Below are 72,089 nucleotides of genomic sequence, written 5' to 3' on the forward strand. Positions count from 1 at the left end.
TGTGCTTGGTGCCAGTCCCCTGGAGATGTCATAGAAGAATGCCCCAACACCTCTGGGGGCACTTCTAATAATAGTGTTAATGCCTTATACCAGAATAATCCATATAGTAACACCTACAATCCAGGATGGAGAAATCACCCAAATTTCTCTTGGAATCAAGGCAACCAAGCAGGGCCTTCCAATTTTCATAATCAAGGTCAACCTGGACCCCAAAGGCCTCCCTTTGCACACAAAATACTTTTTCTAGGTCAAATGTAGGACCTCAGGCTAGTTTTCCTAGGACCCCTCTCCTATCATCTTATCAGCAACCCCTTAGGTTTACCAACACTGGAGAGGTAAGTAGAATAAGTGACTTGGAAAAAAATGGCCCTCCTCATGATAAATCATCAAAATCTTATGAGAAAACTCACCCAAGTTATCTTAATTATGCATGAAAGGGAGAAAGAAACTTTACCTAGTCAACCAGAGCCTAACCCTAGGCATCATCAGCTTGTTAGTTCACAAGCACCAACTAATGCACCACTGAATATAGTACAACGTCAGACCCAACAAGGGCCCTCTAACCAATGTAATGTTGTTTATGCCCTTAGGAGTGGTAGAGAGTACCAACAGAGCGTTCCTAAATCTTTCCCATCTATTACTCCTGTTAACTCTCCTTCAGTTGAGGACACAAGTGTGCCTCTTGTTCCAGGTTCGTCTGATGAACCTAAAGATTCTTTTGAAATTAAAGAAGATTTGGTTGGAGAAGCCAAAAATGATTCTTCTGAGAAAGGGTAAATCCCTAACAGTCCTTATGGATAAAATTTTAGAAGTCTTCAAAAAGGTAGAAGTGAACATCCCTCTTTTGGATGCCATATCCCAAATCCCCGCCTATGCAAAGGTACTAAAAGATTTGTGTACTCACAAATGTATCACTAGTGTCCCCAAAAAGCATTTTGGCAAGTAACATTAGTTCCATAATTACTCAGCCTATAGCAGCCAAGTATAAGGATCCAGGGAGCCCTACCATATCTTGTGTCATAGGCAACACCTACATTGAGCATGCCTTATTTGACCTTGGTGTAAGTGTGAATCTTTTACCTTACCATGTGTATAAGCAACTAGGATTGGGAGAATTGAAAGCCACTGGAACTACTCTTCAATTGGTAGATAGGTCTATTAAGATTCTTAAAGGGATGATTGAGGATGTCTTACTAAAGGTGGGGGAATTTATTTTTCCTGTTGATTTCATTGTGTTAGATACTAAGCCCTTCTCAACTAAGGATGAGACCTCAATAATTCTTGGAAAACTATTCTTGGCTACCAGTAATACATTAATCAACTGCCGGAATGGTTTCCTAAGGTTATCTTTTGGAAACCAAACTATTGAGTTTGATATGTTTAGGATAGGCAAGCAACCACATATGGAAGAAGAGATCAATATGCTTGAGGATTTTTTGGATTTTTTTAATGATTTAATTATCAAATTTGATATTGATTTTGATTCATAATTCCAAGAGTGTATGGATGAGTTGGATGATGATAGTGAAATTTTTTTTCTGAAGTCTTGAGTCTTCACACACTTGTGGAGTCCTTAGGACCCCTTTCCAATTCCATTTCCAAACCTTCCATAGTTAAGCCTCCTAAGCTAGATCTTAAGGAGTTGTCATCTAATTTGAGGTATGCTTTCTTAGGGCCTGACCAGACTCTTCCTGTAATAATTTCTTCAAATTTGACTTTTAGCCAGGAAGAGGAGTTGCTTAAAGTGTTAAATGATAATAAGGAAGCCCTAGGTTGGACCATGGCTGATATCAAGGGTATAAGTCCTTCTATTGTGTAACATCATATATATCTTATGGAGGATTCCAAACCATCCATGGAACCCCAAAGAAGAGCTAACCCAGTGATGATGGAAGTCATTAAGAAAGAGATCCCAAAGTGCCTGGATCATAGAATAATTTATCCTATTTCTGACAGCCAATGGGTAAGCCCAGTTCACGTAGTGCGTAAGAAGTCTAGGGTGACTGTAGTTCCCAATGTCAATAATGAACTAATTCTAACCTGTGTCCAATCAGGGTGGAGAGTATGCATAGACTACAGGAAACTTAATGTGGCAACCTAGAAGGACCACTTCCCATTGCCATTCATTGACCAGATGTTAGAGAGGTTAGCTGGACATGAATACTATTGTTTTCTTGATGGATATTTCGGCTATAACCAGATCCCAATTGCTTTAGAGGACCAACATAAGACCATTTTTAAATGCCCATATGGAACATTTTCTTATAGGTGTATGCCCTTTGGGCTTTGCAATGCTCCTGCTACATTCCAACGATGCATGATGAGCATCTTTTTTGGCATGGTCAAAAAATTCTTAGAAGTATTTATGGATGACTTTTCAATTCATGAAAATTCCAATTCTGAATGTCTTCATCATCTTTCTCTAGTTTTGAAAAGGTGCATATCTAAGAATTTGGTTTTGAATTAGGGGAAATGTCATTTCATAGTTAAATCTGGTATTATTTTAGGCCATGTAATATCCAAGGAGGGAATTAAGGTAGATAGAGCTAAAGTGGATTTAAATGATAATTTACCACCTCCTTAATTTGTTAAGGATGTTCAGTCTTTTCTAAGGCATGCAGGCTTCTATAGAAGGTTTATTAAGAACTTTAGTCAGTTAACCCACCCTCTCACTTCATTACTTACCAAAGATCAAACTTTTGAGTTTTCTAAAGAGTGCCTAGAATCCTTCAAACAACTTAAGAAGGAGTTGACCAATGCACCCATTGTTCAACCACCTGTTTGGACTGAACCTTTTGAACTGATGTGTGATACTTCAGATTTTTCCATAGGAGTGGTTTTGGGTCAAAGGATTAATAAGTTTCCTACTATAATTTACTATGCTAGTAGGACCTTAAATGATGCACAACTCAATTATACAACCACTGAAAAAGAATTTTTACCTTATTTTTGATTTAGTCTTTTATGTTTATTGTTTAAACAATTGAATTTATAATTTTCATGTTCTAGTTCTAAGCTTAGTTCTAGGTGACAAGAACATGCTATGAAGCATGTCTTTCAAGTTCAATTTTTTTCTTCAAATTTTTTTCTCTAGTACTAGAAATTTTAGATTTGGTTTATTCCAGATCTGGTTTTTAGTACTGGTAGTATCTCAAATGGATCAAGTTTTCAGTTCAAGGGATGAAGTTCAAGTAAGTAGGCTCCTTCAGTAGTCTTCTCTCCCCCCTCTCATTCCCTCTTCAGACTACCCTTTCTTTCTTAATTTAGGATTTTAATTTCAGTCGTTACATTATTGCTATCCCTTTCCCCCAAGGTTCATGGCTAGTGTATGTGTTGGCTTTACCCCTCCTAGCCATAGAACCATCATTTTATTATTTTTATTTTAATTGTCTCCCTTTCCTTAAAGCCAAGCAGAGTAACCCTTGTTAGAGTGACTCTCTAGTCAAGTAGGGAAGCTCATATTATGATGCATCCATCAGGCTAAGTAGAGAAACCTACTTATGAGTCTCTCTCTAGCTTTATCCATTTTTTTTTTACTTTTTTTTTATTTCAAAATTTTTTTCCTTTATTGTTTTTTGTAATTGCGCGGATTGTTTATTTTTAGTTATTTATTTATTTAATTTTAATTACGTGGCTTGCGTCTTTAAATTCTTATGACGAATTTTTAGGACATTATTTTAGATACATATGTTTAGGATGATAATTAGAATTAGATCACAACCATTAATCAGTTAACTTTTGCATTATTAAAAGAAAAAAAAATTAAAGTGGCTGCTCTCCCGATGTTCGACCCGTAGCTACACTGATTTGTATGCTTTCGGTTACATTTTAAAATCTCAAACAGGTACCAAAGAGATGTCGATCACCTCCTATGTGAAGGGGATGGAGATCTCCTTTGACATGGGGCACCTGGAAAATATTTTGATGATCAGCAATGTAGGTGATCTAGTGTACTAACCACCTCAGACTCCGGTATATGAATTTCAGGGTCCCGATACCTTCCAGGAGATCAATGACATGCTGACTAAGGAAGCCCAGGGATGGAACCACTTAGTTAACTACTTTGCCACTCCCAAGGTTGTCTGTCGTGCAATTTAGCTGAATGTCCTCCCCACCTATGGACATTATATGAGGTATTCACCCTGCAAGCCTACGTGACATATTACGTGTACATGGGGGCACAGATACACCTACCTTACCTCCTAATGTGGACTATGATAACTTGGTCTGAAGGGCAGGATCATCGAGTAGGTAATCTATGCTATGGGAGGATATTGACTGACATCATCCACTACTTCGGGGTGGACTTGGAGGGTGAGGCATGCTTGGGTGAAGAGGTCACAGACTTCAACCAAGATTCTTTGAGGAAGATGACCATAGATCTATGGGAGGTGACACCTATTCTAGGAGAGGTTCAGTAGCCTACAGAGGTAGAGGGTGGCGGTGCCGGTGAGATAGGAGGAGAAGCTGCTGGGGTTGGTGGGGCTCCACCACCGGATCCCCAGACTATGGGTTCGATGGCAGCTTCTACATCCCAGAGTACTAGGGGTGCGAGGCCCTACAGTCTCAATGATGTTATGGCCCATCTGGATACCACTATATCATTGATGAGGAGTATGGGCAGCCGCCTCGAGAGCATGGACAAGACCTATTATCTTATGGATAATAGAGTGGCCTCCCTAGAGGCACAGATGCAGGCGATGGTCTTCCACCTTGGCATTCTGGTGCCTCCTCCAAGAATACATGGTCTGAACCAGGGTCAGGGCCAAGAACAGAACCAGCAGCAGTAGCAAGAGTAGTGGCATACTCACCACTGTAGCTTTTTAGGATTTCCCTTTTTATGTCTTAATTGAGTTTGATGTTTTAGGTTTAGTTAAACTTTTTAATTATGTCATATGCTTCCGTTGTTTAATTTCTTAGTCTTAGGCTAGTTAGGATTTCCTGCTTTTCGTACTTTAAATTTTCCATAAAAGTGTAAGCTGTGTATTCAAGTTCTTTATTATAATGAAACGACTTTAACACCTAAATTTGTCTCCTAATGTGCAATTGCTATTATTGTTGTCTTGAGATTTTTATTAAATCATAGTTTCTCCAAAATCATAGTTTGGTTGAGATTGTGAGTTAAGGTAGCGCTTCACGCTCTGATGCCACAGCTGTCACACCCCACTCCCGGTAGACCCAACTTACCATTAGGAATACCGACGGTGTGAGTAAGACACATACTTGTCTTACGACCTACCAGGATCTTTGATAGCAGTACCTTAACATTTTCATAATCTCACATCATAAACCAATATAAACAACGGAATCAGAATATAGTAGTGGAATTATAAGTAAAATGGGGAAACATCTAATGGTAAGATAATAGCAATAACCAAGTTATTCTGCTACATCCATCCATGGCATATACTTATAACCTCAAGAATATATACAATCCATAGCTATATCCAAATATATCAAAATATGATATACAATCTCACGGTGCGGCGTAAGCACAGTGGTTGCAAGCACAGTCCTAGTCATGGTCCTCGGCTTCTGGCATCCACCAGTCGCTCACACTGTTCTCTGACCCAGAAGATACTAGATCACCCGCCATGGGCACCACGGTCCCTACATCATCATCTAAAAGGGGGTGTATACATGGGGTGAGCTTTCCAACTAGCTCAGTCAGGGGTGGGGCAAGCGCGTCCAAGCAAGATAATAGCAGTAATAATTTTTGATGCATGATTGTGGAAATTAAACACATAGTCCATGATGCTCGTGGTGTAGTTCATTTATTTATTATCCACCTAACAATCCAAACTAAGTTTGATAAATGCTACTACGGCGCATTAAGCTATATCCCTCATCTCGAAAATGACATCGACTATGCAACGATACAAAACCTAGCCATGATTAAAAGCCTGTCGATCCCCGTATGCGTCTATGGTTACCCAGCAAACCCCTGACAACCCCCTCCTGGCAGTCACGACACCGGTAACACATCGGCCACGCCAGACAGGTTCCCGCCTCTGGCAACAATCACATCGTACCACGGGAGTGGCACTTCAGGAAGGCTCATCAAATATACCATTATGGGTTATCAACCACCTCAACCCCTATTGAAAGTATAGGGAGTGATACCTAACCACATATATACTACATGCATTCATAATTATATAGTAAGTATGGATTACACGATACCGGAGAGACCTCAGCCACAAAGTGTAATCCATCTCCAAATACAGTCTCGGGTACACGATAGTAGAGAGACCTTGGCCACAAAGTGTAGCCCTGAGACCATTTACCTAATCTAGCATGCAAATAGCAGTTGAGTATAGACTACGCAACACTGACAAGACCTCGACCACGAAGCGTATCCATTTCCAAATGTAGTCCTGGGGTACACAATACCAGTGAGACCTTAGGGCCACAAAGTATAACCCGCGACTACAACTAACTCTAATGCACATAATCAATGCATGAATGCAACATACATACAGTAATCACGGCACCAGTACCACCTCAGCCATGTCGGATTCCATCACACACATACATCCAAACACACGACGATCACGATATCGGTACCACCTCAGCCACACCGGATCCCGTCATACTTTCTATACAATTCATATCATAATCGTAAAATGATAATTTCAATTAAACATAAAATTCTAAACATGTGAGTAATTAAATAAATAATAATCATTTCAAAGTTAAACACAGTCCATCCCTCACCTATTTTACGATCGATTGTGTTTGGGTTCAAGTACGGCCACCGATTGATCAATTCAATTCTGGCTTTGGGACATGTGTGTGTCACTGTCCTAGACACAAGGGAATCGTACATCAATATGTGTCAAAAACATCAGGATGGACCCACAAAGGTCACCCCCAAAGGGTACAAACACAATTCTTAGGTGACAGTACTATCACCAGAAACACCCATCGAAAACAGGGCATTTTCACCAGAAATATCAGACCTGTTTCTGGTGGAGGTGATAGAGAGCACATTAGACTCATTTTTCAACTGGAAACAACACACCAGAAGCAGCTACAGTGCTTCCTGTGCCATATTTTTGGTGGACACAGAAAGGTCTAACTCGAATTGGGGCTTTCCAGCTCGGGCTCGATCACCGAGATTTGTTCCATAAATTTTTAGGGGATGTTTCTAGCATCATTATAAGCCAAGAAAATCTCAATTTCACTAAGCCATTTGGGGGATATGTCAATCAAATGATCAAAACCCTAGTTGGTCTTTTGGCATTACTTGTTGTCGGAGCACACCGGGCTTAGTTCGAGCTTGGCAACAACACCGGAAGGGTAGAACACCCATCCTAAAACCATAACATGGTGTGTAATCTAAGATTCCATCCATACATAGCTTTGTCTAGGTCAAAATGAAGAGAGAGAGTGGTATGGGAGGTTGTACTTACCTCCGGTAGCGATTCCGGCAACAAGGCGGTAGCACCAAGGTAGGCCTTCAATCCCCTTCTCCTTCCTCTTTTTCTTCCTCTCCTCTTTCTCTCCACTCCCACATTGGGCAACAGGGAAATGAGGAAATGAATCCTTATTTCCCAACTTATAACTTAAGTTGGGCCTTAGGGTCCGTTTGGTTTGGGCCGCTTTTGAACCAATCGAGTTAAAATGAGTTTTTGGACATGAGGACCCACACACTTAGGTCCATAAGGTGTTCACATCAAGAGGAAGGTGTGGAGGATGATTTGGGATCATTCAGAACCATTTACGATGTAAGTGATGGGACCCATAAGCATCAGAATCTCGACAGTTGCCAGTGTACCCACCAGAAATAGGCACTGGATTCATTCACAGTCTGCTTTTGATGCCTTGTTTTGGTGATCTAGACAACCTACTGTCTTGATAGCTTGCTGTCCAATGGTTGGCCTCGCACGGGTGGCTTCCCTCGGACATGCTAAAGGTCTTTCGATAATTATAACACGTGCCAAAAATCAAGTGTGGGGAGTCGGGTCACTTACCGTCTGGGATCAGAAGGTATGAGCCCCCTCTAGTTAGACAGGCATGCAATGCATAAATATATGGGGTCATCCCTACCCCTTCGGTAATTTCGATCTTATTTTCGATCTTCGATCTTCGATCCGAGACCTGTCACAATAGTTTCAAATTATACCGGATTAGGGCACGGGTGTAACACGTTGGTTAGAGCTGATAAAGGATTATGATTGTACTATCCACTATCACCCAGGAAAGGAGAATGTGGTAGCTAATGCACTTAGTCAGAAGTCTCAGTCACTGACCACCAATGAGTATCTCCTAGAGGAGGTTAGGAAACTAAAGTTGGAACTATTAGTAAAGGGTGTCACCTTGCCACTATCAGCATTGGTGAATCAACCTAGTCTAGTGGATAGGATCACTACAGCTTAGGTTACTGATGCAGAGTTGTAGAAGCTGATAACAGAATGCCAGGAAGGAACCCAAAAGGACCTAGATTTCTCAATGACTGAAAGCAGGATCCTCAGGTTCAAAGGGAGGTTGTGTGTGCCCAGTGATGGTGAATTGAGAGATAAAGTTTTGAGAGAGGCATATAGCTCTCCATACTCCATTCACCCCGACAGAACTAAAATGTACAAGGACCTCAAAGGCTCCTACTGGTGAAAAAGAATGATGAATGATGTGGCCACGCATGTGTCTAGATGCCTCACATGCCAGTAAGTTAAGGCTGAGAGGCAGGGGCCTCATGGGTTATTGCAGTCCCTGCCTATTCTAGAGTGGAAATGGGAGAATATTACCATGAACTTCATCACAAGCCTACCCCCATACACAGAAGGGTATAGATGCCATTTGGGTAGTTGTGGACCACTTGATTAAGGAAGCTCACTTTATCCCAATCAAGATCACATTTTCTATGGACAAGTTGGCCAAGTTATATGTCGATAACAACATCAGGTTATATGGTGTACCAGTTAGTATCATCTTTGATCAAGATCCCAGGTTCACTCTCAAGTTCTGGACCTGTATGCAGAAGGCAATGGACACACAGTTGGCTTTCAGCACTACCTTTCACCCTCAGACCGATGGTCAGTCGGAGAGGATTATTCAGACATGGGAGGACCTACTCCGAGCATGTGCCTTGGATAAGAGTTATAGTTGGGATGAGCACATCTTCCTTATTGAGTTCTCCTACAACAATAGTTATCAGGCCACCATCGGGATGTCCCCATTTGAGGCACAGTATAGCAGGAAATGCCAGACTCCACTCTATTGGGATGAGGTTGGTGAGCGGCATATTTTGGGTCCGGACTTGATATATGCTACTAGTGAGAGTTTTGGTTTTTGACCATTTTCTGGGCGGAGCGTGGCGGTGTCATAGGGAGGGAGGATGCGGTGAGAGAAGTCCGTTCGCACCATGGAGTAATATATTTTATTATTTATAAATTTTACTACGATGATTTTATGAAGGAGGAGTTATATTAATATTTAATTAATAGGCGACTAGCGTGCTTGGGTGAGAGTAGCATAAGAGAATGAGTGGGAATAAATTCGACGAGTGCGATCATACCAACACTAATGCACCGGATCCCATCAGAACTCCGTAGTTAAGCGTCCTTGGGCGAGTGTAGTACTAGGATGGGTGACCTCCTAGGATGTCCTCGTGCTGCACCACTTTTTGTTTTTGACCATTTTCTATGCAAAGCGTGGCCGTTTCATAGGGAAGAGGGACGCGGTGGGAGAACCCCGTTCGCGCCATGGAGTAATATATTTTAATATTTTTCCATTTTACTACGATGATTTTATGAAGGAGGAGTTATATTAATATTTAATTAACAGGCAACTAGCGTGCTTGGGCAAGAGTAGCATAAGAGAATGAGGGGACATAAACTTGGCGGGTACGATCATACCAGCACTAATGCATCGGATCCCATCAGAACTCCGTAGTTAAGCATGCTTGGGCGATAGTTGTACTAGGATGAATGACTTCCTGGGAAGTCCTCGTGCTCCACCCCTTTTTGTTTTTGACCATTTTCTGTGGGAGCACGGTAGTGTCATGGGGAGGGGGGAGGGGGGATGCAGTGGGAGAAGCCTGTTTGTGCCATGGAGTAATATATTTTATTATTTTTCCATTTTACTATGATGTTTTTACGAAGGAAGAGTTATATTAATATTTAATTAATAGGCGATTAGCGTGCTTGGGTGAAAGTAGCATAAGAGAAGGACAGGGCATGAACTTGGCGGGTGTGATCATACCAGCACTAATACACCGGATCCCATCGGAACTCTGTAGTTAAGCGTGCTTGGGAGAGAGTAGTACTAGGATGGGTGACCTCCTAGGAAGTCCTCGTGCTGCAGCCCTTTTTTTTTTTGACCACTTGCTACACCCCTTTTTGTTTTTGACCACTTTCAATGCAGGGAACGGCGGTGTCATGGGGAGGGGGGATGCGGTGGGAGAAGCCTGTTTGCGCCATGGAGTAATATATTTTATTATTTTTCCATTTTACTATAATGATTTTACAAAGGAGGAGTTACATTAATATTTAATTAATAGGCAACTAGCGTGCTTGGGCGAGAGTAGCATAAGAGAATGAGGGGGCATAAACTTAGCGGGTACGATCATACTAGCACTAATGCATTGGATCCCATCAGAACTCCGCGGTTAAGAGTGCTTGGGCGAGATAGTACTAGAATGGGTGACCTCCTGGGAAGTCCTCGTGTTGCACCCCTTTTTATTTTTTACCATTTTCGGTGTTGAGTGCGGCAGTGTCATAGGGAGGGGGCATGTAGCGGGAGAAGCCCGTTCGTGCAATGGAGTAATATATTTTATTTTAGTTTATTATTTTCCCATTTTACTACAATGATTTTACAAAGGACGAGTTATATTAATATTTAATTAAAAGGCGACTAGCGTGCTTGGGAGAGAGTAGCATAAGAGAATGAGGGGGCATAAATTTGACAGGTGCGATCATACCAACACTAATGCACCGGATCCCATCAGAACTCTGCAGTAAAGCATGCTTTGGCAAGAGTAGTACTAGGATGGGCGACCTCCTAGGAAGTCCTCGTGCTACACCCCTTTTTGTTTTTGATCATTTTCTGTGCAGGGCATGGCAGTGTCATGGGGAGGGGGGATGTGGTGGGAGAAGCCCGTTCGTGCCATGGAGTAATATATTTTATTATTTTTCCATTTTGCTATGATGATTTTACGAAGGTGAAGTTATATTAATATTTACTTAATAGGTGACTAACGTGCTTGGGCGAGAGTAGAATAAGAGAATGAGGGGGCATAAACTTAGCAGGTGCGATCATACCAGCCCTAATGCACCGAATCGCATCAGTACTCCACTTTTAAGCATGCACTGGCGAGTGTAGTACTAGGATGGGTGACCTCATGGGAAATCCTCGTGTTGCACCCATTTTTGTTTTTTACCATTTTCTGTGTGGAGCACGGCGATGTCATGGGGAGAGGGGATGAGGTGGGAAAAACTTGTTCGTGCCATGGAGTAATATATTTTATTTTATTTTATTATTTTTTTCATTTTACTACGATGATTTTACGAAGGATGAGTTATATTAATATTTAATTAATAGGCGACTAGCATACTTTGGCGAGAGTAGCATAAGAGAATGAGGGGGCATAAACTTGGCAGGTGCGATTGTACCAGCACTAATGCACTGGAACCCATCAAAACTCCATGGTTAAGAGCGCTTGGGATGATAATACTAGTGTGGGTGACCTCCTGGGAAGTCCTCGTGTTGCACCTCTTTTTGTTTTTGACCATTTTCTGTGCGGAGCGCGACGGTGTCATGGGAAGGGGGATGCGGTGGGAGAAGCCCATTCGTGCCATGGAGTAATATATTTTATTTTATTATTTTATTATTTTATTTTACTACGATGATTTTATGAAGGAGGAGTTATATTAATATTTAATTAATATGCGACTAGTGTGCTTGGGTGAGAGTAGAATAAGAGAATGAGGGGGCATAAACTTGGCGGGTGTGATAATACCAGCATTAATGTGCACCAGATCCCACCAAAACTCCGCAATTAAGCGTGCTTGGGCACTAGTAGTACTAGGATGGGTGACCTCCTAGGAAGTCCTCTTGTAGCACCCCTTTTTGTTTTTGACTATTTTCTGTGTGGAGGACGACTGTGTCATGTGGAGGGTGGATGCGGTGGGAGAAGCCTGTTCGCGCCATAGAGCAATATATTTTATTATTTTTTATTTTACTACGATGATTTTACGAAGGAGGAGTTATATTAATATTTAATTAATCGGCGACTAGCGTGCTTGGGCGAGAGTAGGATAACAGAATGTGGGGGCATAAACTTGGCTGGTGCGATCATACTAGCACTAATTGTCATCCTCCACTCTCGGTAGACCCAACTTACTATTAGGAATAATGGTGGTGTGAGTAAGACACGTACCTGTCTTACAAACCTACCCGGATATCTGATAGTAGTACCTTAACATTTTCACAATCTCACATCACTAACCAGTATAAGCAGCGGAACCAGGGTATAGTAGCAGAATTTATAAATAAAATGGGAAAACATATAATGGTAATATAATAGCACAGTGGTCGTAAGCACAGTCCTAATCGTGCTCCTCTGCTTCTGGCATCCACCATTCCCTCACACCGTACTTCGATTCAAAAGATATTGGGTCACCCACCATTGGCACCACAGTACCTGCATCATCATCTAAAAAGGGGTGTATACGTGGGGTGATCTTTCCAACTCGCTCAGTGAGGGGTGGGGCAAGCACATCCAAGCAAGACAATAGTAGTAATAATTTATGATGCATGATTGTGAAAATTAAACACATAGTCCATGATGCTCGTGATGCAGTTCATTTGTTTATTATCCACCTAACAATACAAACTAAGCCTGGTAAATGCTACTACAGTGCAATAGGCTATATCCCTCGTCTCGAAAATGACATCGACTACGCAGTGATACAAACCCTAACCTTGATTAGAAGCCTACCGATCCCCGTATGCATCCATGGGTCACCCAACAAACCCTTGATAACCCCCTCCTGGCAGTCATGGCATCGGTAACACATTGGCCATACCAGACAGGTTCCCGCCTCCGACAACAATCACATCGTACCACGGGAGTGGCACTTCGGGAAGGCTCATCAAACATACCATAATGGGTTATCCAACACCTCAACCCCTATTGGAAAGGATGCGTAGCATAGGGAGTGATACCTAACCACATATATACTACATGCCTTCATAATGATACAGTTAGTATGGATTACACAATACCGGAGGGACCTCGGTCACAAAGTATAACCCATCTCCAAATACAGTTCCGGGTACACGATACCAGGAATAACAATTGAGTATGGACTATGCAACACCGACAAGACCTCGGCCATGAAGCGTATCCATTTTCAAATTTAATCCCGGGGTACATGATACCAGCGAGACCTTGGCCACAAAGTGTAACCCACGACTACATCTAACTCTAATGCACATAATCAATGCATGAATGCAACATGCATATGGAAATCATGGCACTGGTACCACCTCGGCCATACCAAATTCCATCTCACACATACACATACACAACCAAACACATGACGATCACGGTATTGATACCATCTCGGCCACACCGGATTCCGTCACACATTTCTATACAATTCATATCATGATCGTAAAATAACAATTTCAATTAAACATATAATTCTAAGCATGTGAGCAATTAAATAATTAATAAACATTTCAAAAATAAACACAGTCCATCCCTCACTTGTTTTACGATCGTTAGTGTTTGGGTTCAAGTACGACCACTGATCGATCAATTCAATTCCAGCTTTAGGGCATATGCACGTCACTATCCTAGACACAAGGGGATCGTACATCAATATGCGTCGAAAACATTGGGAGGGACCCACACAAGTTACCCCCCAAAATGTAGAGACACTGTTCTTAAGTGACAGTACTATCATCGGAAACAACCATCGAAAATAGGGCATTTACACTAGAAATATCAGACATGTTTTCGATGGAGGTGACAGAGAGCACATAAGGCTCCAAGTCCACTGAAAATATGCCACTGAAAATAGATCCAGTGGATCCGGTGGGTTGTTTCTAGTGGAGGTACAGGGCAGTCCAACAATTTGGGGCTTTTCAGCTTAGGCTCGATTGTCGGGATTTATTCTATTGAGTTCATAGGAGATGTTCTTAGCATCATTCTAAGCCAAGAAAATCCTAATTCCACTGAACCGTTTGGGAGATACGTTGATTGAACGATCGAAACCCTACTTGATCTTTTGGCATTATATATTGCCAGAGCTCACCGGGCTTGGTTCAAGCTCGGCAACAACACCGGGAGGGTAGAACACTCATCCTACAACCTCAACATGGTGTGTACACTAAGATTCTATCGATACCTAGCTTTTTCTAGGTCAAAATGAAGAGAGAGAGTGGCATGGGAGGTTGCACTTACCTCTGGCAGTGATTCCAAAACCAAGGCGGTAGCTGGCACCAAGGTAGGCCTTCAATCCCCTCCTTCTTCCTCTTCTTCTTCCTTCCTCTCCTCTTTCTCACCTCTTCTATGTTGGGCACAAGGGAAATGAGGATTCATATCCTCATTTCCCAACTTATAACTTAAGTTGGGCCTAAGGGTTTTGGATCGCTTTTGAACCAATCAGGTTAAATTGAAATTCAGGCCACGAGAACCAGCACATTTGAGTCCATAAGGTGCCCACATCAAAAAAGAAAATGTGGAGGATGATTTGGGATCATCCAAAACCATTTACGATGTGAGTGGCAGGACCCACGAGCATCAAAACCTCGATAGCAGCATGTGGACCCACCAGAAATAGGCATCCGATTCATGCCTAGGCTGCTTCCGGTAGCTTATTTTTGGTGGTCAATATAGCTTTCTGTCCCATGGTTGGTCTCGCGCTGGTGGTTGCCCTTGGATATGCCTAAGGCTTTTCGACGATTATGATGTGTGCCAGAAATCAAGTATGGGGAGTTGGGCCACTTACCTTCTGGGATCAGAAGGTGTGAATCCCCTCTAGTTAGATAGGCATGCAATGCACAAACATATGGGGTCATCTCTACCACTTTGGCAATGTGCAGCTGTGAGCCAAAATCGGATCGTACTTCTAATCTTTGATCCGAGGCATGTCACCATAGTTCAAATTAGACCGGATTAGGGCATGGGTGTAACATCCCCCTCACTTTACAATAATTTCGTCCTCAAAATTGAACGTACTCAAAAAATCAAACAATCCATGATACTGCTTCATCATTTTATCTTCTCGCTCCCAAGATGCCTCCTATTCGAGGTGGTTCATCCATTTCACCTTGACGAAGGAAACGGTGCGGTTGCGAAGAACATCCAACTCACGGGGTATGTAAGTCAAGACATGAGTCTAGTCAGAAATGTACTTCCTCAACCTAGATACGTGGAAGACATCATGTGTACCTTCCAACTCTGGTGGCAAGGCTATCTGGTAAGCTACACGTTTAATCCTCTCCAGTACTTTATATGGTCCCATAAACTTTGGACTAAGCTTTCCCTTCTTGCCAAACCGCATCACCCCTTTAACTGGGGAGATCCACAAGAATGGCTTGTCTCCAACACCGAACTCTAGATGCTTCCTCCTAACATCCCATTAGCTTTTCTGTCTAGACTGAGCTGCCTTGATCCTTTCTCTGATTACATTCACCTTCTCACTAGTAGCCTGTATCAAGTCTGGACCAAAAATGTGCTGCTCACCAACCTCATCCCAATAGAGTGGAGTTCGGCACTTCCTGCCATACTGTGCCTCGAATGGGGACATTTCGATGGTGGCCCAATAACTGTTGTTGTAGGAGAACTCAATAAGTAAAATGTGTTCATCCCAACTATAACTCATATCCAAGGCACATGCTCAGAATAGGTCCTCCAATGTCTGAATAGTCCTCTCCAATTGACCATCGGTCTGAGGGTAAAAGGTAGTGCTGAAAGCCAACTGTGTGCCCATAGTCTTCTACACACATGTCCAAAACTTGAAAGTGAACCTGGGATCTCGATCAGAGATGATACTAACTGGTACACCAAGCAACCTGATGTTGTTATCGACATACAACTTGGCCAACTTGTCCTTAAAAAATGTGATCTTAATTGGGATAAAGTGAGCTACCTTAGTCAAGTGGTCCACAACTACCCAAATGGCATCCATGCCCTTCTATGTATGGGGTAGGCCTATGACGAAGTCCATAGTAATATTCTCCCATTTCCACTCCGAAATAGGTAGGGATTGTAATAACCCATGAGGCCCTTGTCTCTCAGCCTTGACTTGCTGGCATGTGAGGCGTCTGGACACATGTGTGGCCACATCATTCTTCATTCTTTTCCACCAGTAGGAGCCTTTGAGGTCCTTGTACATTTTAGAGCTACCGGGGTAAATGGAGTATGGAGAGCTATGTGCCTCTCACAAAACTGTGTCTCTCAATTCACCATTACTAGGCACACACAACCTCCCTTTGAATTTGAGAATCCCGCTTTCAGTCACTGAGAAATCTAAGTCCTTTTGGGTTCCTTCCTGGCATTCTGTTATAAGCTTCTGCAACTTTGCATTAGTAACCTGAGTTGCAGTGATCCTATCCACCAGACTAGGTTGTACCACCAATGCCGATAGTGACAAGGTGACACCCTCTACTAATAGCTCCAAGTCTAGTTTCCTGGACTCCTCTAGGAGATACTCATTGGTGGTCACTGATGTAAGAGTCAGTGACTGAGATTTCTGACTAAGTGCATCAGCTACCAAATTGGCCTTTCCTGGGTGATAGTGGATAGTACAATTATAATCCTTCATCAGCTCTAACCAACACCTCTGTCTCATGTTGAGTTCTTTTTGGGTGAAGAAGTACTTAAGGTTTTTATGGTAACTAAAGATCTCACTCTTCTCACCATACAGGTAGTGTCTCTAGATTTTCAATGCAAAAATCACGGCTATCAACTCCAAATTATGGGTTGGGTAGTTCTTCTCATAATCCTTCAACTGACGGGACGCATAAGCAATGACTTTCCTATGCTGCATCAATACACAACCCAATCCCAGCTTGGAGGTATCACTATAAACAACCATACCACCTGTACAGGTCGGGATAGTCAAAACTGGAGCTGATTCCAACTTTTGCCTTAGCTCCTTAAAGCTCCTCTCACAAGCATCAGACCACTCAAATTTTACGCCCTTCCATGTGAGTCGGGTCATCGGAGTAGCAATGCGGGAGAAGTTCTCGATAAACCTCTAATAGTATCCTGCCAATCCCAGAAAACTACGTATGTCAATCACACTCTTAGCAGTCTCCCATTCTAGAGCTGCCTTCACTTTTCCTAGGTCAACCTCTATACCCTCTATATGAATGCCACTAATGAAAACCAAAATTTGCACTTGCTGAATTTGGCATAGAGTTGCTTCTCTCTCAGTCGTTAAAGTACTAACCTCAGGTGAACAGCATGTTCCTCTTCACTCTTGGAGTAGACCAAAATGTCATCAATAAATACTATCACAAACTTATCTAAGACATCCTGGAATACCCGGTTCATCAAATCCATAAATGCATCCAGTGCATTGGTCAACCCAAATGACATTACTAAGAATTTGTAATGTCTATACCTTGATTTGAAGGTTGTCTTACTGACATCATTATCCTTGATCCTAAGCTGGTGGTAGCCCGATCTAAGGTCGATCTTGGAGAACACCCTGGCACCTTGCAATTGATCAAACAAATCATCTATCCTTGGTAAAGGATACCGGTTCTTAATGATTAGCTTATTAAGCTCCAGGTAGTCAATACACAATCTCATACTTTCGTCTTTCTTCTTTACGAACAATACCGGTGCTCCCCAGGGAGACACACTAGGTCTAATGATTCCCCTTTTCAGAAGGTCTTGAAGTTGCACCTGTAATTCCTTCAACTCTATGGGGGCGATGTGGTAATGGGCCTTTGACACTGGTGCCAAGCTGGGGAGTAGGTCTATAGTAAATTCCGTCTCTCGGTCAGCAGGCAAACCAGTCAAGTCATCTTGGAATACATCGGGAAATTCTCTCACCACATCTAGCTCGGTCAATGGCCTAATCTCTATCTCAGTATCCGTCACAGATGCTAAGTAGCCTTGACATCCCTTACCCAGTAGCTTCTTCATCTGGAGTGCGATTATGATAACTTTCTTGAGTTTCTTGGGCTTATCCCGTTAAAACACAAACCCATCATCATCACGAGGTCTGAAAATTATAGCCTTCGCTGCACATAACACACTGGCTCTGTATGCGGACAACCAGTCCATTCCTAAAATCACATTGAAGTCGGTCATATCCAACTCGATCAAGTAAGCGTTCAAATCATGGTCACCTATGGTCACTAGACAAGGCTCATAAACATAGTTGAAACCCACCACACTTCCTGTAGGGGTGCTCATAGCCAAACACTGATTCAATCCCTTAGGTGAAATTCTCATCTTCTTCGTAAATACTGGTGACATGAACGAATGTGAGGCTCCTGAGTCAAATAACACATGTGCAGGCAATAATGATATCAATAATGTACCTGTCACTACACTAGGTGCAGCCTCAGCATCTTCTGCAGTCATAGTAAACACTCTGACCTGTAGTCTCTGGCCCTGTAGGGGTTGTGCTGGTCTAGGGGTTGAATATGTCTGCTAGGGCCTAGGTCGCATAGTGTAGGGTGCATCACCTGGCCTTCGGTGGGGGCATGTCCTCGCCATGTGGCCCATCTGATCACAATGAAAACATCTTGGGCCTAATCCTAAAGACTGAGATACAACACTAGATCGGGAGGACTGGGAAGTCTGACTAGCATCGAGCCTCCTAAATTGCACGGGAGTTGGGTTGGCCTAGGGCACTCGAAAGGGTTTGCTGCTTCCCCTAGAATCAATAGATCCCATTGGCCTCTTTCCCATTCCTTGCTAAGCTTTGTAGTTATCCCTATGCCTGTCTTTAATAGACTTGGCCACTTGGACCACCTCAGTATAGGTTTACAGTTTCAACCCCACAATGGTTGACCCAATACTTGGCCTCAACCCTTTCTCAAACTTCTTCACCTTGGCTTTATCACCTTTAAGATGTTCAGGAGCAAAATGGAATAGCTCCTCAAAGTGTTGTTGATACTCTAGCATAAACTTGGAACCTTGAACCAACTGAGAGAACTTACTCTCTCTCCTATCTCGAAAGCTTTCTGGAAAATAGTTCTCAAAGAAGGCCCCTTTGAAGTCTCCCCAAGTAGGGTTCGGGTTACTAGCTCTTAGAATAGGCTCGGTGGCACTCTACCAATCATCTGCTTCGTTCTATAACTGATAACATGCACACAAAATTTTTTGTTCATCGGTGCAGCCCATCAGTCTAAAAACCTTCTCCATTCCACCAATCCATCTTGATGGATACAAACGGGTCTTGCCCCACCTTGGAGAAACATGGGGGCCTAAGCCGTTGAAACTTCTCCATTATTTTTGTCAAGTCTATCTAGCCTTTTACATGGGCTTGAGCTTGTTTCGGCATCGGGTCTTGCACATGCCCATGCACTTGTGCCCCACCCAACGTTTAAAGGGTAGCCAATCCAGTGGGTATTAGAATGGGCACCGATGGAGTAGGAGGTGCGGGCGGTGCATTACAGGCTTCTATTGCCGCTTGGATTCTATTATCGATCTCGGCCATAAATTGATTTTGTCTTTCTTCCACTTCCCGCATCATGTTATTCATGATGGATGCCACATCCTGGGCCGTAAGTACAGGTGGGGCCGGTGGTGTATTACAGGGTCTACCCCGATTCTGTGTAGGGGAAGAGGGAGGTGACAGGCGTGATTCGGATCAGGATTGGGTGTTCTAGCGTGACATGATTCCTGTGAAGGAATCCGATTAGTACACATGTATAAACCAAGTTGCATATAATTGGAACACATGCATACACAGTGAGTCCCACATGTACACAATTGGAAAAATTAGGGTTAGGGCATGCATAAGTGGGTCCACACCTATCAAAATCTGATCGCGCACGTATCCCAAAGAGACACACCATTGAAGGAACCGAAATAAAACCTTTAACTTGAAAAATAACATGATTTATTTTTCAAAAGAGTCCACCAGAAATAGGGAGTCAAACCATCGAAAATGTGGTTTAATCCATCGAAAATATCAATGGCATTTCCAGTGAGCAAAACAGAGGCCAAATTTCAACTTTTCTTTTCACCGGAAACATGCCCAGTGTTTCCGGTCGCACCAAATCATCTTTAAAAAGGCTCGGGTCTTGGCTTATTCACACAAAACCTTATTTACTCTTGTGAGAAAGGTGTGGAAACAGCCAAGGAGTCTTTTGCTACCCATTTCCTACCTTCCTTGCACTATTTCGCTATCGATTGGAGCCGTATTCACATCCAAGGTATGTTTTCTCTCTGTAACCTAGTTTTTGTGATTTTCTTCTCTGTGAGTTTTGCATTCAGCCTTTTTAACTAGGTTTTCCATTCCAAATCCTTATGAATCATCTTGCAGCAATGTCTAGACACCATGTATGTATTCGACGCGCTCTTATACAAGAGGAGCAAGATGCCACTGAGCAGTTCAACCCAATCCTGTTCCGCTTTGTGATTGAACGAGACCGTCAGGAATTCTTTGAGCATCATAATGTAGACCCAGGAGTCTATGTGAGGACCAATGGCTTTTGCATATTTCATCTTCATCAACGGTTTGAGGAGATTAGGTGGTACCGCATTCTCAAACCCATCCGATACTACTACCCCACCCTGGTCAGGCTATTCTACTCCAATATGGAATAGTGAACTGGGGTACCGAAGACATGCGGATCACCTCCTATGTGAAGGGGGTGGAGATCTCCTTTGACATGGGGCAGCTAGCAAATATTTTGATGATCAGCAATGCAGGTGATCTAGTGTACTGCCCACCTCAGACTCTGGCATATGAATTTCAGAGTCCTGATACCTTCCAGGAGATCAATGACATGTTGACTAAGGAAGCCAAGGGATGAAATCATTCAGTTAACTATTTTGCTACTCTAAAGGTTGTCTGCCATGCTATTCAGCTAAATGTCCTCCCCACCTGTGGACATTATAATGAGGTATCCACCCTGCAAGCCTATGTGACATACTGCGTGTACATGGGGGTACAAATATGTTTGCCTTACCTCCTAGTGTGGACCATTGTAACTCGGTCTGAAAGGCAAGATTGTCGAGTAGGAACCTATGCTACAGGAGGATATTGACTGACATCTTCTGCCACTTTGGGGTGGACTTGGAGGGTGAGGCACACTTGGGTGAAGAGGTCACAACCTTCAACCAAGACTCACTAAGAAAGATGACCATAGATCTGAGGGAGGTGACACCTATACCAGGAGAGGGTTAGTAGCCCATGGAGGTAGAGGGTGGCGGTGCCGGTGTCGGTGATGTTGGTGCAGGAAGAGAAGTTGCTTGGGTTGGTGGGGCTCCAACACCTGATCCCCAAGCTATGGGTTCTATAGCGGCTTCTACATCTCAGAGCACTAGGGGTGTGAGGCCTTATGATCTCAATAATGTTATGGCCCGTCTAGACACCACTATGTCACTGATGAGGAGTATAGATGGTCGCCTTAAGAGCATAGACATGACCTATTGTCTTATGGACAATAGAGTGACCTCCCTAGAGGCACAGATGCAGGCAATGGTCTTCCATCTCGGTATTCCGATGCCTCCTCCAGGAACACATGGTCCGAACCAGGCTCAGGGCCAAGAATAGAACCAGAAGCAACAATAGCAAGAGTAGAAGCACGCTTGCCACTATAGCCTTTAGGATTTCCATTTTCCTATTTTTATTTGAGTCTGATGTTTTTAGGTTTAGTTGAACTTTTACATTATTCCATTTGCTTCAGTTTTTTAATTTCCTAGACTTAGGTTAGTTAGGATTTCTTGCTTTTCGTACTTTAATTTTATAAAAAGTGGAAGCTGTGTATTCAAGTTCTTTATTATAATGAAATGACTTTAACACCTATGTTTGTCTCCTAATTGTACAATTGCTATTATTGTTGTATTGAGATTTTTATTTAAATCCTAATTTCTCCAAGTTGTGGTTTGGTCGAGATTGTGAGTTAAAGCAGAGTATCGCACTCTGATACCATAGCTATCACATCCCACTCCCGACAGACCCAACATACCATTAGGAATATCGACAGTATGAGTAAGACAAGTATTTGTCTTACAAACCTACCATAATCTCTGATAGTAGTACCTTAACATTTTCATAATCTCACATCACAAACCAGTATAAGCAACGGAATCAGAGTATAGTAGCAAAATTTATCAATAAAATGAAAAAAACATCTAATGGTAATATACTAGCAATAACCGAGTTATTCTGTTACATTCATCCATGACATATACTATAATCTTGAGAAAATATACAATCCACAACTATATCCAAAAGTACTACAATATGATGTATAATCTCATGGTGCAGCGTAAGCACAGTGGTCGCAAGCACAGTCCTGATCGTGCTCCTCAACTTCTGGCATCCACCAGTCGCTCACACCATACTCTGATACAAAAGCTAATGGGTCACCCGCCATTGGCACCATAGTACCTGCATCATCATCTAAAAAGGGGTGTATACGTGGGGTGAGCTTTCCAACTCGCTCAGTGAGGGGTGGGGCAACCACATCCATGCAAGATAATAGTAGTAATAATTTATGATGCATGATTGCGAAAATCAAACACATAGTCCATGATGCTCGTAATGCAGTTCATTTGTTTATTATCCACCTAACAATACAAACTAAGCTTGGTAAATGTTACTATGGTGCATTAGGCTGTATCCCTTGTCTCAGAAATGACATCGACTGCACAGCGATACAAACCCTAATCGTGATTAGAAGCCTATCAGTCCCCGTATGCATCTATGGGTCACCCAGCAAACCCCTAATAGCCCCCTCCTGGCAGTCATGACACTGGTAACACATTGGCCATGCCGGATAGGTTCCCACCTCAGATAATAATCACATCGTACCGCGGGAGTGGCACTTCAGGAAGGCTCATCAAACATACCACAATGGGTTATCCAACACCTCAACCCCTATTAGCAAGGGTGCGTAGCATAGGGAGTGATACCGAACCCCATAAATACTACATGCCTTCATAATGATATAGTTAGTATGGATTACACGATACCAGAGAGATCTCGGCCACAAAGTGTAACCCATCTCAATATACAGTCCCGAGTACACGATACCAGAGAGACCTTGGCCACAAAGTGAAACCTGAGACTATTTACCTAATCTAGTATGTAATAACAGTTGAGTAAGAACTATGCAACACTAGCAAAACCTCGGCCACGAAGCGTATCCATTTCCAAATGCACTCCCGGGGTACATGATATAAACGAGACCTTGGCCTCAAAGTGTAACCCACGACTACAACTAACTCTAATGCACATAATCAATGCATGAATGCAACATGCATACGGAAATCACGACACCGGTACCACCTCGGCCACATCGAATCCCGTCACACATTTCCATACAATTCATATCATGATCGTAAAATGATAATTTCAATTAAACATATAATTCTAAGCATGTGAGTAATTAAATAATTAATAAATATTTCAAAAATAAACACAGTCTATCCCTCACTTGTTTTACGATCGGTCGTGTTTGGGTTCAAGTACGACCACTGATTGATCAATTCAATTCTAGCTTTGGGGCACGTGTAAGTCACTGTCCTAGACACAAGGGGATTGTACACTAGTACGCGTTGAAAACATCGGGAGGGTAGAACACCCATCCGACAACCTTAACTTGGTGTGTACACCAAGATTCTATCCATACCTAGCTTTGTCTAGGTCAAAATAAAGAGAGAGAGTGGCATGGGAGGTTACAGTTACCTCCGACAGCGATTTCGGCAACAAGGTGACAGCCGACACCAAGGTTGGCCTTCAATCCCCTCCTCCTTCCCCTTGTTCTTCCTTCCTCTCCTCTTTCTCTCCTCTCCTACGTTGGGCATAAGGGAAATGAGGAAATGAATCCTCATTTCCCAACTTATAACTTAAGTTGGGCCAAAGGGTCTGTTTGGTTTGGACCTCCTTTGAACCAATAGGGTTAAATTGAAATTCGAGGCATGAGAATCCACACATTTAGGTCCATAAGGTGCCCACATCAAAAAGAAAAATGTGGGGGATGATTTGGGATCATCCAAAACCATTTACGATGCGAGTGGCAGGTTCCACGGGCATCAGAATCTCGACAGCAACCTGTGAACCCATCGAAAACAGGCACCGAATTCTTGCTCAGGATGCTTTTGGTGGCTTGTTTTCGATGGTCAACACAGCTTGCTGTCCTATGCTTGGTCTTACACGGGTGATTGCCTTAGGACATGCCCAAGGCTTTTTGACGATTATGATGCGTGCCAGAAATCAAGTATGGGTAGTTAGGTCACTTACCATCTGAGATCGAAAGGTATGAATCACCCCAGTTAGATAGGCATGCAATGCACGAACATATGGGGTCATCTCTACCCCTTCGGTAATTTATAGCCATAAGCCAAAAATATGGTCGTACTTCTGATCTCCGATCCGAGGCCTATCGCCACAGTTCAAATTAGACCGGATTAGGGCACGGGTGTAACATTCCCCCCACCTTACAAGAACTTCATCCTCAAAATTGAACGTACCTGGAAAATCAAACTAGGCAGGTGTGATCGGGTATGATCATACCAGCACCAAGCGGGTACTATCGGGGGTGTAAAATAGGTGGGTGCGATCATACCAGCACTAATGCACTAGATCCCATCAGAACTCCACAATTAAGTATGCTTGGGTGAGAGTAGTACTACGATGGGTGACCGCCTAGGAAGTCCTCGTGTTGCACCCCTTTTTGTTTTTGACTATTTTCTATGCGGAGCGCGGCGGTGTCATAGGGAGGGGGGATGCGGTGGGAGAAGTCCGTTCACACCATGGAGTAATATATTTTATTATTTTTCATTTTACTACGATGATTTTATGTAGAAGAAGTTATATTAATATCTAAATAATAGGCAACTAGCGTGCTTGGGTGAGAGTAGCATAAGAGAATGAGGGGACAAAAACTTGGCAGGTGCGATCATACCAGCACTAATGCATTGGATCCCATCAGAACTCTGCAGTTGCACCCGTTTTTGTTTTTGACCATTTTCTTCGCGGAGCACAGCGGTGTCATGGGGAGGGGAGATGCGGTGAGAGAAGCCCGTTCGCGCCATGTAGTAATATATTTTATTATTTTTTCATTTTACTACGATGATTTTACAAAGGAGGAGTTATATTAATATTCAATTAAAAGCGACTAGTGTGCTTGGGCGAGAATAGCATAAGAGAAAGAGGGGGCATAAACTTGGCGGGTGCGATCATACCAGCACTAATGCACCGGATCCCATCGGAACTCCACAGTTAAGCGTGCCTGGGTAGGAGTAGTACTAGGATGGGTGACCTCTTGGGAAGTCCTCGTGTTGCACCCCATTTTGTTTTTGACCATTTTCTATGCGGAGCACGGCAGTGTCATGGGGCGGGGGGATGTGGTTGGAGAAGCCCGTTCGAGCCATGGAGTAATATTTTATTTTATTATTTTTCCATTTTACTATGATGATTTTACGAAGGAGGAGTTATATTAATATTTAAGTGCGACTAGCGTGCTTGGGCAAGAGTAGCATAAGAGAATGAGGGGGCATAAACTTGGCGGGTGCGATCATACCAGCACTAATGCACCGGATCCCATCAAAACACCGCAGTTAAGCATGCTTGGGTGAGAGTAGTACTAGGATCGGTGACCTCCCGGGAAGTCCTTGTGTTGCACCCCTCTTGTTTTGACCATTTTTTATGCGGAATGCGGTGATGTCATGGGGAGGAGGGATGTGGTGGGAGAAGCTCGTTTGCGCCATGGAGTAGAAAATTTAATTTTACTTTATTATCTTTCCACTTTACTACGATGATTTTATGAAGGAGGAGTTACATTAATATTTAATTAATAGGCGACTAGCGTGCTTGGGCGAGAGTAGCATAAGAGAAAGGGGGCATAAACTTGGCAAGTGTGATCATACTAGCAGTAATGCATCGGGTCCCATCAGAACTCCGCAGTTAAGCCCGCCTAGGCAAGAGTAGTACTAGGATGGGTGACCTCCTGGGAAGTCCTTATGTTGCACCTCTTTTTGTTTTTGAAAATTTTCTGTGCAGAGCACGGCGGTGTCATGGGGGGGATGCGGTGGGAGAAGACCGTTCGCGCCATTGAGTAATATTTTATTTTATTATTTTTTCATTTTACTACGATGATTTTATGAAGGAGGAGTTATATTATAATTTAATTCATAGGCGACGAGCGTGCTTGAGAGAGAGTCGCATAAGACAATAAGGGGGCATAAACTTGGCGGGTGCGATCATACCAGCACTAATGCACCGGATCCCATCAGAACTCTGTAGTTAAGCATGATTGGGCGAGAGTAGTACTAGGATGGGTGACCTCCTGGGAAGTCCTCGTGTTGCACCCCTTTTTGTTTTTTACCATTATCTGTGCTGAGCGCGGTGGTGTCATGGGGAGGGGGGATGCAGTGGGAGAAGCCCGTTCACACCATGGAGTAATATATTTTATTATTTTTCCATTTTACTACGATGATTTTACGAAGGAGGAGATATATTAATGTTTAATTAATAGGTGACAAGCGTGCTTGGGCGAGAGTGGCATAAGAGAATGAGGGGGCATAAACTTGGCGGGTGTGATCATACCAGCACTAATGCACCGGATCCCATCTCAACTCTACAGTTAAGCGCGCTTGGGCAAGACTAGTACTAAGAAGGGTGACCTCCTCGGAAGTTCTCATGTTGCACCCATTTTTGTTTTTGACCATTTTCTTTACGGAGCACGGTGGTGTCATAAGGAGGGGGGATGGGGTAGGAGAAGGCCATTCAAGCCATGGAGTAATATATTCTATTGTTTTTCTATTTTACTATGATGATTTTACAAAGGAGGAGTTATATTAATATTTAATTAATATGCGACTAGTGTGCTTGGGCATGAGTTGCATAAGAGAATGAGGGGGAATAAACTTAGCGGGTGCAATCATACCAGCACTAATACACCAAATCCCATTAGAACTCCACAGTTAAGCATGTTTGGGCGAGAGTAGTACTATGATGGGTGACCTCCTGGGAAGTCCTCGTGTTAAACCCCTTTTTGTTTTTGACCATTTTCTGGGCGACGCGTCGCGTTGTCGTGATGCTGTGGGAGAAGCCTGTTTGCGCCATGGAGTAATATATCTTATTATTTTCCATTTTACTATGATGATTTTACGAAGGAGAAGTTATATTAATACTTATTTAATAGGCAACTAGCGTGCTTGGGCGAGAGCAGCATAAGAGAATGAGGGGCCATAAACTTGGCGGGTGCGACCACTCTAGCACTAATGCACCGGATCCCTTCCGAACTGCGCAGTTAAGCGAGCTTGGGTGAGAGTAGTACTAGGATTTGAGACCTCCTGAGAAGTCCTCATGTTGTACCTTTTTTTGTTTTTAACCATTTTATGTGCGGAGAGCGGCGGTGTCATGGGGAGGGGGGATGTGGTGGGAGAAGCCTGTTGGCTCAATGGAGTAATATTTTATTTTATTATTTTTTCATTTTACTACGATGATTTTACGAAGGACTTATATTAATATTTAATTAACAGGCGACTAGCATGATTGGGCTAGAGTTGCATAGAAAATGAGGGGGTATAAACTTTGCGGTTGCGATCATACCAGCACTAATGCATCAGATCCCATAAGAATTCCACAGTTATGCGTGCTTGGGCAAGAGTAGTACTAGGGTGTGTGACTTCTTGGGAAGTCCTCGTGTTGCACCTATTTTTATTTTTTGACCATTTTCTTTGCAGAGGGTGGCGGTGTCATGCGGAGGGGCGATGCAGTGGGAGAAGCCCGTTCACACCATGGAGTAATATATTTCCCGTTCACACCATGGAGTAATATATTTTATTTTATTTTATTATTTTTCCATTTTACTACGATGATTTTATGAAGGAGGAGTTATATTAACATTTAATTAAGGGTAATTTACAACGCCATCCCCTAGAGAATGTCATAATTATAAGAACACCCCCTCTATTTCACCAAATTAGACTCAGACCCCCTCCTGTCAGTTACTGTTAAATAAAAAATTAAAATGACCATTATACCCTTATCATTAACTCATGTTACCCTAAGCCTTAGTCACAGAGAAATTGCAACCAACATCGATCGGCTACTTGAGTCATTTGAAACAGCAGCAGCTCTAGAAGAACTCATTAATGTCATAATAATTTCTCCAATTGAAGTGAGGGGCGGTGCCATTCCGACTATTGTCGACCACGGCACGAATAACATTGTAGATAGGGGTGGCAGCACGGTTTAAGAAAGCGTCTTCGCCTAAAATAGAAGGGATAACAGGTCTACCCGTGTTCTCGTCGATGAAGTCTTCGAGGATGCGATTGAGATCCAAGGCCATGTGATGGAAGATGTAGGAGATGCATTCTGGGACAAATCGGAGATTCGCAACTTCGGCCCAGATGAGGAGGTACAGGGATATATGGAGGAGCTCATGGCGGCGATTAGAAGCGGAGGGCTCGCGGTGATCGGAGATCCAAACGTTTGACTTGTGGCCAAGGTAAGAACACCAGGAGGTATAGTTCTTGAGAAGCTTGCGATGAAAGCTGCGGAGAACATTAGGTTCAAGGGAGTCAATGTTGTCCAGAGGGTGTCCGAGGTGCATCTAGGCGTTGGCCAGGTGAAGGACCAGGTGCTCTCTCTGGTTTCGAACATTGTCGCGTTGGAAGCCGAAGAAAACACCAAGCTAGTCTAGCAGATCCATGCCATCGTGCCATACGACAAAGGGGGGTTTGCGGAGATCTCCCACGGTGCGGAGTGTAGCGGCGGCGACGCAGACTTTTGGGTAGCAGAGGGAATGGTGGTCATGGAGGAGGTTATGCACGGGGATGATGTTATAGGGTTCTTCCTCTGGTGGGGCTGTTGGGGCGGAGGGTGGTGTGGCGCTCCTCCGACGGAGGCGGTGCATGAGGGAGGTGGTCATGCCTCAAGCTCATGGCGTCGGATTCACCGATATAGACTCTGAAAATGGAACATGAGCTTCGGCCGGAGGAATTGTTCAATAATCTCAGTGATTCTAAGGTCTGTCACTTCATGCAAGCTAATCGATCCTTGTTTATATCACAGACATTGATCCTGCTGATATGACAATGTTTGCCCTGTTCGCAATCTGGGTTCGGCTCCCTCAATTTTTTACCCATACTCATCAAATTTTGTTTCTTTTTCTCCTTGCCAATTTGAAATTGAAATTCAGCGAACTGAAACTGGTCAGAGGGGTCGCTGTCGTCGTCAATCTGGCATACCACTAGTGCTGTAATCTCGATAATCTGAACAATCGCCGGTGATCCAAATCGGTAGATTTGGGAGAAAGAAATAGTAACTTTTTAAGGGTATTTTGGTATTTAAAATAAAATTATAGTAGCTGACGTCAGCATATGAGGTATATTCCCTAACAGTGACTAACGGTGGGGGGTCTAAGTCTAATATGGTGAAACAGAGGGGGTGTTCTTATAATTATGGCATTCTTTAAGGGGTGGCTCTGTAAATTACCCTTTAATTAATAGGCGACTAGCGTGCTTGGGCGAGAGTAGCATAAAAGAATGGGGGGCATAAACTTAAGAGGTGCAATCATTCCAGCACTAATGCATTGGATCCCATCGTAACTCCGCAGTTAAGCATGCTTGAGCGAGAGTAGTACTAGGATTGGTGACCAACTGGGAAGTCCTCGTGTTGCACCCCTTTTTGTTTTTGACCATTTTCTGTGCGGAACGCGGCAGTGTCATGGGGTGGGGGGATGCAGTGGGAGAAGCCCGTTCGCACCATGGAGTAATATATTTTATTTTATTTTACTATTTTTCCATTTTACTACAATGATTTTGAGAAGGAGGAGTTATATTAATATTAATTAATAGGCGACTAGCGTGCTTGGGCGGGAGTAGCATAAGAGAGTAAAGGGGCCTAAACTTGATGGCTGCGATCATACCAACACTAATGCATCGGATCCCATCAGATCTCCGCAGTTAAGCGTACTCGAGTGAGAGTAGTACTAGGATGGGTGAACTCCTAGGAAGTCCTCGTGTTGCACCCCATTTTGTTTTTGACCATTTTCTATGTGGAGCACAACAGTGTCATGGGGAGGGGGGATGTGGTGGGAGAAGCCCGTTCAAGCCATGGAGTAATATATTTTATTTTATTTTATTATTTTTTCTATTTTACTATGATGATTTTACGAAGGAGGAGTTATATTAATATTTAATTAATAGGCGACTACCATGCATGGGTGAGAGTAGCATAAGAGAATGAGGGGGCATAAACTTGGTGGGTGCGATCATACCAACACTAATGCACTAGATCCCATCAGAACTCCGCAGTTAAGCATGCTTGGGTAAGAGTAGTACTAGTGTTACACCCGTGCCCTGACTCTGTCTAATTTGGACTGTTGTGATAGGTCTCAGGCCCGAGATCAAAAGCATGACTGGGTTTTGGATTGAGGCCACCCATTGCTAAAGGAGGAGAGATGACCCCGAGTGTTTGTGCATCGCATACTAGTCTAATTGGGGGGATTCGTACCTTTGAATCCCAGACGGTAAGTGACCCGAATCTTCACACATAAGTCCAGGCATGTATCAAAGTTGCCAAAAGGCCTTGAGCATGTCCGAGGGCAACCACCAGTGCAAGATTAGCCATGGGATAGCAAGCAGTTAAGATAGCAAGCTGTCTTGACCACCAGAGATATGCCACCGGATCCACTGAGACTGAATTCGGTGGGCTATTTCCAATGAACATAACAGGTTGTTGTCATGGTGTCAATGCCTGTGGGTCTCGAAACTCATGTCGTAAACATTCTCGGATGATCCCAAATCATCCCCCACACCTTACTTATGAAGTGAATGCATTTGAACCTAAGTGAACGGGTTCTCGGCCTCCGAAAGTCATAATTACCTGATTGGACCGAATAGAGTCCAACCAAATAGACCCTAAGGTCCATTTTAGCTTATAAGTTAGAAATAAGGAGAGACAAAGGAGAAGAAGGAGAAAGCTTACCTTGGTGCCGGCTGCCGCCAAGTTGTCGGAATTGTTGTCGAAGGTAAGTACACTCACTTCCACCACTCTCTCTCTTCATTTCGACCTAGAAAAAGCTAGGTATGGATGGAATGTTATTGTACAAACCATGTTAAGGTTGTAGAATGCCTATTATACCCTCTCAATGTTTTTTTCGAGCTCGAACCAAGCCCAATGAGCTCCAGCAACATGTATTACCAAAAAACCAACTAGAGTTTCGATCGTTTGATCAATGTATCTCCCAAATGGCTTGATGGAATCAGGATTTTATTGGCTTAGAATGATACTAGGAACATCCCCTACAAACTCCATGAAACAAATCTTGGCAATCGGGCCCGAGCTGAAAAGTCCCAAAATAGATGGGCTGTCCTGAACCACCACCAGATCCACTAGGTTTGCTTTCGATGGCATATTTCCTATGGACCATTGCGCCTTAGGACCTCTCTGTCAGTTCCACCAGAAACAGGACTGATATTTCTGGTGGAAATTTTTTGTTTCCGGTGGGTGTTTCTGGTGACATTACTGTCACTGATGGATTTTGTCTGTACCCTTTGGGGGTGATCCATATGGGTCCCTCCCAATATTTTCAACATGTACTGATGTATAATTATCCTTGTGTCTAGGACAGTGATGCGCACGATCCCCAAGACCAAAACTGAGTGGATTGATCGGTGGCCTTATCTAAACCCTAACACAAGCAGAGATCAATAAGGTGAGGGATGGTTGTTTTATTTTGGATTGTTTTATTATTATATAATTGTTCACATGCGTAGATTTAATATACTTAATTATATTGCTCACATGATGATGTTGATTATCGTATGTTACATTCTTATGGATTTCATGCGAACTGTTCATTTATATGTATGACGAGATCCAGTGTGCTAAGGTGGTACCGATACCGTGATCGTCATGTGTTTGGTTGTGTGTGAGATGGAATCCAGCGTGGCCAAGGTGGTACCAGTTCCATGATTGCCGTGTGTATGTTGCATTCATGCATTAATTATGGGCATTAGAGTTAGTTGTAGTCATGGGTTACACCTTGTGGCCAAGGTCTAGCTAGTATCATGTAACCCGGGATTGCATTTGGAAGTGGATACACTGCGTGGCCAATGATTGGTACTAGTGTCGCGTAGTCTATACTCAACTGTGATATGTAGCTAGATTAGGTAAATGGTCTTGGGTTTCACTTTGTGGCCAAGGTCTCGCTGGTATCATGTACCCGGGATTGTATTTGGAGATGGATTACACTTTGTGGCCGAGGTTTTGTTGGTATCTGTAATTCATACTAACTGTATCACTATGAAGGTATGTAGCGTATATGTGGTTAGGTATCACTCCCTATGCTACAAACCCTTACCAACAGGGATTGAGGTGTTGGATAACCCATTGTGGTATGTTCGTTGTGACTTTTCAGAATGCCACACCCACTATACGATGTGATTGTAGCCGGAGGCGGGAACCCGTCCGGCGTGGCCGATGTGTTACCGATGCCATGACTGCTAGGAGGCGGTTATCAGGGGTTTTCTAGGTGATCCATAGACACATACAGGGACCGATAGGCTTCTATTCAGGGCTAGGGTTTGTATCTTTGTGTAGTCAATGGCGGTTCCGAGATGAAGGATACAACCAAATGCGTTGTAGTAGCATTTACCAGACTTAGTTTATATTGTTAGGTGGATAATAAATAAATGAACTGCATCACGAGCATTATGGACTATGTGTTTAATTTTCGTAATCATGCATCATAAATTATTACTACTATTGTCTTGCTTGGATGTGCTTGACCCCACCCCTCACTGAGCGAGTTGGAAAGCTCACCCCACGTATACACACTTTTTAGATGATGATGCAGGTACAGTCATGCCTATGGTTAGTGACCCTTTTTCCTTCGGACTTGAGTATGGAGCGAGCAACTGGTGGATGCCAAAATTGGAGGAGCATGGCCTGGACTGTGCTTGTGACTTTTGTGCATACTCGGCGCCATGAGGTGTTTGGCGCATTTTTTATTATGTTGTTACAGGTCTGTGAATATTATGTTTTAAACTTGATATATGTAAGTCTTGAAGGATTGTAAACAGAATAACTTGGTTAACGATATTATGTTTATCATTAGACAATTTCCCCATTTATATCTGATGATTTCACTATTATACTCTGACTTCGCTGCTTTTGGTTGGTTGTGATGTGAGATTGTGAAATGTTAAGGTACTGCTATTAGTGATCTTGGTAGGTTTGTAAGACAGGTACGTGTCTTACTCATACCACCAGTATTCCTAATGGTAAGTTGGGTCTACTGGAATTGGGGTGTGATAGCTATGGTATCAGTGCGCGAAGCTCTACCTTAACTCACAATCTCGATTGAACCATGACTTGGGGAATTTAGGATTAAATAAAAATCTCAAGACCACAATAATAGAAAATGCACAATTAGGAGACAAGTATATGTGTTAAAGCCATTTCATTATAAAGAAGAACTTGATTACATAGCTTACACTTTTTATAAAATTAAAGTACGAAAACAGAAAATCCTAACTAGCCTAATGACTAGGAATGTAAATGACATAAACAAATGACATAAAATAAAAGTTCAACTAAACCTAAAACATCAAACTCAAATAAAACATGGAAAGGGAAATCCTAAAAGCTATAGTGGCTAACATGCCATTACTCTAGCTACTCTTGCTACTGCTGCTGCTGGTTCTGTCCCTGGCCCTGAGCCTGTTTTGAATCATGCGTTCTTGAAGGAGGCACCAGAATACCAAGATGGAAGACCATCGCCTGCATCTATGCCTTTAGGGAGGCTACTTTACTGTCCATAAGACAATAGGTCCTATCTATGCTATTGAGGCGGCCATCTATACTCCTCATCAGAGACGTGGTGGTGTCTAGGTGGGCCATAACATCATTGAGATCATAAGGCTTCGCACCCCTAGTGCCTCGAGAAGTAGAAGCAGCTATAGAACCCATAGTTTGTGGATCAAGTGGTGGATCCCCACAAACCCTAGTAGCTTCTCCTCCTGCACCACCAACACCACCAACATCGCCACCAACCTCACCGGCACCGCCACCCTCTACCTCCATAGGCTGCTAACCCTCTCCTGGAATAGGTGTCACCTCTTATAGATCTATGGTCATTTTCCTCAGAGAATCTTGGTTGAAGTCTATGACCTCTTCACCCAAGCATGCCTCTCCCTCCAAGTCCACCCCAAAGCGGCGAAAGATATTAGTAAGTATTCTTTCATAGCATAGGCTTCCTGCTTGATGATTTACTCCTTCAGACCGAAGTACCGTGGTCCACATAAGGAGGTAAGGAAGACGTATCTGCACCCCCATATACACATAATAGGTCATATAGGCTTGCAGTGCGGATACCTTATCATAGTGTCCAGAAGTGGGAAGGATAGTCAATTGAATCTCACGGCAGACGACCTTTGGAGTAGCAAAGTAGTTGACTGAGTGGTTCCACCCCTTGGCCTCCTTAGTCAATGTGTCATTTATCTCCTGAAAGGTATCGGGACTCTAGAATTCATATGCTGAGTTTGAGGCAGGCAGTACATCAGGTCACCAGTATTGCTGACCATCAGGATATTGGCTAACTGCCCCATATCAAAGGAGATCCCATCCCCTTCACATAGGAGGTGATCCGTATCTCTTCGATACCCCGGTTCACACATTGCAAGTTGGAGTATAACAACCTGACCAATGTGAGGTAGTAGTACTTGTTGGGTTTTAAGATACGGTACAACCTAACCAATGTGAGGTAGTAGTACTTATTGGGTTTTAAGATGTTGTACCACCCAACCTCGTCAAACCATTGATGGAGATGGAATGCACGGAATTCATTAGTCCTCACATAGACTCCCGGGTCCACATTGCAGTGCTCAAAGAGTTCCCAATGGTCTCGCTTAGCCATAGAGCAGAACAAGATGGGGTTGAACTGAACGGTGGCATCTTGCTCCTCTTATTTAACGGCACGTCAGGTACGTACATGGCATATAGACATTGTTGCTATATGATTTGTAAGGATTAAGAATGAAAAACCAGGTTCAATGGCTAAATGTAAAGCTCACAAAGAAGAAAATCACAAAACTAGGTTATAGAGAGGAGGAACATACCTTTGGTGCGAATGCGGCACCGATTGATCATGAAATAGCGAGAGGAAGATAGGGAATGGATTGAAAAGTCCTCCTTGGTCGTTTCCACACCTTTTCCACAAGTTAAAATAGGGTTTTGTACAATGAAACCCAAACCCGAGCCTATTTACAGCCGTTTTGGAGCCACCAGAAACAAACCATCAGAAACACTAAGCAAGCTTCCGGTGTCTGTTTCCGGTGAAGTGAAAAATCCCAAATTGCTCTCTGTTTTGCCCACTGAAAATAGCACTAATATTTTCAATGGATTAAGCCATATTTTCAGTGACAAGTCTCCCTATTTTCGGTGGACTAAATTGGAAAATAAATTATTTTATTTTTCAAATCTAAATTATTATTTTGTTGCCCTAATTGTGTACCCCTACTTGATATGCGGGCGATCAGATCCAAATATGTGCAGACCCCACCTATGCATACCCTAACTCTAATTTCACCTATCATATGTGTGGGACCCATTATGCATGCATGTGTTCCAATTACATGCAACCTTGTATATGCATGTGCGCTAATCAGATTCCTCCATAAAAGTCATGTCACGTAGGAACACGTGATCCCGATCCTGATCCTGATCAAGCCAGTCACCTCTCGCTTCCCCTACACGAAATTGGGGTAGACCCCACAATGCAGCTCTGGCTCCACTTGTACTTATAGCCTAGGATGTGGCATCCATCATGGATAACATGATGCGGGGAGTTGAGGAAAGACAAAACTAGTTTATGGCTAGGATTGATGATAGGATCCAGGAGGCAATAGAAGCTTGTAATGCACCGCCCGCACCTCCTACTTCACCGGCACCCATTCTAATACCCGCTAGATCGACTATCCTTCAAACCTCTGGTGGGGCACAAGTGCATGGGAAATGGCAGCCAAATGTGTAGGCAGGTGTAAGACCCGATGCTAGATCAAGCCCAGGCCTATGTAGAGGGCTAGACAGACTTGACGAAAATGATGGAGAAGTTTCAAAGGCTTAGGCCCCATGCTTCTCAAAGGTGGGCCAAGACCTGTTGTATCCATCAAGATGGATTGGTGGAATGGAGAAGGTTTTTAGACTTATGGGCTGCACTGATGAGCAAAAAAATTTGTGTGCAGGCTATCAGCTACAGAATGAAGCGGATGATTGGTGGAGTGCCACTGAGCCTATTCTGAGGGCTAGTAACCCGAACCCCACTTGGGCAGACTTCAAAGGGGCCTTCTTTGAGAACTATTTTCTGGAAAGCTTTCGGAATAGGAGAGAGAGTGAGTTCTCCCAGTTGGTTCAAGGTTCCTGATATGTGTTCGAGTATCAGCAACGCTTCAAGGAGTTATTCCATTTTGCTTTTGAGCATCTCAGAGGTGATAAGGCTAAAGCGAAGAAGTTTGAGAAAGGGTTGAGGCCAGGTATTGGGTCAATCATTGTGGGATTGTAACTACAGACCTATGCTGAGGTGGTCCAAGTGGCTAAATCTATTGAAGATCGGCATAGAGACAACTTCACAGCCCAGCAAGGGACAGGAAAGAGGCCAATGTGATCTAATGATTCTAGGAGAGGCAGTAAACATTTCTGAGTGCCCTATATCAACCCAACTTCAGTGCAATTTAGGAAGCTTGATGCTAGTCAGACTTCCCAGTCCTCTCGATCTAGTGTTGTATCTCAATCTTCAGGATCGAGCCCTAGATGCTCTCATTATGATCATACGGGCCACATGGCGAGGACATGCCCCCATTGAAGGCCAGGTGATGCACCCTACACTATGCCACCTAGGCCCCAACAGACATATTTAGCCCCTAGACCAGCGTAGCCCCTCTAGTGCCAAAGACAACAGGGTAGAGTGCTTGCTATGACTGCAGAGGATGTTGAGGCTACACCCAGTGTAATGACAGGTATATTATTGATATCATTATTGCCTACACATGTGTTATTTGACTCAGGAGCCTCACATTCGTTCATGTCACCGGCATTTGCGAAGAAGATGAGTATTCCACCCAAGGGACTGACTCAATGTTTGGCTGTGAGCACCCCTACAGGAAGTGTAGTGGGTTTAAACTATGTTTATGAGCCTTGTCCAGTGACCATAGGTGAACATAAGTTGAATGCTCACTTGATGGAGTTGGATATGACTGACTTTGACGTGATTTTAAGAATGGATTGGTTGTCCACACACAGAGCCAGTGTGCTATGCGCAGAGAAAACTATCATTTTCAGACCTCGTGATGATGATGAGTTTGTGTTCCAAGGGGATAACCCAAGAAACCCAAGAAGGTTATCATATCCACGCTCCAGATGAAGAAGCTACTATATAAGGGATGTCAAGGCTACTTAGCAACTGTGATTGATACTGAGATGGAGATTAGGCCATTGACCGAGCTTGATGTGGTGAGGGAATTTCTCGATGTATTCCCGGATGACTTGATAGGTTTGCCCCTAGACCGAGAGACAGAGTTTGCTATATACCTACTCCCCAATACGGCACCAGTGCCAAAGGCCCCTTACCACATAGCCCCCACAGAGTTGAAGGAATTGCAGGTGTAACTTCAAGACCTTCGGAAGAAGGGATTCATTAGACCTAGTGTGTCTCCATGGGAAGCACTGGTATTGTTCGTCAAGAAGAAAGATGGAAGTATGAGATTGTGCATTGATTATCGAGAGCTTAATAAGCTAACCATCAAGAACCGATATCCTTTGCCAAGGATAGATGATTTATTTGATCAGTTACAGGGTCCCAAGGTATTCTCCAAGATTGATCTTAGATCGAGCTACCACCAGCTCAGGATCAAGGACAGTGATGTTAGTAAATAGCCTTCAGACCAAGGTATGGACATTATGAATTCTTGGTAATCTCATTTGGGTTGACCAATGCACCGGCTACATTTATGGATTTGATGAACCGAGTATTCCAGGATGTCCTAGATAAGTTTGTGATAGTATTCATTGATGACATTTTGGTTTACCGTAAGAGAGCAAAGGAACATGCTATTCACTTGAGGTTAGTACTACAACGGTTGAGGGAGAAGCAACTCTATGCCAAATTCAGCAAGTGTGAGTTTTGGCTATCACAGGAGGCATTCCTAGGCCACATTGTTTCAGATAAGGGTATAGAGGTTGACCCAGGTAAGGTGAAGGCAGTTGTAGAATGGGAGACTCCCAAGAGTGTAGCAGACATACGTAGTTTTCTGGGATTGAAAAGATACTATAAGAGGTTCATCGAGAACTTCTCTTGCATTGTTACTCCGATGACCCGACTCACATGAAAGGGTGTAAAATTTGAGTCATCTAATGCTTGTGAGAAGAGCTTCAAGGAGCTAAGGCAAAGGTTGATATCAACTCCAGTTTTAACTATTTCGACTGGTATAGGTGGTATAGTTGTGTATAGTGATGCCTCCAAGCTGGGATTGGGTTGTGTATTGATGTAGCATGGGAAAGTCATTACTTATGCATCCCGTCAGTTGAAGGATTATGAGAAGAACTACCCCACCCATGATTTGGAGTTAGCAGTTGTATTTTTACACTGAAAATCTGGAGACACTACCTATATGGTGAGAAGAGTGAGATCTTTAGTGACCATAAGGGCCTCAAATACTTCTTCACCCAAAAAGAGCTCAACATGAGACAGAGGGGTTGGTTAGAGCTATGAAGAATTATGATTGTACTATCCACTATCACCTAGGAAAGGCCAATGTGGTAGCTGATGCACTTAGTCGAAAATCCTAGTCACTGACTCTTGCATCACTGACCACCAATGAGTATCTCCTAGAGGAGGCCAGGAAACTAGACTTGGAACTATTAGTAGAGGGTGTCACTTTGTCACTATCGGCATTGGTGGTACAACCTAGTAGGATCACTGCAGCTCAGGTTACTGATGCAGAGTTATAGAAGCTGATAGCAGAATGCCAGGAAGGAACCCAAAAGGACCCGAATTTCTCTGTAACTGAAAGAGAAATTCTCAAGTTCAAAGGGAGGTTGTGGGTGTTTAGTGATGGTGATTTGAGAGACAGTTTTGAGAGAGGCATATAACTCTCCATACTCCATTCACCCCGGCAGCACTAAAATATACAAGTACCTCAAAGGCCCCTACTGGTGGAAAGGAATGAAGAATGATATGGCCATTCATGTGTCAAATGCTCATATGCTAACAAGTCAAGGCTGAGAGATAGAGGCCCCATGTGTTATTACAATCCTTACCTATTCTGGAGTGGAAATGGGAGAATATTACCATGGACTTCGTCACAGGCCTACCCCGTAAACAAAAGGGTGTGGATGCCATTTGGATAGTTGTGGACCGCTTGACCAAGGCAGCTCACTTTATCCCAATCAAGATCACATTTTTTTATAGACTAGTTGGACAGGTTATATATCGATAACGTCATTAGATTGCATAGTATGCCAATTAGTATCATCTCTGATTGAGATCCCAGGTCCACATCTAAGTTCTGGACATGTGTGCAGAAGGCTATAGGTCCACAGTTGTTTTTCAGCACTACCTTTCAACCTCAAAACGATGGTTAGTCGAAAAGGACTATTCAGACATTGGAGGACCTACTCTGAGCATATGCCTTGGATATGAGTTATAGTTGGGATGAACATATTTTCCTTATCGAGTTCTCCTATAACAACAGTTATCAAGCCACCATCGGAATGTCCCCATTCGAGGCACAGTATGGTGGGAAGTGCCAAACTCCACTCTAATGGGATGAGGTTAGTGAGAGAAATATTTTGGGTCCAGACTTGATACAGGCTACTAGTGAGAAGGTGAATGTGATCATAGAAGGGATCATGGGAGCTCAGTCCTGACAGAATAGCTATGTGGATGTCAAGAGGAAACATCTAGAGTTTGGTGTTGGAGACAAAGTATTGTTGCGGATCTCCCCAGTTAAAGGGGTGATGCAGTTTGGCAAGAAGGGAAAGCTTAGTCTAGGTTTAGGGGACCGTATGATGTACTGGAGAGGATCAGACTGGTAGCTTACCAGATAGCTTTACCGCCAGAGTTGGAAGGTACACATAATGTCTTCCATGTTTCTATATTGAGGAAGTACATTCCCAACCCCACTCACGTCTTGACTTATATACCCCGTGAGTTGGACGAGGATTTTGCCTACGTGGAGTTTTCGGAGATGACTGTTGATTGAAAAGAGTATGTTCTCCGCAACCACACCATTTTCTTTGTCAATGTGAAATGGATGAACCACCCCAAATAGGAAGCATCCTGGGAATAGGAAGAAGAGATATTGAAGTAGTATCCTGGATTATTTGATTTTCCAGGTATGTTCAATTTTAATGATGAGATTCTTGTAAGGTGGGGGGAATGTTACACCCGTGCCCTGACTCGGTCTAATTTGAACTATTGTGATAGGTCTCAGACTAGAGATCGGAAGCACGGTTGGGTTTTAGCTTACGACCGCCTATTGCCAAAGGGGGAGAGATGACTGCGAGTGTTTGTGCATCATGTGCCAGTCTAATTGAGGTGATTCGTATCCTCCGATCCCAGACGGTAAGTGACCCGACTCCTCACACATAAGTCTAGGCACGTATCGAAGTTGTCAAAAGGCCTTGAGCATGTCCGAGGGAAACCACCTGTGCAAGACCAGCCATAGGACAGGAAGCAATCAAGATAGTAAACAGTCTTGACCACCGTAAATATGCCACCGGATCCACTGGGATTGAATCTAGTGGGCCATTTTCGATGAACATAATAGGCTGCTGTCATGGTGTTGATGCCCGTGGGTCCCACCACTCAGGTCATAAATAGTCTCGAATGATCCCAAACCATCCCCCACACTTTACTCATGACGTGAATGCATTTGAACCTAAGTGGACGGGTTCTCAAGCTTCGAAAGTCATAATAACCCGATCGGTCCGAATGGGGTCCAACCAAACGGACCCTAAGGTCCATTTTAACTTATAAGTTAGAAATGAGGAATTCATTTCCTCATTTCTATTGTGTCCAATGTAAGGAAGGAGAGAAAAAGGAGAAGATGGAAGAAGAGCTTACCTTGGTGCCACTGCCACCAAGTTGCTGGAATCGCTGCCGGAGATAGATACACTCACTTCCACCACTCTCTCTCTTCATTTTGACCTAGACAAAGCTAGGTATGGATGGAATCTTAGTGTATAAACCATGTTAAGGTCGTAGAATGAGTGTTCTACCTTCCCGGTGTTGTTGCCAAGCTCTAACTAAGCCCGGTGAGCACCGGTAACATGTATTGCCAAAAGACCAACTAGGATTTCGATCATTCGATCGACGTATCTCCCAAACAACTCAATGGAAACGGGATTTTATTGGCTTAGAATGATGCTGGGAACATCCCTTACAAACTCCATAAAACAAATCCCGACGATCGGCCTAGAGCCGGAAAGCCCCAAAATGGGTGGGCTATCTTGAACCACCATCGGAAACAACCCACCAGATCCACGGGGTGTACTTTCGGTGGACCACTTAGCCATAGGAGCTCTCTGTCAGTTCCACCAAAAACAGGACTGATATTTCTAGTGGAAATTCCCTATTTCCAGTGGGTGTCTCCGGTGACATTACTATCACTGATGGATTTTGTCTGCACCCTTTTGGGGTGATCCATGTGGGCATAAACTTGGCGGGAGAGATCATACTAGCACTAATGCGCCAGATCCCATTAGAACTCTATAGTTAAGCGTGCTTTGGCGAGAGTAGTACTAGGATGGGTGACCTCCTGGGAAGTCCTCGTGTTGTACTCCTTTTTACTTTTGACCATTTTCTGTGGGAAGTGCGGCGGTGTCATGGGGAGGGGGATGCAATGGGAAAAGCTCGTTCGCTCCATGGAGCAATATATTTTATTTTATTTTATTATTTTTCTATTTTACTATGATAATTTTACGAAGGAGTTATAATAATATTTAATTAATAGGCGACTAGCGTGCTTGGGCAAGAGTAGTATAAGAGAATGAGGGGGCATAAACTTCGCGGGTGTGATCATACCAGCACTAATGCACTAGATCCCATCAGAACTCCGTAGTTAAGCGTGCTTGGGCAAGGGTAATACTAGGATGGTGACCTCCTGGGTAGTCCTCGTGTTGCACCCCTTTTTGTTTTTGACCATTTTCTGTGCAGAGAGCGACAGTGTCATAGGGAGGGAGGATGTGGTGGGAGAAGCCCGTTCGTTCCATGGAGTAATATATTTTATTTTATTTTATTATTTTTCCATTTTACTACGATGCTTTTATGAAGGAGGAGTTATATTAATATTTAATTAAAAGGTGACTAGTGTGCCAGGGCGAGAGTAGCATAAGAAAATGAGGGGGCATAAACTTGGCGGGTGCTTTCATACCAGCTCTAATGCACTGGAACCCATTAGAACTCCATAGTTAAGTGTGCTTGGGCGAGAGTAGTACTAGCATGGGTGACCTCCTAGGAAGTTCTCGTGTTGCACCCTTTTTTGTTTTGACCATTTTCTGTCCGAAGCGCAGCGGTGTCATGGGGAGGGGGGATGCTGTGGAGAAGCCCGTTCACTACATGGAGTGATATATTTTATTTTATTTTATTATTTTTCCATTTTACTACGATGTTTTTATGAAAGAGGAGTTATTGTAATATTTAATTAATAGGTGACAAGCGTGCTTGGGCGAGAGTAACATAAGAGAATGAGGGGGCATAAACTTGGCGGGTGCGATCACGCCAGCTCTAATGCACCGAATCCAATTAGAACTCAGCAGTTAAGTGTGCTTGGATGAGCGTTGTACCAGGATGGGTGACCTCTTGGGAAGTCCTCGTGTTGTGCCCTTTTTTTTTTTGACAATTTTCAGTACGGAGCACGACGGTGTCATAGGGAGGGGGGATGCGGTGGGAGAATTTTGTTGGTGCCATGGAGTAATATATTTTATTTTATTTTATTATTTTTCTATTTTACTACGATGATTTTACGGAGGAGTTATATTAATATTTAATTAATTGGTGACTAACGTGCTTGGGCGAGAGTAGCATAAGAGAATGAGGGGGCATAACTTGGCAGGTGTGATCATACCAACACTAATGCATCGGATCCCATCAGAACTCCACAGTAAAGTATGCTTGGGAGAGAGTAGTACTAGGATAGATGACCTCCTGGGAAGTCCTCATGTTGCACTCTTTTTTGTTTTTGACAATTTTCAGTACGGAGCGTGGCGGTGTCATGGGGAGTGGGGATGCAGTGGAAGAAGCCCGTTCGCCCCATGGAGTAATATATTTTATTTTATTTTATTATTTTTCCATTTTACTATGATAATTTTTCGAAGGAGGAGTTATATTAATATTGAATTAATAGGTGACTAGCGTGCTTGGTCAAGACTAGCATAAGGGAATGAGGGGCCATAAACTTGGCAGGTGCAATCATACCAATACTAATGCACCAGATCCCATCAGAACTCTATAGTTAAACGTGCTTGGGTGAGAGTAGCTGTCACACCCCAATTTCAGTAGATCCAACTTACCATTAGAAATACCGGCGGTGTGAGTAAGACACGTACATGTCTCACAAACCTACCAGGATCTCTGATAGCAGTACCTTAACATTTCACAATCTCACATCACAAACCAACATAAGCAGCGGAATCAGAGTATAGTAGCGAAATCATAAAAAAAAAGGGGAAACACCTATTGATAATATAATAGCAATAACCGAGTTATTTTGTTACATTCATTAATTACATAATATAATCTCAAAAATATACAATCCACTATTATACCCAAAAGTATCAAAGTATGATGTATAATCTCACGGTGCGACGTAAGCACAGTGGTCACAAGCACAGTCCTGATCGTGCTTGTCCGCTTCTGGCATCCACCAGTCGCTCACACCATACTCCAACCCAGAAGATACTGGGTCACCCGCCATTAACACCACGGTACCTGCATCATCATCTAAAAAGGGGTGTTTACGTGGGGTGAGCTTTCCAACTCACTCAGTGAGGGGTGGGGTCAAGCACATCCAAGCAGGACTATAGCAGTAATAATTAATGATGCATGATTACGAAAATTAAACACAAAGTCCATGATGGTCGAGATGCAGTTTATTTATTTATTATCCACCTAACAATACAATCTAAGTCTGGTAAATACTACTACAGTGCATTAGGTTGTATCCTTCATCTCAGAACCGCCATTGATTATGCAAGGATACAAACCCTAGTCATCAATTGAAGCCTTCCGGTCCCCGTATGCATCCATGGGTCACCAGGCAAACCTTTGATAACCCACTCCTGGCAGTCATAACACTGGAACATCATTGTCCACGCCGGACAGGTTCTCGCCTCCGGCTACAATCACATCATACAGTGGGTGTGGCATTCTAGAAAGGCACATCGACCATACCACAATGGGTTATCCAACACCTCAACACTTGTTGGAAAGGGTTCATAGCATAGGGAGTGATACCTAACCACATATACGCTACATGCCTTCATAGTGATATAGTTAGTATGAATTACACGATACCGACAAGACCTTGGCCACAAAATGTAATCCATCTCCAAATACAGTCCCGTGTACACAATGCCAGCGAGACCTTGGCCACAAAGTATGGACTATGCGACATCAGTACCAATCATCGACCACAAAGAGCATCCATTTTTGAATGCAGTCCCGGGGTACACGATTCCAGTAAGACCTTGGGCGCAAAGTGTAACCCGCGACTACAACTAACTCTAATGCACATAATCAATGCATGAATGTAGCATACATACGGCAACCATGGCACCGGTACCACCTCGGTCATGTCAGATTTTATCTCACACACACAACCAAACACACGGTGATTATGGTACCGGTACCACCTCGGCCACATCGGATCCCGTCATACATCTCCATACAATTCATATCATAATCGTAAATGAAAAATGTAACTTATCATCATCTCATTTGAGCAATTATAATTAAACATATAATTCTAAGCATGTAAGAAATTTGAAAATAAAAAACATTACAAAAATAAACACAGTCCATCCCTCACCTGGTTTATGATCGGTGTGTTTGGGTTCAAGTATGGCCACCAATTGATCAAATCAATTCCAGCTTCAGGGCACGTGTGCATCACTGTCCTAGACACAAAGGGATCATACATCAGTATGCATTGGGAACATAGGGAGGGACCCACACAGGTCACCCCCAAAGGGTACAGACACTGTCCCCAAGTGACAGTACTGTCACCAGAAACACCCATTGGAAAAAGGGCATTTCCACCGAAAATATTGGTCCTGTTTCCGGTGGAGAAGACAGAGAGCACATAAGGCTCATATGTCCATCGGAAATATGCCACCGGAAGTAGACCCATTGGATCCGGTGGGCTATTTTCAGTGGTGGTTAAGGACAGTCCACCCATTTTGGGGCTTTTCAGCTCGGGCCTAATTTTTGGGATTTATTCTATGGAGTTTGTAGGGGATGTTCCTAGCGTCATTCGAAGCCAAGAAAATTTCAATCCACCGAGCCATTTTGGAGATACGTTGATCAAACGATCGAATAGTTGGTCTTTTGGCAATACATATTGTCAGAGCTCACTGGGCTTGGTTCGAGCTCAACAATAGCACCAAGAGGGTAGAACACACATTCTACAACTTTAACATGGTTTGTACACTAAGATTCCACCCATACCTAGCTTTGTCTAGGTTGAAATGAAGAAGCTCGGCACCAAGGTAGGCCTCCAACTTTCTTCTTCTCTTCTCTCCTCTTTCTCTCCTCTCCTACATTGAGCATAAGGGAAATGAGGAAATGAATCCTCATTTCCCAACTTATAACTTAAGTGGACCTTAGGGTCTGTTTGGGTTGGACCCCTTTTGGAACAATCGGGTTACAATATATTTCAGGGCACGAGGACCCGACCATTTAGGTCCATAAAGCGCTCACATCATGAGGAAGGTGTGGAGGATGATTTGGGATCATCCGAAACCATTTACGACGTGAGTGGCAGGAACCACGGGTATTGGAACCCCGATAGTAGCTTATCAACCCATCGAAAATAGGCATCGAATCTAGGCCCAGGCTGCTTTCAGTGGTTAAGACAACTTGATCTCCCATGGATGGTCCCACATGGGTGGTTGACCTCGGACATGCTCAAGGCCATTCGATAATTTTGATGCGTGCCAGAATTTAAGTGTGGGGAGTCGGGTCACTTACCATCTAGAATTGGAAGGTATGAATCCCCTCCAGGTAGATAGGCACACAATGCATGAACATGTGGGGTCATCTCTATCCCCTCGGCAATACGTAGCTATGAGCCTAAACCTGGTCGTACTTTCCATCTCCGATCCGAGGCTTGTCACAATAGTTCAAATTAGACCGGATTAGGGCACGGGTGTAACATTCCCCCCACCTTACAAGAATTTCATCCTCGAAATTGAACATACCTGGAAAATCAAACAATCCAGGATACTGCTTCAATATCTAATCTTCCCGCTCACATGATGCTTCCTATTCAGGGTGGTTCATCCATTTCACCTTGACAAAGAAAATAGTGCGATTACGGAGAACATACTCTTTCCCGTTAATAATCCTCTCCGAAAACTCCACGTAGGAAAAATCCTTGTCCAACTCATGAGGTGTGTAAGTCAAGACATGAGTGGGGTCGGGAATGTACTTCCTCAACATAGAAACATGGAAGACATCATGTGTACCTTCCAACTCTGGCAGTAAAGCTATCTAGTAAGCTACCAATCCAATCCTCTCTGGTACATCATACGGTCCCATAAACCTTGGACTAAGCTTTCCCTTTTTTCCGAACTACATCATCCCTCCCTTTAACTGGGGAGATCCACATGAACACCTTTTCTCCAATAGCAAACTCCAGATGTTTCCTTATAACATCTGCGTAGCTTTTCTGCCTAGATTAAGCTACCTTGATCCTTTCTTTGATCACATTCACCTTCTCACTAGTAGCCTGTATCAAGTCTGGACCTAAAATATGTCGCTCACCAACTTCATCCCAATAGAGTGGAGTTCGACAGTTCCTGCCATACTATGCCTCGAATGGGGAAATTTCGATGGTGGCTTGATAACTGTTATTGTAGGAGAACTCGACAAGGGAAATATACTCATCCCAATTATAACTCATATCCAAGGCACATGCTCAGAGTATGTCCTCCAATGTTTGAATAGTCCATTCCGACTGACCATTGGTCTGAGGGTGAAAGGAAGTGCTGAAATCCAACCGTGTGCCCATATCCTTCTGTACACATGTCCAGAACTTTGAATTGAACCTGGGATTTCGATCAGAGATGATACTAACAGGCACACCATGCAATCTGATGACGTTATCGACATACAAATTGGCCAACTTGTCTAAAGAAAATGTGATCTTGATTAGGATAAGTGAGTTGCCTTGGTCAAGAGGTCCACAACTACCCAAATGGCATCCATACCCTTCTGTGTACGGGGTAGGCCTGTGACAAAGTCCATGGTAATATTCTCCCATTTTCACTCCGGAATAGGTAGGGACTGTAATAACCCATGGGGCCTCTATCTCTCAACCTTGACTTGCTGGCATGTGAGGCATCCAGACACATGCGTGGCCATATCATTTTTCATTCCTTTCCACCAGTAGGAGCCTCTGAGGTCCTTATACATTTTAGTACTGCTGGGGTGAATGGAGTATGGAGAGCTATATGCCTCTCTCAAAACTGTGCCTCTCAAATCACCATCATTGGGCACACACAACCATCCTTTGAACTTGAGAATTTCGCTTTTAGTTATAGAAAAATTCGGGACCTTTTGAGTTCCTTCCTAGCACTCTACTATCAGCTTCTACAACTCTGTATCAGTAACCTGAGCTGCAGTGATCCTATCCACCAAGGATGCATCATAATATGAGCTTCCCTACTTGACCAGAGAGTCACTCTTACAAGGGTTACTCTGCTTGGCTTTAGGGAAAAGGGATACAATTAAAATAAAAACAATAAAATGATGGTTCTATGGCTAGGAGGGACAAAGCCAATACATACACTAGCCATAAACCTTGGGGGAAAGGGATAGCAATAATATAACGACTGAAATTAAAATCTTAAATTAAGAAAGAAAGGGTATTCAAAAGAGGGAATGAGAGGGGGGAGAGAAGACTACTGAAGGAGCCTACTTACTTGAACTTCAACCCTTGAACTGAAAACTTGATCGATTCGGGATACTATCAATACTAAAAACCAGATCTGGAATAAACCAAATCTGAAATTTCTAGTACTACAGAAAACAAATTTGAAGAAAAAAAATTGATCTTGAAAGACATGCTTCAGACCTTATTCTTGTCACCTAGAACTAAGCCTAGAACTAGAACTTGAAAATTACAACTTCAATTATTTAAATAATAAATATAAAAGATTGGATAAAAAACAAAAGTGCTTGCATTAATTGAATAAAAAGAACTTACAAAAGTGCTTAAAGCATAAACCTAGAACTAGAGCTAGAGAAAGAGACAGAGCAACTAAGAAAAAGCCCTAGAAGAAGAATGAAGTTCCTCCTACCTTTGTGTTAATTCTATTATATAGAGAATTGTGGAGGGAAGCTAATGATTTCAGCTTCTAAAAAAAAAATTCTTTTTATCTTGTTGATGAAGTGGAGAGAGAAGAGAGAAAACGTGTGGAGAGAGATCTCCCACAATTTTTCTTGCCTTTTTTTCCCTATTTTTTCTCCCATTTCTATTTTTTCTCTCTCTTCTTGTGCAAGAAACCCCCTTTGGCCGATTTTTCTTGCTTGGATTTGGACAATATTCTATTTTAATGGGAAATTTCATCCATGCCCTTGTCTTTTCTCTTTTCTTTTTTCTTCTTTCTATTTTTTCTCTTTATTTTCTCTCTCTTTTCTTCAAACTTACATACAACCATCTTGGCCGACCTCCTTTAAGTGATGACTAGGAGAGAGAAAATCTTCTAAAAAAAACCTCAACAAAATGGCAACTAAGAGGTTCAAACTTGAGACCTTCCTAATAAGCAAGACATTTTGCACACCACACCTCACCAACTACGCTAGGTAGTTGTTGTTACTAAAAATGAATCTTCAATCACTTAAGGATGTAGTCCATCAATTCTTGTTGGCATTTGAAATATTCCTTATACCCTTGGGACAATTGCAGATGGGCTAGTATTGCATCTTTGTTCAATTCTGATCTATTATTCTTTTTTTTGCCCGAAAAGAATAATCACTTGTACGGTTGACCAAACGAATGTGTACTTGCGATTGAACACATCCTCTTCGCAACCTTGAAAAGAAATAAGACCTCTTTAAGTGTAAAATTAGAGATATAGCGCCCAATAGTTTTTAAGGCCTTGAAATTATAAAACTTACAAAAAGAGAGTAAAACCCAAGGTAGCTCCATTCTAAATATGTAAAATGTATGTTTTACTACACTAGATTTCACACATAAATGTGCTCATCAAAATTCCCCCACACTTAGACTTTCCTAGTCCTCAAGCAAAACAAAAAGAAAAAGAATAAAAAAAAAAACCTAACTCACTTTCGTAGGAATCACGGTTGCACTTAGCATGTGCAACAAGCCTTTAAACCCCTAGGTCACTCCTAGTGGAGGAGTTGTGTCTCGTGGGTGTTTGCAGTGAATATACACCCAAAATTCAAAATAAACAAATCCCAACCTTGGCTAAAGGTAAGGGCCATACCAATCCGGAGCAAAGATAATTCCTCTTATAAGGGACCCCCATTCTTGAACTTTATTACCCTTTATCAATTTCTGGCACTAACATATTTCTTAATTTGGAATTCACTTCGTCTCTTCCAAAACATCCTTATCTTAAGGCAAAATCACTTGTAAAGAAATAGGGAACCAATGACTAAGGCGTTGGAGTGTTTTTGACCAAAAATGTTACTTAGCATTAATGATATTTGCACATTTTTTTCCTTTTTTCGCTTAATAAACTCTATTCTACTCCACTACTTTTGGCCTGAATGACATGGTGGAGCAAACACCAGACACCCAAGTTACTATGTAGCTTTGCTTTTTGCATATGCCTGTTGGATCAAGCGCTTGCCAGTCATCCAAAAGCCCGGACTTTTGGATGACTGGCAAGCGCTTGATCCAACAAGTGGTATCAGAGCAGGTGGTCGCGGGTTCGAGTCTCCCCAAGCGCATGGGTGCTCTGGTATTTGGGCGTCGCTTTGGGGGGATTGTTGGGACCGGTGCGCATGGGGGCTTTGTATTGGGCGTCGCACCGGTGGCCCAAAGTCTTTGTCAAATCCCGGCTCGAACCGCGATCGCGTTGGCTGGACATTAAGGAAATAAAGTTGCACCTTCTCCATAAGTCTGAGCTTTTGGATGACTGGCAAGCGCTTGATCCAACAAGTGGTATCAGAGCAGGTGGTCGCGGGTTTGAGTCTCCCCAAGCGCATGGGTGCTTTGGTATTTGGGCGTCGCTTTGGGGGGGATTGTTGGGACCGGTGCACATGGGGGCTCTGTATTGGGCGTCGCACCGGTGGTCCAAAGTCTCTGCCAAATCCCGGCTCGAACCGTGATCGCGTTGGCTGGACATTAAGGAAATAAAGTTGCACCTTCTCCACAAGTCCGGGCTTTTGGATGACTGGAAAGCGCTTGATCCAACAAGTGTAATGTAAATGCTAAGATGTAGATGAAGACTTGTAGATGGTCTTGAGTTCCTCTTGAATGTAAAATGAAGAACTTGAACTCAAGAGATGGTGTAGACCAATTCTCACTTCTAATGCTCAAATAATGCTTCTCTAAAGTTGAAATTTATTGTTTATTAATGAGTAGTATTAAAGGTATTTATAGGTGAGCTTAGTGAAGCATTTTAGGTAGGAAATCAGGCTCTAACGGACGTATTTTGGGACCATCGGTCGACCGCCAAGAGCCGTTGAGGAAAAATATAGCCGTTGGGGCACTTTCAGGCAGTCACCAGTCGACCGAGACTTTTAAACGATCGACCGGCTATGGTCTCGGACAGATCCGGTCAACCGGGGCTTCCAGCCGGTCCACTGCCAATATGACATACTCTGTTTTGACAAAATGTTGTCATACTGATCAGTCATCAGTGTTTTGACTATAACGTTTTGGTCCGACCTTGGATTGACTTGAGATCAGTTGAGTTGGAATCACAGCTCAATTTCCTACAACTTCTATGAAGGGTTCATCTCCTGATACCGACTCTAAGATTATCCAAAATACCCTTAAGTCAGGTTAATATGGTTTTCACAGAATTTCACTAGAACACATTTTTCCTAATATGTTCCTTACCACTTAGAGACTCTTCATACTTGGTCAAGGTATGCTCTATGGTCATTCTAGTATGATGCAATGCACATGCATGTGGTGAGTTCATATATATATATATATATATGTGGAAGTTACAAACTACATTAAAAGTGACCAATCTATCCTAGTGGTCTTCTTCTTCACTTGAACTTTCCACTCTTTGACACTTTATCTTCTTTTCTTCTTGTTTGCAATTCCATGTCTTTAAGCTTCATGTCTTGACATCTTGAAGCTTAAATTCTTATGATATATTCTTCAAGCATTGATGCCAACTTGTTGATACTCTTCATTTGATGACTTCAATCTTCATTTCTTCGTTTCATTCACCAAATTCGATCTTTGATATGAAGTCTCTACAAAACAATACTTAAAGGAAAATTGTGACAGACCTTCATATGTTTGTTATCATCAAAAGCAACTATAGGAGTGTGAGCATATCCCTAACAATGCCCACAAAGACAGTGATGCTAGAGTTCTTTCAGAAGTTTTCTCCCAAGGAATTTTGATTAAGACACCATGCTTCCTGAGGCGCAATGACCTGTCTAGTTCCAAGGGAACCAACTCTTATTCTTTTTTATACCGCATTTCACACTTCATTTAAATTGTGCATTTGTCAACTCATGGAAGCTCAAAAATAAAAAATAAAATGTCTCAACTCCAAATCAAAAGTACAAGGAACCCACAGACTTACATCTGGTCCAACACCATAAAACAAGGGTCTCTTATTTTTCAAAAGAAAGTCTCATCTCAAGACACAGGCTTCTTTCTTTCTTCCCAAAAGGGTTTTTATACATTCAAAATGGGTATTTTAATTAAAACTTTTATTTTCATACATCAAGCAACCGAATGGTATGATCATAGCCAAAAGCCAAAGTAGGACTTCATCCTTAGCAAGATCAAAAATAAAAAGAAAAACAAACAAAACAAAGTGGAAAAAGTAAAAACTAGTTTCCCTACCAAAAACTTGTTTGAGATTTTAAAATATAACCGCAAGCGTACGGATCAGTGTAGCTACGGGTCGAACACAGGGAGAGCAACCACTTTATTTTTTTCTTCTTTTAATAATGTGAAAGTGAACCGATTAATGGTTGTGATCTAATTCTAATTACTGTCCTTAACATATGTATTAAAAATAACATCCTAATCATTCATCATTTAAAAATTTAAATACGCAAGCCACGCAATTAAAATTAATAAATAAATAGCTGAAAATAAACACCCCACGCAATTAATAAGCAATGAAGAAAAAAAATGTTGAAATAAAAATAAAATAAAAGAAAGAGGATAAAGCTAGAGAGAGACTCATAAGTACTTAGCCCAAGGGATGCATCATAATATGAGCTTCCCTACTTGATCAAAGAGTCACTCTTACAAGGGTTACTCAACTTGGCTTTAGGGAAAGGGAGATAATTAAAATGAAAATAATAAAATGATGGTTCTATGGCAAGGAGGGACAAAGCCAACACATACACTAGCCATGAACCTTGGGGAAAAAGGATAGCAATAATGTAGCGATTGAAATTAAAATCCTAAATTAAGAAAAAAATGGTAGTTAGAAGAGGGAATGAGACGGGGGAGAGAAGACTACTAAAGGAGCCTACTTACTTGAACTTCAACCCTTCAACTGAAAACTTGATCAATTTGAGATACTACCATTACTAGAAATCAGATCTGGAATAAACCAAATCTGAAATTTCTAGTACTAGAGAAAAAAAATCTGAAGAAAAAAAATTGAACTTGAAAGACATGCTTCATAGCTTATTCTTGTCACCTAGAACTAAGCCTAGAACTAGAACTTGAAAATTACAACTTTAATTGTTTAAACAATAAAAATAAAATACTGAATCAAAAACAAAAGTGCTTGCATTAATTGAATAAAAAGAACTTACAAAAGTGTTTAAAGCATAAACCTAGAACTAGAGCTAGAGAAAGAGATAGAGCAACTAAGAAAAAACCCTAGAAGAAGATTGAAGTGCCTCCTCCCTTTGTGTTAATTCTATTATATAGAGAATGGGGGACGAAAGCTAACGATTTTAGCTTCTAAAAAAAAAGATTTTTTTTATCTTGTTGATGGAGTGGAGGAGAGAGAAGAGAGAAAACATGTGGAGAGATCTCCCACGATTTTTCTTGCCTTTTTTTTCTATTTTTTCTCCCTTTTCTATTTTTCTCTCTCTTCTTGTGCAAGAAACCCATTTGGCCAATTTTTCTTGCTTACATTTTGACAATATTCTATTTTAAAGGAAATTCCATCCATGCCCTTGTCTTTTCTCTTTTTTTTTCTTTCCTATTTTTTCTCTTTATTTTCTCTCTCTCTTCTTCAAACTTGCGTACAACCATCTTGGCCGACCTCCTTTAAGTGATGAGTAGGAGAGAGAAAATTTTCTAAACAAGACCTCAACAAAATGGCAGCTAAGAGTTTCGAACTTGAGATCTCCTAATAAGTAAGGGATTTTGCATACCACAACTCACCAACTACTCTAGGTAGTTGTTATCAAAAATGAATCTTCAATCACTTAAGGATGTGGTCCATCGATCCTTGTTGGTATTTATAATATTCCTAATACCCTTGGGACAACTGCAGATGGGCTAGTTTTTCATCTCGGTTCAGTTCTGATCAATTATTCTTTTTCTGACCCGAAAAGAATAATCACTTGTATGGTTGACCAAACGAATGTGTACTTATGATTGAACACGTCCATCTTTCTTAGAATTTCATCCTCTTCGTAACTATGAAAAGAAATAGGACCTCTTTATGTGTAAAATTGGAGATATAGTGCCCGATAGTTATTAAAGCCTTAAAATTATAAAATATGCAAAAAGAGAGTAAAACCCAAGGTAGCTCCATTCTAAATATGTAAAATGCATGTTTTACTACACTAGATTTCACACATAAATGTGCACATCAAACACCTAGTGGGAAAAAGAGCAAGGAAAGCATAACTTTCTTATATGGAATGTCTTATGGGAATATTCTCGACAAGCCATTTTTATAAATCTCCTGCTTATGACATTGAGTGGACTAGGGGCATCAACCCCTATCCACTCCCTATCATTAAGTGGACTAACTTTGAATGGATCATTGGTTGTTAATCTAGTGAATGTGTGAACAAGGGGTTAGGAATTCAAAAATCTTAAAATAAGTCACTTTTGGTTCAAGCATAATTCCACACCTCAAGTATTCTTCGCGGTCCCTTTGGATGCATCAAGGTAATCGGTTGACTCACCTAAGTCCAGCATCACCTCTGTCATCTCTTCGAGATTGTCTACTACCAAATGATTACAACTCAGTTAGTATGGATCCACACGACTCTAAATCACCCAAATAGGCCTGGGTTCGTCCCGTGGAGACCTAGCAAACAGAAACGGCTGAAGTCAAGAGAGGGATAGCTCAGATATTACATACACTTCAGAACCCTCCCAGAGCTGATCCCAGGAATGAACTGACACTGGCTACGGGAGATGCAGAATAGAATGGAGCTATAGGTTATCGTGGGGACTCTTCTCCAGTTGACTCAGGAGAACTAGAGCAAGTCAGGCCAATCGGTCAAAGAGGATTCTCACCTACCCATCCAGGGTCGCTTCTCCAAGGGTAGTGATTGAAGATGAGGAATATGAGTTTACCGCACATATTCGAATGGAGCCTCCAGAGATGAAGAAAGAAAGGAAACTCAGAGAGCAATTAGAGAAGTTGGAGAACATGATTGGAGCGAGAAAAAGCTCAGAAAGCCAAACAGTGGATTCAAAGGAAATAAGTTTCTTCTCCAGGGCAAGAATTCCCCAAAAATTTAAATGGCAGACTGACAGGTTTGATGGGTCAGGAGACCCCAAGGCTCACCTCAAAGTTTTTCTCAGCATCGCAAAGGTGTGGCAACTTGTAAATAACCAGATGGGGTAAGCGTTCATACTAACCCTATCAGGACCAACACTAAGGTGGATCACACAGTTGGAGTCATCCCAAACTCAGAATTGGACCACAGTGGTGAAAGCCTTTACCAAACAATACTCATACAACACCGAAGTGGATGTGAAGTGACGGGAGCTTGAGATGTTGAGGTAGCAGCCTAGAGAAGGACTCATCGCCTTCTTGATGAGGTTCAGGGATAAGGCCACCAAGATAGTAGATCGGCCTTCGGAAGCAGAGCAAGTGGAGATGTTGATAGAGAACTTATCAAAGCCTTATTATGATGTTCTTTACTATCAACATTTATAAACTTTTGATGCCTTGGCAGCCACCGGCACATGGGTGGAGAACATAATCATAAGGGAAGCCCAGTATCAAGGATCCTCCCAAGATGCAAGGAAAAACACCAAAGACGGATATGGAAAGAGTCCAGAAAATAATATGGTGAGTACAGTTCAGCAGTCAAGCCCGCCAGCCACTACTTCACAGCCATTTTCAATACAAGCAAATGCACCCTCCTAAAAGGCCCCTCATCCAAAAAGGTAGTTATTTTATTTGGGAATGCCTATGACAACAGTGTATGAGAAGTTAAAGAAACAGGCATTGCTAGGGATAGTGGCTCCAAGAGCAATCAGCAATCCTCCTCCAGCTTGGTATAGGGATCATGAATATTGTGCTCACCATACTCAGAAAGCGCACACCATTGAAAGACGTATAGGTCTCCTACATGCTATACAAGACTTGGTAGACAACAGGACCATTGAAGTCAAGGTCAAGCAATCGCCTAATGTCAACACAAATCCACTCCCTGATCATGTGAACAATCTGGAGGAAGAAGCCACAGAGAGTGACCCTACTCAACTCATTATACCAAAAGCTTGGAAGAATCATATGAATGCCCGGCTTACAAGAAACTCATGAGTCAAAGGGCTAGAGTCATAAGGGCCCCCAGAAGAAGAGAATCATTAGAAGAAGAATCAAAAGATCGGGCACCCACCATTTATCCTTCCTCATCAACAGAAGAATCCATCGCACCACATTACCAACCTCCACCATACCTCCCACCTTCACCATATTATCAGCCTCCACCATACCATCAACCTTCCCCCCACCATCAAGGAGAAAGAATCTCCCCATCCTATCACCCTAATCTTCATATCCTACCTCTCACATTACATCATCTTCATACCATCCCGCTTCTTACCCCTCATCACCCTCATACCAATCCTATTCTCAAGGTTCGGTATATAACCCAAAAGAAGGATGGACGGATGGATATAATTGGAAGGATATACTTGCACTACCAGATTCCCCATTGATGACCTCATCAACAGGATCAATGAATGCTTTAGGAGAAGACCAAGAAAGTGATCCCACTTCTTTAATTCAGCCCGCTATATCTTTAGAGGACAATCCAGAGGTAATTGAAGAGGCTACAGTTGATCTTCTCAGAGTAGTAATCACATTGGCCATAGGGGAATAGGTCAAGGAACACATCTCCCTAATCCACATAGGGAGTGACACAGAGGATGATGAGTCAGGACTGGTCCAAATTTAAGCCATTGATGTCAAGATCAACCCTATGGAAATCTTCCAGTCCATACGCTCTGAATACTACGAGTGTTTGGATGCATAAGAATTTGATGGTCCAGAAGAATCTGATGAAGAACCAAGTGAGGGGCAAATCAGTGAAGAAGAAGACGATGAGGACGATGATGAGGATGAGAATGAAGATGAGAAGGATGGAGATGACTCTGATTATCAAGAGGATGATGGGTATCTAGACTGGGATGACTACCAAGGACCTTGGTGCAATGACAATGATGATGAGTCAGAATATTACTCACCAGATCACAAAACATGTTTATCAGTCTATGCTATTGGTAGTGATGATTTAATAGCTGATCCGACAGGTGGCATTTACCCTTCCCTCTGTATGGGAGGAGATGATTCTACGTCAAATTTAGAAAGTGATGAAGGATCTAGAGAGCCGATGCAAGTTTATCTGGATGAACCCAAATCCGTATTGGAGATGGAGGAAAAGTTGTGTGAAGTGTACTCCAACACATTGAGAATGTAAGAAAGGGTGGAAGAAATTGACAACATGCTAGGTGAAGTAACTGTCAGTGATTGTTACTACTGTGAGCGGTTGGATGATCTGGAGGAAATAGGGCCAGGTGACACTTTTACAGAGGTGGTAGATGCTGTATTCCAACAGCTTTCCAATTCAGTCAAGAAGTTATGAGCCAGGGCTGTGGATATTTGTGGAGGACCTCGACTTTCCACTCCATGCAGGGAGGGAGAATCAGAAGAAGAGGATGATCCCATGGTGGGGATGATCACCATAACAAATAGTGATGATGAAGATTGTTATCCCATAGAGATCATTGTGAAGAACCTGTCAACCTAATGGAAACTAGAAGTGAAAAAGACTACAAGGGCAAGGCTCTAGTGGTAGAACAGTCAAGGACTAATGAGGCAGGAACTAGCAGCGTGAAGAAAGAGCCAGAGAACCCAGTCTTGGATCAACTTAAGAAGTCCCAAGCAAACATCTCAATTTGGGAATTGTTAATGGCATCCCCCACACACCGTGAAGCAGTCTTAAAATCTCTCACTAATGTGCAAGTTCTGATTGAGACAAATTTGGCACATCTGGTAAATATAGTAGGGGCAACATATGCGGTACAATCCCTGATGTTCTCATATTCAGAGCTTCCCAAAGGAGCCCAGCACAATCGAGCTCTCCACATCATAATAGAATGCCTTGACAAAGTGGTTCCCCAAGTTCTTGTTAACAATGGGTCAACTTTAAACGTGCTACCCTTGGGATCGACAAAGAGTATTGGCATCAACTTAGAAGAAATGAGGCCGACCACCCAAACCATACGGGCATATGACAATACCAAGAGGAAGATCCTTTACATCATTACCCTTGTCGTAAAGATTGGCCCAGTGAAGTTTGATATTGATTTTTCAAGTCATTGATATACCGGCAGCCTTTAACATGCTCTTGGGAAGGCCTTGGTTGCATCTTGCGAAGGCAGTGTCCTCTGGTCTCCATCAAAAAATGAAGTTCATTCATGAGCGAAAGGTAGTCACAGTAGGTAGAGATCCCGAAGTGGTTAACACTTTATCCAACATTGAAAATGGAGAAGAACAAGACCAAGAGGTCCAACTAAGTGGTTTTGAATTAGATACAACTTGTGCAGCCATTGCCAAAGAAGGGCCAAAGGAGGAAGTCCCAGCTAACTTTGAAGGCATCTGGAGTCCGCCAATGAATCAGATGTTGAAGAATATGCAATATTTTCCAAGCATAGGACTAGGAAAATATCATCAAGGAGTTCCAAAGCAGCCTAGTTTGGCGGTGAACAAAGGAAAGAATAACCTCGGGTACACTCCTTCGACCACCAAGGGAAAAAAGTGCTGAGAATGACTAAGAAGATCTCTGTCACTTACTATCCTACTCTCAATGGGTATTTTGTAAAAGAAGGAGAGGATTTCCCCTTTTGTGGAAATGTGAAACCATGGTCTGATGAAATCGCAGCAAAGATGCAACTAAGATTAAGTGTTTTTTCAAGATGAGTTCGACTGGATGACTCATGAAGTGGAACAACAGAAAATGTTAGTCAATGAAAGTGACCAGGATAGTTGCATCACTGGGATAGCAGAAATTGCACTGATTAAGACTGGGTCTTCCTCTGGTGATCTTACAACAATGATCCAATCAAAGGAGGTATCAAGTCCTCGAGTCCACCTGAAAAGAGAATGGGAAAAGAAGATAAGGCTCACCTGGAGTCTATTGCTTCGCATTGATTTGAAAGGCTACATTTTCTCCCTCCTACAAAAGCCTAGAGCCCAAGAGCTACATGAGCTTAAGCCTCGTTCTATTAGAGGAAGAAGTGTGTATGCGAAGCAAAGAAGAGCATGGAGAATGATGGTCTGTATGTACTGTGCCCGAACCAACTGCAACAAGAAGCTTGTGAAGGTGGTCAAAGATGTGATCGAGGTACCAGGATGGCATCCCTCAATAGGCTCAAAAAGATGGACTTCATAGAAAAGGGATTGAACAGTCTCCACCAATCTTCACCCCTCAAAAAGTTTGGCTTACGAGAGCACAAGATTGATCAGTTGGTATTCATGAAGAAGCGAGCACTTATCGAGAGGAACCATTACGCCACTGAAGAAATAGCAATAGCTTTTTCAAAAGGAAAAGAAGGCCTTTTCCATACCTCCTCATCCATCAAGCCACTGAACCACTCCTGAACTGGACAAGCATTGGAGAAAACTTCAAGTTCGCTCATGCTATTGGGTCAACCAGCCTGAATACCCCTGGCAAAAGCATTAGGCCAGTTATCAAGTCTGTAGTCAAGTCTGTTGTTTATAATTTTGTGTTGGCCTCCCCTCTTCAAGAGAGTCTAGAGTCCTTGTATGTCGAGTCTATTACTCCTTTCGTGAATGAAATTTCTAATTCCGAGTATGACTTGCCTCCTTTTACTGATTATGATCTTAATAAATATCAAGAATCAATAAAACAATGCAAACCAAAGAAAGCCCAACCAATCCATGAGGATACTCGAGTTATTAATCTAGGAACTGACCAATGCCTTCGAGAGGTAAAAATTGGTACTACCCTTGATGACGAAGAAGCAGAACAGATGATTAGTCTTCTGAAGGAATTCACCGAGGTCTTTGCTTGGTCTTATGAGGATATGCCTAGTATCAACCCCAACATCGTGCAGCATCGATTGCTGACTTACCCTGGGGCAAAACCAGTAAAGCAGAAGCTTTGAAGAATGCAACCAGAATGGAGTGAAAATATCAGAGAAGAAGTTGTGAAGCAATGGAATGTAGGGTTTTTACAAGTGGTGAAGTACCCCCAATGGTTGGCCAACATTATACCAGTACCAAAGAAAGATGGTAAGGTATGAATGTGCGTGGACTTCTAAGATCTTAACAAGGTGAGCCCTAAAGATGACTTCCCATTACCTCACATTGATGTATTGGTGGATAATATGGTAGGGCATGCTTTGTTATCATTTGTGGATGGATTCTCAGGATACAACCAAATAAGCATGCATATAGAAGATATTGAGAAGATAGCCTTCACCACTTCGTGGGGAACCTATTGTTACAAGGTGATACCTTTTGGGCTAAAGAACATTGGGGCAACTTATCAAAGAGCAACTAAGACTATACTGCATGATATGATGAACAAAGATGTGGAAGTCTATATGGATGACATGATAGTAAAGTCAAAAGATCGACAGGGGCATATTCCTGTGCTAAGGCATTTCTTTGAAAGAATCAAGAAGTATCAACTGAAGTTGAACCCTCATAAGTGTGTATTTGGGGCAACAGTAGGAAATTTGTTAGGTTTCTTCATGAGTGAAAAAGGCATTGAAGTCGACCCTATCAAGATCAAGGTAATTCAGGAAATGCCCACACCTCGGACTGAGAAGCAAATACAAGGATTTCTAGGTCACATCCAGTATATTAGCAGATTCATAGATCAGTTGACTACAATCTGTGAACCAATTTTCAAGCTGATGAAGAAGGATCAGCCCATAGAATGGAATGATCAATGCCAACAAGCTTTTGACAAGATTAAGGGATACCTCATGAACCCACCAGTATTGACACCGTCAGTGGAAGGAGAACCGCTTCTATTGTATATGTCTGTGGGAGAATATTCCATGGGCTCTTTGCTAGAACAGAAGGAGACAGAAAAGGGGGCAGAGCATGCCATATATTACCTCAGCAAGAATTTCCTAGAATACAAGACATGGTACACATATTTGGAAAGAACCTGTGTTGCGTTGATTCGGGCAACGAAATGGTTGAGACACTACATGGTTTCCTATCTAGTGCACTTGAGCTCAAGGATGGATCCCATCAAATACCTCTTCGAGAAACCATCCTTAACAGGAAAGATGGCCCTTTGGTTGCTTTTACCATCAGAGTTTGACATCACCTATGTTACTCAAAAATCTATCAAGGGGTAGGCCATAGCCAATCATTTGGCTGCCCACCCCACAGAAGATGGAAGATCCTTGGATGATGTCTTTTCCGATGAAGGAATCGCAGCGACAGAAGAAGACACAGTTAATGAATGGCAGTTATTCTTTGATGGAGCAACCAATCAGAAGGGATGTGGTGCGGGAATATTGCTTTTCACTCCTGATGGCCTTTACTTGCCTTCATCATTCCACCTTGATTTCCCCTGTACCAACAACATTGCTTAATTGTGTTTTGGGACTAGAAACGGCCCTGACCATTGGGGTTAAAAAGATCAAGGCTTATGGAGATTCATCCATTATCATTTTTCAGTCGCAAGGAAAGTGGAAAACCAGAGATGAAAAACTGAAGTCATATCAAGAACATTTGAAAGAAGTGATTGAACATTTTGAGAAGATCTCATTCGAATACTTCCAGAGAGATATCAACAGGTTTGTTGATGCCCTTGCAACCTTGGCTTCCATGGTAGAAAGCAACCCCATGGCTAAGGTCTGACCATTCTTGGTAGAATAAAAAAGTAGGCCCATTTATCAGAATTCAGTGAACTCTCTCACTATGGATGGTCAGTCTTGGTTTGCTCACATAGTGGATTTCATCAGGGAAAGGAAGTACCCAGTTGAAGCAACTGACAGAGACAAGAAGTTTCTAAGAAGATATGCCACCCAGTTTATTCTTCAAGAAGATCTGTTATACAAGAGATCCTATGACGGAATATAGTTGTTGTGTGTGGATGAAGAACAAGCTACACCCATCATGGAGAAAATTCATCAACGTCTTTGTAGACCCCACATGAATGCCAAGATGGTATCTAAGAAGATCCTTAGGTTGGGATATTACTGTAACACAATGGAAACAGATTGCATGGACTTTGTCAAGAAATTCCACAAGTGTTAGATGTTTGCTAATATCATATATATCCCACCAACAGAGCTGCATTCACTCAATTCACCTTGGCCATTCTCTATTTGGAGCATTGACATCATTGGAAAGATCAACCCTAAAGCATCTAATGGTCACGAGTTCATCTTAGCAGCCATTGATTATTTCACCAAGTGGGTAGAAGCTCAATCTTATGCGATCTTCACATCTACTAAGGTGGCTAAATTCGTTTAAGAAAACATCATTAGCTGGTATGGAGTGCCTCAAGAAATGATATCAGATCAGGGATCTCATTTCTAGGGCAAGACGAAAAAATCTGTATAAATTCAGTATCAGAAGGCATCGCTCTACCACTTACAGGCCACAGACCAATGGGGCAGTGGAAGCAGCCAACAAGAACATCAAAGTCATCCTGTAGAAAATGGCAGAAATGCAGAAGGATTGGGCAGATAAGTTACCCCTTGCCTTATGGGCATACCGGACTTCTGTAAGATCCTCGACAGGGGCTACCCCTTTCTCTTTGGTATATGGTGTTGAGGCAGTTCTACCCATAGAAATCCTGGTACCATCCTTAAGGGTGCTTCTTGATAGTCAGCTACCTGAAGGAGAGTGGGTGAAGGCCAGACATGACGAGCTCAACTTTCTTGATGAAAGGCATATGAAGGCCATGGTTAATCTGAAGAAATATCAACTGAGAATGGACAGAGCCTTTAACAAGAATGTGAAGCCCCTCCATATAAAGGAAGGCAAACTTGTTCTTCGAGAACAAAGAGCCCTAATTCATGACCCAAGAGAAAATTCAAGCCCAACTGAAGCGACCCATTCACTGTTAAAGATATTCCACTAGGCAAAGCTATGTAACTCATAGACCACAATGGCGAAGAAATACCCGAACTGGTCAACATGGATAAACTCAAGAAATATTATATCTAAAAGAGTGAATAGCCTGAATTACGTCAGACCTTGAAATAACCTAGAGGGGGGTGAATAGGTTATACTAGTGGAATTTAACTATTTTCGATAAATAGGTCACAAGTGTGACTGCAAGTTAAAATAATGCGGAGAGAATAAAACAAGTACAACCACAACACAAGATTTATAGTGGTTCGACTCAATTCGAGTCTAGTCCACTCCCTATAAGAATCCTCTTGTAAGGTATTCCACTAGTTCTCCCTTTCAGTACAGTAGGTAGGGAAGAAAACCTTTACAATCTTTTTCATGGATAAGAGTATCCTTACAAATCCCCTTTCCAGGCAGAGAGACACCTTTACAATCTCTTTTGGAGGTAGAGAGACACCTTTCTCTTTTTAGGATAAGAGAATCCTTACAATCCTAAGCACAGTCTAGAATTGTAAAAAAACAGAAATAAATAGGAAATAGTGGAATAAGAGGAATACCTCAAGTGTGGTGCAAATGATGAGAATGAATAATAAATGATGAATGATGCACCTTTGTAAAGTCCTCTCTTATGGCTTTGACTTGCACAGGAGAAAGTAGAGGACTTTGATTGAGACTTGAGCCTTTTGTTGGGATTTGTATAATAGAACAACTCAAGTAGAAATAAAATTCTTGAATGCTTGCAATAATGCTCTTAAATCTCTTTCTTAATAAATATTTAATTAAGATTGGTTTGGGTATTTATAGGTGAACTTAGTGAAGCATTTTAGGCAAGAAATCAGGCTCTAACGGACATATTCTGGGACCACCGGTCGACCGCCATCGGTAGTCGGTCGACCGCCAAGAGCCGTTGAAGGTAAAATATAGCCATTGGGGCACTTTCAGACAGTCACCGGTTGACCAAGACTTTCAGCCGGTCGATCGCCTATGGTCTCGGATAATTCTGATCGATCGGGGCTTCCAGCCGGTCGACCGTCAATATGATATACTCTGTTTTGACAGAATACTGTCATACTGACCAGTCGTTAGTGTTTTGACCATAAATTTTTGGTCCGACTTCAGATTGATCTGAGATTAGTTGCGTTGGAATCATAACTTAATTTACTACAACTTCTATGAAGGTTTCATCTCCTGATACTAATTTTAAGATTCCCTAAAATACCCTTGAGTCAGGTTAATGTGTGTTCCACACCACTTAGAGACTTTCCATACTTTGTCAAGGTATGCTCTATGGTCATTCTAGAATGATGCAATGCACATGCATGTGGTGAGTGCATCTATATATATATATATATGTGGAAATTACAAATTACATTAAAGTGACTAATCTATCCTAGTGGTCTTCTTCTTCACTTGAACTTTCCGTTCTTTGGCACTTCATCTTCTTTTCTTCTTGTTTGCAATTCCATGTCTTTAAGCTTCATGTCTTGATTCGACCTTCTAAGTGTTTCTTCAAGCTAATTACACTCTCTTCAAGCTAATCACATTTTATCAAACCAAGTTAAAGATGTATGTTTGTCTGTTAACACCAAAACATGGCAAGGAGTGTGGACATGTTTCCCAACAATCTCCCCCTTTTTGGTGATGACAAACAAACACAGACAATGAAACCAAATACAAGAAATAATAGTACCACTATGTAAAGATCAATAAGATAATGTAATTCAGTGCCAGAAAATAAACAAGGATAGATAAAGTCATTTCCATAAACAATTAAAGATAGTCATTTCCATAAACAATTAAAGATAGTCATTTCCATAAACAGTTAAAGATAGATACTGTCATATTATCATGTTCAAGAATAAATATTCTCCCCCTTTTGTCAATAGCAAAAAGGGAATCAAAATGACACAAGAGATTAAAATACTCCCCCTGAGTATGTGCCACATAGAAAAGTATCATAATTTCAACTTTTCATAAATGTCAAAAGTATAAAAATAAACAATTGAACAAGCACGAAGTTAAAATAACTCCTATTCCACTGCATCCTCATCCTCCGTGTCCACCTCTTCGTCTTCTTCTTCGTCATCTTCATCTTCCTCATCGTTGTGTAGGAACTTGAGGATCTCATTCTGCTTTCTTTCCATCTTTGCCAACTGGGCAAGTATGATGGTTTCCACTTTCTGAAGATCAGCAACGATCACATAGGCTGATGTCTCATCACTTCCTGGTTGTTGTGGCTGGCTGGATCCAGCAGCAGTCTTTTTGGATTTGTGGGATGCTGGGGAAGAATATGCATCTTGCGAATAGTGGAAAGATTGATCTCTTGATGGAATGGGTCAAATGATTCACCAGAAAAATCTACATGAAAGTAGTCCATGATTTGGCAAATCATCCTTCCAAAGGGAAGATTTCCCTTTTGAAGTCTATCACCATAGGTAATCATGGTTTTGAGTAGAATATAGGGAAGGTTGACAGTTACAGTCTTGCAAACACAGTAGGTGAGATAAGCATGAAATGGGAAGACTTCATCTCTATGACCACTCTTTGGGAGGATGTTGTAGGAGATGATGAGATTTACAATCCTCCCTATATCAGTGAGTTCCTTAGCTTTAATTTTGTGAGTATTAGCATATTCCTTTATGATGCTAGAATACACACAGTCAACATCCATGAATTGTTCGATGTAGGTCTTGGGTTGGTAGTATTTTACTTCCCCTGTCACAGAAATGTCTAGGATTTCTCCTAAAATCATGATGTCTATATCTATAGGAACTCCCTTAACATAGGAATGGACCAGAAGGTTGTCACCTTCACCAGAGAAGGTAAGGTTACAAAAGAACATTTTGACAAGATGGGGATAACAATGAGAGTCAAGTTTGAGAATGTTGCCCCATCCCAAAGCATCAAACAGGTCTTTTATGTCATACCTGGACAAAGAGTTGGAATTGATGGTCCTACCTTGCTCTATGTTGTGAGAGATGTAGAGATCCCATGATTCTTGAGCAATGGAAGAGGAGAACCATGTATCTTTGTCAGAGGCCTTCCTTTTTCCCTTTTGAGCTACCGTTTTCTTGCCTCTATGTGGGCAGTGAGAGTCCATGATGATTGGAGGTGTAAGAGAGAAAGAGAGGCAAAGCTTTTGGGAGAAGAATATGAAGGGATCTTGAGAGATCTAGGTTAGAAAGAAGTTCTAAGCTAGGGTTTTGAGAGATGAAGAGTCGAAATGGGGTTTTAGACCAAATAGGGTTTTAAAGTTGAAAAAATGGGTTAAAAAAATTGATTTAAAAGAGTCCGGAATCAAGTTTTCGACGGCGCCAGTCGATTGGTTATATGGTGGCGGTCAATCGGAAACCTTTCAGTTAGAGGCGGTTGACTAGAAGTTTTTGGCGGTCGACCGGTAATCTATTCGGTCAGTGCCGATCGACCGGTATATTGGGGTGGTTGACCGGTAGAGTCCAAGAGGCTTGAGAACCTAGAAAATTATGAATGTGGAAAGGATTTTTTAAGTCCGGGCTTTTGGAACAGAATATTCAAGAAGGAATGTTTATTCATTCAGCCAAACGGGTTGCAAATGCCAAGCTCCTTCCTTAGGAAACTAAAACGCTCTTCACCAAGAGGTTTAGTAAATATATTTGCGAGTTGTTTATCAGTCTCAATGAATTCTAGAGAGACATCACCATTTTGAATGGTGTCTCATAGAAAGTGGTGTCGAATATCAATGTGCTTTGCCCTTGAGTGTAAAATGAGATTTTTACTCAAGTTTATAGCACTGGTGTTATCGTACATGATTGGGCAAGATTCGAAACTCAGTCCAAGGTCCTGGAGAGTTTGCTTCATCCAAAGGATTTGAGCACAACATCTACCAGCTACAACATATTCAGCTTCTATGGTAGATAGAGCAACGAAGTTTTGTTTCTTGCCAAACCAAGAGACAAGGCAAGAGCAGAGAAAATGACAAGTATCACTGGTACTTTTTCTGTCAATATGGCAACCTGCAAAGTCAGCATCTGAAAAGCTGACCAAGTTAAGGGGTTGGTTTTTGGGGTACCATAACCTAACATCACAAGTGCTTTTCAGATATTTAAAAATTCTTTTTACAGCAGTGAGGTGAGATTTCTTGGGATCAGCTTGAAACCGAGCACATGCATATACACTGTACATGATGTCAGGTCTACTTGATGTTAGATATAGAAGGCTCCCAATCATACCTCTATATATAGTTACATCCTCAGAAGTTCCATCCTCATCCTTGGTTAGTTTCAAGGATGAGCTCATCGGAGTGTCTAAAGATTTTTTACTGTTAATGTCAAATTTCTTTAGCAGCTCCTTGGTGTACTTGCTTTGATTTATGAAAATTCCATTATCAGTTTGTTTTATTTGAAGTCCAAGGAATAAATTTAACTCTCCCATCATACTCATTTCAAATTCACTGCTCATTTTGTTACTGAAATCAGTACACATTCTCTCGTTGGTTGTGCCAAAAATGATATCATCTACATAGATTTAAACAATGAGTATGTCATTCTTCAAGTTCTTCACGAACAAGGTTGTGTCAATCTTCCCCCTTGAGAAGCCACTTTCTATCAAGAAAGTACTTAATCTCTCATACCAAGCTCTAGGGGCTTGTTTGAGGCCATACAGAGCTTTCTCAAGTTTATAGACATGGTTTGGAAACTTAGGGTCTTCGAAGCCAGGAGGTTGAGCTACATATACCTCTTCTTGAATGTATCCATTCAAGAAGGCACTTTTGACATCCATTTGATATAGTTTAAAGTTCTTATGGCATGCAAAAGCTAGTAGCATTCTAATGGACTCTAACCTTGCTACTGGTGCATAGGTTTCATCATAGTCTATTCCCTCTTGCTGGCTATACCCTTTGGCAACTAGTCTTGCTTTGTTTCTCACTATGTTCCCATCTTCATCCAGTTTATTACGAAAGACCCACTTAGCACCAATGATGGTGTGGTGGTCAGGTCTTGGGACAAGTTCCCATACCTTGCTTCTTTCAAACTGGTGAAGCTCCTCTTGCATAGCTATAATCCAATCACTGTCTTTTAGTGCTTCTTCTATGTTCTTGGGTTTGATCCTTGAGATAAATGCAGTGTGATTGCATACCTCTCGGGTTTTAGATCTAGTCTGGATTTTTCCATCTAGATCCCCTATGATGTTTTCTAAGGGATGATTCCTATGCGGAATGACTTCCTTAGGTAGTGTTTCTAATTTTTCTATGGTAACATCATTTGTATCATCAAGAGAAATATCATTAGCTTTGTTCTTAAGTTCATCAATTATGATATCATCATCATCAAGAGATTTGTTTAAGTCTTTAGGTAAAGATTCATCAAATCTTACATTCATAGATTCTTCAACCATTAATGATTTTTTATTAAAAACTCTATATGCCCTACTGCTGAGTGAGTATCCTAAGAATATTCCTTCATCAGATTTTGCATCAAATTTTCCAAGATAATTTTTTGTGTTTAAGATGAAACATTTACATCTAAAGACTCTAAAGTAGTCTACTTTTGGTATTTTACCAAAGTATAGTTCATAAGGTGTTCTAAAAAGTAAAGGTCTAAGAATTATCTTATTTAGTACATATCATGCTGTATTTACAGCTTCAGCCCAAAAATACTTAGACAAAGAAAACTCATTAAGCATAGTCCTTGCTGTTTTTTGTAATGACCTGTTTTTCCTTTCAACTACCCCATTAGATTGAGGCGTTCTAGGAGCGGAGAAGTTATGGTCAATACCATGCTTGTTGCAGTATAAGTCAAATTGACTTATATTGTCAAATTCTCCTCCATGGTCACTCCTCACAGAGGTTGTAGTATACACTTTCTGATTTTGCAATCTGTTACATAGAGTTGCAAATTCATCGAAGGCATCATTTTTATTTTTCAGAAAAACAGTCCAAGTGTATCTAGAGTAGTCATCAACGATTACAAAGGTGTAATTTTTACCACTCATACTAGATATATTGATAGGTCCAAATAAGTCTAAGTGAAGTAGTTCCAATGGTCTAGAGGAAGAGACAATATTCTTCGACTTGTGGGAGACCTTGGTTTGTATGCCTTTTTGACAGGCATCACAAAAACTATCTATTTCATACTTGATTTTAGGGAGGTTCCTCACGAGATCCTTGGATGCTATGGTTTGAATCAACTTGACATTTATATGTCCAAGTCTTCTATGCCATAATGAAGACTCACTATGGTTAGAAACCAAGCATGCATTTAAGGAACTTGCTTCGTCAAGTATACAAACATAAATATTATTTTTCCTAGACCCTTTTAGTATTAGATTATCATTTGCATCTTTGATGCAACAATGGGAGACATTGAATTCTACTTTGTATCCAATGCTACATAATTGACTTACACTTAGGAGATTATAGTTCAAATTTTTCACAAAGTAAACGTTTGAGATTGAAATACCTCCAAGTTTTATTTTTCCAATACCAGCAATTTTTCCCTTGCTGTCATCTCCAAAGGAGACCCATCCTCCATCGTATTCCTGTAAGCTTGAGAAGAGGTTCTTGTTAGATGTCATGTGTTTGGAGCATCCACTGTCGATGACCCATTCAGCTTCCACCTTATTCTTCAAGCAAACCCATAACAGAAATTTAATCGTACATTGGTCCCCATAATCTCATGGGTCCATCGTTGTTAGTGTCAAACTTTCCGACTGGAACCCAAATGGTTTTGTACTTTTTGGGTCTTTGGTTCTGCCTTTGGAATGGCTTTAGGTTTCTTTGAGTCCTCTGCTTTTCATAAGATCCATTTGATCTTTGAGGAGTATAGTATCTTTGAAATCTATAGAGTCCTTGGTTTTGGTATTTCCCTTGTGGTCTATAAGTCTCCCTAGGATAGTTCTTGTACCCTTGGAATTGTCTTTGGGGCCTCTCAATAGAGTATTCTCTTTGAGGTTGGGATTTTCTATACCTAGGCATAGGTCTAGAGTTTTCTTGAGATCTATATTGCCTTCTTAGGGGTGTGTAGTAGTAGGCATGGCTAACTCTTGATCTTTCAATTTGAGAATTGGGTTTCTTCTTTTTCTTATAGTGACACTGGTTTATGGAGTGTCCTGTCTTTTTACAAAAACTACATTTAATGTAAGAGGTGGATGGTTGGTTTCTTTGGTCACCCCTTCTTGGATTCTCATTTCTAGATGGATTTTGTTCATTATAACCCAGTCCTTCTCTTTCATTTGGACCCTTCCTTTAATAACCAAGAAGATTGTCAAGGTTCTTTTTCCCCTGGGTAAAGGTGCAGAGGGTGGAGTTCAACTTGAAGTTTTCTTCTTCCAGTTCACTTACCTTTGAGGTTAGTGCCTCCACTCTCTTATTTAGTGTGTCAACCTCTTTTTCAAGTTTATTTTTATTATACTCTAATTTTATACTTTCTTCATATAAGGCCTCGAAGGCTTCTTGAAGTTCCTCATTAGAGTCCCTTACTAAAAGTTCAGGTTGAATTTGACATACCTCTTGTTCTTCATCTCCGATGGCCATCAAGGCGAGGTTGGTGACTTCTTCTCCAAATTCACTTTTCTCCTCTTCATCACTTGAGTCCCATGTGGCTGCATAAGCCTTTCTTTTTGACTTATTTGGGCATTCGGTTTTGAAGTGTCCAGGCTTTTTGCACTCAAATCAAACTATGTCTTTAGAAGGGATTTTCTTGGGTTTAATTTTTGTTTTACCTTTTTCCCCATAGGATTTGTCACCGTGGGATTTGTTCTTGTGTTGAAATCTTCCTTTCTTTTTGAGGAACTTGTTGAATTTCCTCGTGATGAGTGAAATTTCTTTTTCCATGTCAAATTCTTCATCTTCTTCATCATCACTTACTTCTTCGATAGTTTGAGTTGATTTTAGAGCTATGGTTCTCCTTTTCTCAGGATTTGGTTTGTCGGCGTTCAGCTCTACTTCATGAGTTTGTAGAGATCCAAGCAAGTAGTCCAAGGAGATTTTCGTCAAATCTTTGGCTTCTTCTATTGCTATTTTCTTGGGTCTCCAAGCTGTAGGTAAGGCTCTTAAGATTTTCCTGACTTTTTCAGCGTTAGTATAAGTCGTGCCTAAACCTTTGAGATTGTTCACAATATCAGTAAATCTAGTAAACATAGAAGTTATCGACTCATTTTCTTTCATAGAGAAGGATTCGTAATCAGAAACGAGTTGGTCTACCTTTCTTTCTTTTACCTCTGTTGTACCTTCATGTGTGACAAGAAGCATATCCTAAATCTCTTTGGCTGTGTCACATGCTATGACTCGGTTGAACTCTTGTTCATTGAGGGCACATTGAAGGAACGTGATAGCGCGGAAGTTGTACTGGATGAGAGTGATGTCTTCAGCCGTCCATTCCCCTTCATCCTTCGGTACTATCTTTCCATCAACTATTTTGGTGATGGTGTATGGTCCATTCTCTATGGCTCTCCATACAAGAATGTTGTGACCACACACAAAATTCTTGAATCTGCACTTCCAGAAAGAAAAGTTCTCTCCATTAAAGTAAGGGGGTCTCGAGGCGTTCATGCCTTCTGATGGTTCTTGAAATGTGGCCATGGTCTTTGACTCACTTTTAAGATGATATAGTCTTAAATAAATTGAGTTCCCGCTTTGATACGAATTGAAATAACATAGAGGGGGGTGAATAGGTTATACTAGTGGAATTTAACTCTTTTTGATAAATAGGTCACAAGTGTGACTGCAAGTTAAAATAATGCAGAAAGAATAAAACAAGTACAACCACAACACAAGATTTATAGTGGTTCGACTCAATTCGAGTCTAGTCCACTCCCTACAAGAATCCTCTTGTAAGGTATTCCACTAGTTCTCCCTTTCAGTACAGTAGGTAGGGAAGAAAACTTTTACAATCTTTTTCACGGATAAGAGTATCCTTACAAATCCCCTTTCCAGGCAGAGAGACGCCTTTACAATCTCTTTTGGAGGTAGAGAGACACCTTTCTCTTTTTAGGATAACAGAATCCTTACAATCCTAAGTACAATCTAGAATT

At 42.0% G+C, this 72,089-nt stretch overlaps 10 non-coding genes and 14 pseudogenes across 10 annotated transcripts; all 24 read left to right on the plus strand.

The window, feature by feature from the left end:
• The first annotated feature begins 9,503 nt into the window (after positions 1-9,503).
• LOC122065851 lies at positions 9,504-9,622 on the plus strand (annotated as a pseudogene).
• A 221-nt stretch (positions 9,623-9,843) lies between these two features.
• Positions 9,844-9,962, plus strand: LOC122065861 (annotated as a pseudogene).
• Positions 9,963-10,189: 227 nt separating this feature from the next.
• LOC122065873 lies at positions 10,190-10,308 on the plus strand. Its single transcript, XR_006136137.1, has one exon. It is a non-coding gene; the product is annotated as a 5S ribosomal RNA (ribosomal RNA).
• A 250-nt stretch (positions 10,309-10,558) lies between these two features.
• Positions 10,559-10,676, plus strand: LOC122065847. The gene has a single exon (XR_006136127.1). It is a non-coding gene; the product is annotated as a 5S ribosomal RNA (ribosomal RNA).
• Positions 10,677-10,907: 231 nt separating this feature from the next.
• On the plus strand, positions 10,908-11,026 carry LOC122065855 (annotated as a pseudogene).
• A 221-nt stretch (positions 11,027-11,247) lies between these two features.
• LOC122065865 lies at positions 11,248-11,366 on the plus strand (annotated as a pseudogene).
• Positions 11,367-11,598: 232 nt separating this feature from the next.
• On the plus strand, positions 11,599-11,715 carry LOC122065864 (annotated as a pseudogene).
• A 230-nt stretch (positions 11,716-11,945) lies between these two features.
• Positions 11,946-12,066, plus strand: LOC122065866 (annotated as a pseudogene).
• A 12,643-nt stretch (positions 12,067-24,709) lies between these two features.
• LOC122065872 lies at positions 24,710-24,828 on the plus strand. The gene has a single exon (XR_006136136.1). It is a non-coding gene; the product is annotated as a 5S ribosomal RNA (ribosomal RNA).
• A 500-nt stretch (positions 24,829-25,328) lies between these two features.
• Positions 25,329-25,447, plus strand: LOC122065857. The gene has a single exon (XR_006136131.1). It is a non-coding gene; the product is annotated as a 5S ribosomal RNA (ribosomal RNA).
• A 219-nt stretch (positions 25,448-25,666) lies between these two features.
• Positions 25,667-25,785, plus strand: LOC122065850. The gene has a single exon (XR_006136130.1). It is a non-coding gene; the product is annotated as a 5S ribosomal RNA (ribosomal RNA).
• A 227-nt stretch (positions 25,786-26,012) lies between these two features.
• Positions 26,013-26,131, plus strand: LOC122065846. Its single transcript, XR_006136126.1, has one exon. It is a non-coding gene; the product is annotated as a 5S ribosomal RNA (ribosomal RNA).
• Positions 26,132-26,351: 220 nt separating this feature from the next.
• LOC122065845 lies at positions 26,352-26,470 on the plus strand. The gene has a single exon (XR_006136125.1). It is a non-coding gene; the product is annotated as a 5S ribosomal RNA (ribosomal RNA).
• Positions 26,471-26,691: 221 nt separating this feature from the next.
• On the plus strand, positions 26,692-26,810 carry LOC122065859 (annotated as a pseudogene).
• Positions 26,811-27,031: 221 nt separating this feature from the next.
• Positions 27,032-27,150, plus strand: LOC122065852 (annotated as a pseudogene).
• A 210-nt stretch (positions 27,151-27,360) lies between these two features.
• On the plus strand, positions 27,361-27,479 carry LOC122065862 (annotated as a pseudogene).
• A 220-nt stretch (positions 27,480-27,699) lies between these two features.
• Positions 27,700-27,818, plus strand: LOC122065860 (annotated as a pseudogene).
• Positions 27,819-29,673: 1,855 nt separating this feature from the next.
• LOC122065858 lies at positions 29,674-29,792 on the plus strand (annotated as a pseudogene).
• A 230-nt stretch (positions 29,793-30,022) lies between these two features.
• LOC122065854 lies at positions 30,023-30,141 on the plus strand (annotated as a pseudogene).
• An 11,694-nt stretch (positions 30,142-41,835) lies between these two features.
• Positions 41,836-41,954, plus strand: LOC122065848. The gene has a single exon (XR_006136128.1). It is a non-coding gene; the product is annotated as a 5S ribosomal RNA (ribosomal RNA).
• Positions 41,955-42,181: 227 nt separating this feature from the next.
• Positions 42,182-42,299, plus strand: LOC122065849. Its single transcript, XR_006136129.1, has one exon. It is a non-coding gene; the product is annotated as a 5S ribosomal RNA (ribosomal RNA).
• Positions 42,300-42,530: 231 nt separating this feature from the next.
• On the plus strand, positions 42,531-42,649 carry LOC122065867. Its single transcript, XR_006136132.1, has one exon. It is a non-coding gene; the product is annotated as a 5S ribosomal RNA (ribosomal RNA).
• Positions 42,650-42,878: 229 nt separating this feature from the next.
• On the plus strand, positions 42,879-42,997 carry LOC122065863 (annotated as a pseudogene).
• A 226-nt stretch (positions 42,998-43,223) lies between these two features.
• Positions 43,224-43,342, plus strand: LOC122065856 (annotated as a pseudogene).
• Positions 43,343-72,089: the final 28,747 nt, after the last annotated feature.

Source organism: Macadamia integrifolia, unplaced genomic scaffold, assembly GCF_013358625.1.
Source record: "Macadamia integrifolia cultivar HAES 741 unplaced genomic scaffold, SCU_Mint_v3 scaffold213, whole genome shotgun sequence".
NCBI lineage: Eukaryota > Viridiplantae > Streptophyta > Magnoliopsida > Proteales > Proteaceae > Macadamia > Macadamia integrifolia.